Source organism: Rosa chinensis, chromosome 7, assembly GCF_002994745.2.
Source record: "Rosa chinensis cultivar Old Blush chromosome 7, RchiOBHm-V2, whole genome shotgun sequence".
Taxonomy (NCBI): Eukaryota; Viridiplantae; Streptophyta; class Magnoliopsida; order Rosales; family Rosaceae; genus Rosa; species Rosa chinensis.
In genome coordinates, this window is record NC_037094.1 from 9,014,028 (window position 1) to 9,085,409 (window position 71,382).

The following is a 71,382-nucleotide window of genomic DNA, read 5'->3' on the forward strand; positions in this document are numbered from 1 at the left end:
TCTAAATTATTCTATTTAAATAATTCAACCGATAACCTTCTAAAAAAAAAATCAATTCAATCGATAAGAAAGACACTGGTCTTGCAAATATGAACTCATTGTTTTTTTTTTTTTAAGGCTAAACTCATTGTTTTCTTTACTTTATGGCGCATTTTTTAAAGTTGGACTAAAGAATAACCCAAAAATAGGTCATGAATAGGTGATGAATGCGTAATGATCCTTAATAATTCGTTATGAAGCTATTATTTTTGTATATAGAAAAATTAGTGTTATTTTTTATGAATACTCTAAAATATTCAACTATTCAAGGACTTCTTGTTTTGATACAATGCTGTGGTGGGTAGTTTGAAAATTAGATATTAAGAACAGGTCGTACTAATTTTCATATTAAAAGAATTTTCCTTTTCACGATTTCCTTGTTAAAGCTACTTGTACTCAAACAGTTGGCTGTAAAACCAGAGTTTAAAAGTTGGATTATCCTTAACGGCTAGTATTTAAATTTTGGATGTATAAGCAACTATGCTAATTAAGCTAGCTATTATTTTGTTAGTTGAATCGGTCAGACTGAGATAAACTACAAAACTAAAACCTAATTTGAAAAGTAACTACAAAATTACAGCACTGTAATAATTCAACCTGCAGGTCGACACAGGTAGGCCACAACTGAAAAATGATTTGCACAACACAGGAGCCCAGAAGCAAGAACACGTGAGTTGCTGTATTGGCCATGAATGGAAAATGGTAGGGTGGTAAGTCAGAGCCTCTTAAATTTTGCACTGGTGTTTTCCATCTGTTGGCTTTCCTGAGTTGGGATCGATGAATATAAATGTGAAAACTTGCTGTAAAATATGTATGTAAAGCGTGATAGCAGTTTCTGTAAAACTGGATGCATTAAATTGGTCTGAGAGGTGATAGGTCTTGCTGAGATATGCCATATTTATTGTGGATTCAACAAATTTCAGACGTTTCGATTGTGGATCATAAATGTTACAGAACCCAGAATTTGCAGAAAACCTATGGAGCTAGACATTGCATATGGGGGTTTGTCACTTTGTCATATCAATCATACCAATTAAGGATCGGCTATAATAGGGTTAGCTAGCATGTGCTTTCACTAGGCTATCGCAATTGTAATCATAACACGAATGATCGATCCAACACATGATATTTCATGTCTAAATAATACAGGGAATTGCGTATTAAAAGGACTCGGTGTTATTTTTGGAATAAGTTTTCAAAAGCAATTGGAATTGAAGAAATAAATGGAAAACGAAAGAGGATGATATGGATGAGCAAAATTAATGGGAATTCAGAACAACCATCATGCATGTTGTCATGTTGGTGGTGGTTCCTAACTTCATTCCGAGAGGAAAAAAAATTAATTAACTTCATAGGATGAAATTAACTTCTTTGTTATGTCAATCTGTATATTTTAGGTTCTAAAATCAATATCATATTTACACAACCATCAAACAAAATGAAAAATTATTTGAACCAAATGACTTATAGACAAACGGCCAAACTTGGTGTTTTCAATAAAACACGGAATTCAGTGTGATGGTAGTTAAATGGTTGAACAAATTTAGATGCACTCGAAATCTTATTGTGATGATTTTTTGAAAATAGTGCATCAATTCTAATAGTACATTTTGTGATACGTTGAAGTAGTTCTGTATATTAGATCATGATCGAAACAATATCTGTTGGCGGTTGCATTTCCACTCACGAAGGTCATTGGTATGGTAATAACTTGCTATAATTTTCAATGTATGATATTACTATGTTCAAACAAGGGCAAGCAAATCAATTTTGTTAGAACATTTTGTGATACGGTTAAAGTAATAGTTTAGTTTGTTCTATATATTAAGATCATGGTCGATACAATATCTATTGGCGGTTGCATTTTCCACGCACAAAGGTCATTGGTATGGCAATAACTTGCTATAGTTTTCAATGTATGATATTATTACTGTTCTAATAAGGAAAGTAAAATCCACACTCATTCTTTCCATCTTTGGTTGTAGTTCTTATAAAAATACAAAAGTTATGTTACTAAAGACAAAATTGAAGTTACCAAAAGAGGAAACATAGAGTGTGGATTGTAAAATAAGAGGTGTAAATTTCAATTCCCTTAAACAAAGGCAAGAGAGTATAGAGTTGGAATCAATTTTATTTAAAACTAGCCCCTTAACATGTGCCCTGCACATGTCAATTAGTTTTTTTTTTTTTTTTAATTAAAAAATTTACTGCAATTTCTCTCCTAATTTTGGAGAAGCTTGTCATATTTTTATGGGATGTATTGCAATTTTTTCAAATATGATATAGTTTATTGACTATCTTATCCTCATATATAAATGATTTGTTTATTAATATTTATAATATGTGAGGGTATATATGGTACTTTAAAAATTTAACCATTTCCTCACTAATTGGTTTAATTATATAACTATATAAGATTTGGGTTGAGGATTTACACTTTGAGGTTCTCTCTTTTGAGAGTTGGTGGCGTCCTTTCTTTGCCCTTCATGGGCGCTTTTGCCCGGCTTCCGACTCCAATCTGAGCCTGTAGGCCTCTTTTTTCTTGCACTGTTTACCTTTCCTTTCTGTTTGCTTTCTTTTCCTTTGTTTTCCTTGTGTGGCCGACCCAATTGAATTGCCAAACCTCTCCTTTCTCCTAATCTTATTCTCGCCGTATTTCAGATCCGATCATGTGCACTGATTCGTTTTACATCTCCTACTGCTTGTTTGGCGTTAACAACGCATGCGTCACCTTTGATTTCGCTCCTTGGAGAGTTGCTTTAAGCGGCTACCCGCTAGTGCATACAGGGTTCGACCCATTGGTGCAACACAAGATTGATAACCGTTTGGTTGCTATCTTTGTGATCCCTTTGTGAATCTGTTTGGTTTTTTTTATCTTCAATTGTACTCAGTTCTTGCGGTGACTCTTCGATGCGGGTATGCATATGGAATTGGAGACTATTGTTGTGTGTTTGGAAGGAGTTTTTTGTGTGTTTCTTTGCTTGGATTTGTTTTCTTCATCTCCCAAGCAGCTTGGTTTGGTCGATTTGCTGTGGTTCATCCTGCTGCAATTTGCTTGTTGTTTTTTTTTTTTTTTTTTTTTTAATCCCCACCCCTCCCCACCCATGATGGGGCTCGAACTCCTGACCTCCCAAATGAGAGTTCAGAGCCTTACCACCCCACCAACACACACACACTGCAATTTGCTTGTTGTTGAGACTCTTCCACAGCGACTTCTCTGACGATGAGGGTATTGGGCCTCCCTGGTTTGGGCCCGTGTTGTTGTTTTGTGTGTCTTGTGGTTTTGGGCTTTTGGGCTGTTGTAATGTTTTCTCGGCCTTTCGGCTTTTTTGTTGTTGTAGTTTCTTTGTTTAATAGATTGCTCATTTGCAAACAAAAAAATTAAAAAAAGTTACGCTCTATGTAATTCCCCATTTACACAACATATAAAATTAAATAAGGTCAAACCTAAAATTGATTTTTTCAATAATATTTTTTAGGGAAAATGTCTATTTACTCAAATTTGAGCTACACTAACCCCAATTATCCAAACATCTTATAAGATTATCCACTTACCCAATAAATTACATATTTTTTACCCTAATACCCAATTAAGTATTTTTTAATTATTTTTTGTTTACTTTTGAGACAATTTTACCATCCCTCCTTTTGTCACTTAAGGAGAGAGAAGTCATTGGAGACTTTACCGGAGTCCGATCATTAGCCGTCGGACTCCAGTCACCGACTGTGGGACTCCGATCATCGGTCGTAAGAGATCGCCAGATGTCCCCTAAAAAGTCATTGGAAATCTCATACGTCACCGGAGAAGGAGAATATTATTGCATCCGAATAAAACCCAATAAAAAGTTTATTGCCCCCCAATAAGAAATTTATTGTCCCCCAATAAAATGTTTATTGAGAGTCAATAATTAGTAAAAAATGAAAATGTTTCTTGATTTTGAAAGTTTTGGGAAGTCTATTGGCTCCCTAATAAAAATTTATTTATTGACTCCCAATAAAAATTATTATTATCCTGCAATAATAATGTTATTGACCTGTAATAAAAACATTGTTGCCCCAATGAAATAAATTTAACCAAAACAAAAATCTCATGTTATACTCCATATGCCAAATTTAACAACATAGAAACTTAGCTCGCTAGTTTTGAATGGCAGCGTAACATAAGCAGTTTTTTTTCCAAGCGCCAGTAAAGTTGGCTTTCAACTCAAAAAAGCTTTGAATGGTCTCTGCATCTTTAGAAAGATGTTGTGCTTTTGCTCTGCATAATTGGGCGTGGATTCTTGTTCGAGTGAGTGAATGAGTAGTACTCACTTCAGGTCAGGTCATTATATGTGTTGATGAATAATAATTACACGGTGCTCTCTCTGCTATCTCGCTGCTCCCATCATCATCATCATCATCATATATATATATCATGAGATTTTAATTCGTTTGCATTTATGTATCACCAAATCACACCACCACTCTTTGCTCCACCACACAACGTTGTGGATTTCGGTGCTTCCTTAGGTCGACCCTGACATACATGAAGTCGTTGATGTTGTAGATCAAGATCGAGAGGGAAGGAGAGGAGCGGGTCTCTAAGTTTGAGATTGGAACATGAAACAGATATGAAGACCTGACTCTACCCGTCAAATTCGATCCAGCAATTCAGGAGGTCACCGCTCTTGACATCGATATCGGCAGCGCCGAGATCGTTGGAACCCGCCTCCACCGCCGTTGCTACCTTCAACCAACTCACCTGTAATTCCTGGTGAAGCAAAGATCATGACGCCACCGTCGGTCATCGAGACCTTTCAGAGAGAAGGGAGGAGGGGGCTTGCGAGAGAGAGAGAGAGAGAGAGAGAGAGAGATGAACAGAGTCATCGTGGTAGAGAGTCTGAGACCAAGAGAGACTTTTAGTGCAATTGGTAAATTTTGGAGTTTTTGGAGCTTATAACTTATAAGTGTCTTTTTAACATTAAATGGAGTATGTGGGCACCAAAACCCTAAAAATTTTAGAACGCGCCCCACGCGCGGAGAAAAGAGTCAAGAGAGGTTTTGTGCGATCTCTCCCGGCCGAACACCGCCGCCACGTTCTGGTCCGGGAGAGGATGATGTTTGGTTTCAATGCGAGCTTCTTTGGCAGAGGTTTGCTACAGGTTTGGAACAGGGTGGCTTGATTTGGTTTGGGTAGATCAATTTCGATCTGTTCTTTTGATCTTGGGCGAGAGTAAACGATGTGCAGCGCAGGGGTGGCTTGCCAACTAAATGGTTCTAGTGGTTTTGATTTGTGCTATGACTGGGATCTCCTGACGGTGTTAGGGCCGGAAAAGTCTGGCTCTTTGTGGGATTCGGTCTCAGACGGTCGCCTGGTTTTGGTGGTTTTCAAGGTGGCGCGGCGGTGGGAGTGGTTGCCTGCTGCATTTGCTCTTTGCTGGGGGATGTGATGTTTGGGCCGGGCCTCTGTTATTGGGTCTCTATGGTGTTCTTTTGTTTCTAGTTGTTTAGTTTCTAATTGTTTGTTTACAGTTATTGTCTTGTTGAAAATAAGTCCCTCCTTCTTTGAGCGAGGGTTTGGGTGTTTTAGTGTAATGTCGATGCCATTGTTATGGTGTCATGGTCGTAATGGTGTTTTGGTGTCGGTGCTTTCTGGTTGTCAACGTAATGGTGAATCACCTTTACACGTGGTCTGGCTGTTTTGGGACATGGTGTCTGAACAGGTGAAACAGTTCGTTTTTATGTTGACTGCTAGGGATTGGTTACTACTCAATGTAGCCCGCAGGTATGGGCGTAAAAGTTGGTTAGGGGATGGGCTTTTTTGACTCATGGATGTCAATCATATTGACGGACCCGTAACTATGGATCTGGTCGTTCTAATATTGTGTAATCTGTTTGGTTATTAATGAAATTTTATTCTTTTCAAAAAAAAAAAAAATGGAGTATGTGGGCACACAAATATGGGATTCAAATTTGCTCACCATTTTTATTTTGTAGTGATATCACAACTCAATTAAAACTTGCCACGTCATGTAGAATTAATTTAATACTTAAAATTTGTTTGTTTAATAAAACATTATGATTAACTATAATTATGTTTTATAACACATGACAGTTTTATATTGAGTAGTGGTATCACCACCAAAGTATTGGTGGTGAGCAAATTTGAATCCACAAATATGTTAATGGAGTAAGTGGGCATTTATTAAGCCAAATTTAAACATTTGGTCAAGTGCTCTATTTTCTATATTTCAAAACAGAAAACGAATCTTCTGTAAAATCTCAAACCAAGAAATCTATATGTTCCCTAGATTAGGTGATATCCTAATGGTTGATCAGAAGAATCAGAAGTGCCAAGTACTTTTTTAGGCTAATGAGTTTTTAAGTAAATATATTTGTATTGAATTATGGATTGTAAATAGAAATCAATATATTGGTATATCAGAGTCACTGGTTTTTGGATGGCATTTATATATATCATATACAGTAACTAGTTGCTGGCTCTATATATATGAACGAATATTCTTTGTCATTGATCCATGTGCCTGCTTGTAGTTTTTAAGATTATTTCTCTGCAGTGTCGACGAAGGTGAATCAGACCATCACTAAAAGATAACTAGATAAGGAAATTAATCCATATATATATATATATATATATATGATATTAGCGGGCCTCCGCCAATTTTTTTTTTTTTAATTTTACATATATATGTTGTATAATTATATATTTTACTTTCGCCAATTTCAAACAATGGGGCCGCGCTAGTGCATCGGTGACATAGTTTTGGTGCTGGTGTGCTGCTGCTGTTTGAAGCACACCAGCACCAAAGTTTGAGTCGTAGTGAGTTTTTTTTTTTTTCCTTAATTAATTTCTTTGTAATTAAACGTTTTTTGTTCCTTCTTTTTCCAGCTTCTATGGAAAGAATATTTTGGAATTGAATACTAATGTATTAGCCCTTTGTTTTTAATTGGTTTCTTTTGTAATTAAATATATTTTGTTCTTTTTTATTTTTCTACTTCTAAGAGAAAAATTATTTTGGAATTGAACACCTTATTTTTTTTTTTGCATTAATATTAATGTAGGGATTCAATTATATATATATATATATAAATTTGTTCAATTATATTAGGCCACATGTTAATTATTTACCTCAGATCTCCAAAATGTTAGGACCGGCTCTATATGTATTGAAGAAAGCTTATAAGCGAATCAACTATAGCATATGAATTAATGACATATTTTACACGGTTGCTGAATGCATGAAAACAGCTCTGTATATTATGAATTTGCACTTGTACATTCTGGGAAGCGAGAAAATTATAGGAAAGATGTTTGGAAGTTTGGGTTGATATTGAATAATAGTGGTGTTGATAAGTTCTTAAACCAGTGAAGTTTCAGTCACTGGGTGATTTACTAGGTTGCAGTGTTGCACCAGCACCAAATACCTACTTTGCATTTGGAGCTTAATTTGCTTCAAATCGTGCACTATTTTTTTATTTTTTTATTTTTTATAAGCATCATGCATTATTATGGTGCGAAAGATCGTTGAGATTGTTTTGTCATGTAACAGATTTGATTTATTATTTTTGATCTTTCTATCGAATTTCAACATATGAATTGCCCTATGTTACAATGCATATTAAAACATCTCTCATCTTTCCTGACATTAGCGGATCATCAGATATTCACATAACATGACTGCTGCACCTAAAAATTCTCTACCCCATGTGACGAGTGTGATCTGAGACACCGAGCCATGACCCAAATATGTGACCTACATCTGCGAGCCACTGACCCATATTCAGACATGTGGCAATATGATAGCTTGAAACAAATGAATGCGTGGTTGTTAAGCCACATGGCAATACTTTAGAGTAGGGCTGGGCACGGGCCGGAACGGGCCGGTTATAGGCCGATACCGAGCCCGGTACCGGAAATATTTTTCGGGACGGGACGGGACGGGCCTTGGTTTTTTTGAATATGGTACCGACGGTACCGAAACCGAACGGGATCGGATCGGGCCCGGGCCCATTTCGGGATCCCAGACTCCCTTGTTTTTTCCTATCACTTGATTCACTTAAGGATATCTGGTTTTCCAGATTTCACTCATCCCAGAATGCAAATACATATTTCTAGCAGTCCTAGCACTACAGCCTACAAATCTACAATGTTGACACATTCAATTGTCTTAAAACAAATCAAAATGAAGCACATTTGGCCATTTTCCATGAAAAGAAGAAAAGAAGAATGACAAGTTGACAACAATCACAACATGTCAATATCTGCACATGACAAAACATCAAGTCAAAAAACTGCAACTGATTTAATTAATTGTAGATCCCATTCATTTCATTGATCTCAGTATGCAGCCCTGCAAGTGCAAGAACCTAACAAACTAGCTCCACTAGTACCCAAATTTGAAAACAAATCAAACTGTACTAAGGCTATTGTCTTGGTGCTGCACAGGAGGAGAATGATTGCTACAAAAAATGCAGTTATGCACTAAAACAGTAAAACAATAGAACCTGCAAATTTGACACACTTGCACAGTTGCACTATTTCACAATCTAATATGAGTAATATCAAATTATCAACTAATCAACACTTCAACACAATGAAAGACCAAGCAAATCAGAAACGAATCAACTCAAAGTTTTGCAGAAGTGCAGATAACAATGCAGAAGTGCAAATCAAAACAAAATTCTGCAGAACTGCAGAAGTGCAGATAACAATGCAGAACTGCAGAACTCAAAGTCTAAAACACAACAACACAAGTACACAACAGTGACAACACAACCATTATCAAACTCACAAGGTGCAAACTGAACTAGTCAATAGAAATAGGGACTGCAGCCTTTCCCTTCGATTTTGCCCTCGGGATTGTTGGACCACTTGGACGTGTGTTCCTGCTTGATGCACTGCTCTCATAATCTAACCAAATACCAAAAAAATAAAAGTAAGCAGTCGAAGTTGTTCAGCACTTGCAAGAACACAGAAAAAAAAAATTAAAATGCAAACTGATCAAGTACCTAATTCAGCTTGTTCATAGAACTCGGTGTTTTCAATGGAAGGCTCCTCATCTACCACTTGAGCAATATCATCTCCCAACAACCAATTCTGCATGCATATTAAACCCTCCACTGATTTAGGAGTCAATGAACTCCTAAATGTATCAATCACTCTGCCTCTGGTGCTAAAAGAAGACTCTGATGCTACTGTGGATGTTTGAATGGCAAGTACATCTCTTGCTATTGCTGCCATAACAGGGAACTTAGGACCATTTATCTTCCACCAACACAATATGTCGAAATCCTCTTCCTCATCATCAACAAATTCAAGGGGAGCATTCAAATACTGATCCACTTCATGTACCATGACAGCCTGATCACTCTCTTGGACCACCTTTTTCCAATTGTTTAGCATCTGACCCCTTACACCTTTCTTAGGATTACTTCGGCTACTAGTGATTGTGCTGCTTGAACTTGTAGGGCTTGGATGCCTGCGCATATGTCTGCCACCATCTACTGTTGGTGCATACTAAGAAGCAATAAGACAAAAAATTATGCATTAATACTTAGAACAAACTAAGACACAAAAAGATGAAAAGTAAAAACATAAACAGCCTCGAAACAAAGTGTAAAATCATCAAAGTTCGAGTTGTAACTCATCGTATAGTGCCATCAATAGAGATTTAATCTCATCAGTTCTGTGTTGCACATCAAAGTCATCCAAACCCTCTTCCTTCAAGGAATGTGTGTAATTCCTAAGCTTGAACCTTGCATCGAGTACAAGTCCGATAATAACCAAGTGGTTGAGGTCTTGAAAGCTGCCATAGTATTTCAAAAACCTAGATTTCATATTTGCAGCCATATCGGTTAAAACCTTTTCTGTATCGGAACCAGTTGCTATCTCAGGTTCAAGGAATAGGCTGTTGATGTTTTTCTCCATTGTTACGACAACATGAAATGTCGTATGCACAGTTGGATGCAAGCTTGCACTAACTCGCAGCGTCACGTCGTAAAAAACTCTAAGTAGATCAACAAAAATCTCAGCCTTTTCCCAATCTGATTTTGCAGGTGGTCCAACTCTGTTTCTCTTGTTAGTATTAGGAATCAGATTGCCCTCCTCATCATACTCCTCTTCTGGTTCCTTAAAATAACCTAGATACAGCTGATCCTCATCTTCCTCCATCCTAACAAAAGCTTTCTTGAATTTTAAGGCTGCCTCCAACATTAGATAAGTTGAATTCCATCTTGTTGGGACATCAAGACAAACCAGCCCTTTAAGAGGAAGCTTTACCCTTTCCACAGCTTTTCGAAAACTATCTAGTCGATTAGGTGAAGACCTAACATACTTGACAACATTCCTAATGGCTAAAACACTCTTTTGCAGCCTCTTCAAGCCATGTCCCACAATCAGATTGGTTATGTGGGCTGTGCATCTCACATGCATGTATTTACCACCTAAAACTGGTTTGTAACCTTCAGATTTGTTCATCTTTGATATAAGCCACTCTAAAGCTGACTTATTGGCAGATGCATTATCGACAGTGATGGTTAAAACTCTCTCAATGTCCCACTGCAGTAAACATGACTCTATAAGCCTGCCTATGGTTGCCCCTTGATGATTTTGGATAACACAAAAGTTTATAACCCTCTTGTGCATTTTCCAATCAACATCAACGAAATGGGCAGTAAGCACCATATAGTTAATGTTTTGCACACTAGTCCAAGTGTCCGTTGTAAGACACACCCTGTAAGCCTTCAAAATCTTGATTAATTCTTTTTTCTGTGCATCATACATTCTTAGAAAGTTTGTAACTAGTTTCCTACGAGAGGGTACTTTAAACAGAGGGCACACTCTAGTACAAAACCGATTAAAACCTTTCTTCTCAACAAAGGTAAAGGGCAACTCATCTATGACAATCATTTCTACACAAGCTTCTAGATAGTCATCTTGATCATAAGCTACTGCAGTTAGCTTGTTTCCCTGAGACTTATCACCTACAAGAACCCTCTGAGTCTTGCTAATATTAGGTGGATAGTACCTACAAAATTGATTAATATGCCTAATCATCCCCGAAGTCCCATTCTTAGAACTATCCACTGCAAAGTCTCCAATTTTCCCTCTAGGACAGTAAATACAGTGAGCTCTTTTTTTAACAATGTCTATCTCATTCCCTTCAGCATCTTTACCCTTCTCAATCTTGTCATACTCCTTAAAATGTTCCCAAACAAAACTACGTTTAGCAGAACTAACCGGATTAGCAGAATCACTTGGAGTTGCAGAACCTGCTTGAGTTGCAGGAGCTTCATCATTTACAGGAGCTTGCTGGCTTGAAGTGGCTGGAGCTTCAATTTGAAGAGGAGCAGAAGGTGAGGTTGCAGTTGAAGAATCTTCAAGCCCTGAAGCAGTTGGATGAGGCCGAGCAACTGGTTTCTTCCCCCTAGCCATGGAAATTGGAATCGAAGAATTGGTTGAAATTGGTCAGTTTAGGAGAAAGTGGAAGAATGGGGTAAGAGATGAGATTGGGGATTTCAGAGAAGAGAAGAAGTGAAGAATGAAAAAAGAGAAAATGGATGAATTGGGGATGGATTCGGAGAAGAGAAGAAGTGAAGAATGGAAGAGAAAATGGATGAATTGGGGAATTAGGGATTGGGTCGAATGGATTTGGAGAAGAGAATAGGGAATTATGGATTAGGTCGAATAGATGAATGGTCGATATGATCGAATAATCGATAGTTCATAGTTAATATCGAGATCGTGTGCATTCAGTCCTACATGAAACCATTCGTAGGACTAATCAGATACAGCCACGTCATCAAACGGGACGGGACGAGATTAAACGGGACCGTTATGGTTAGAACCGGTACCGGGCCCGATTTCTCATAACGGGACGGGTTCGGGTCGGGACCTACATTTTCCAAATTCATCCCGTACCGTCCCGCCAATTTTCGGGCCGGGATCTGGATATCGGTTTCAGGTGCCCAGCCCTACTTTAGAGAATGCAAAGTTTGAGGCCGGAAACCAAAACCTAGCTATCAGGGCAGAAGTCTAGAATACGCAGGCTATCAGTATTAATTAAGCAAACAATGCTTATGGTTAAATTTTTAAAATACTAAAAATTGCCCTCCTCTTTATATTAACCTACAGCCAGTGAATTTTAATACATAACGGATAGAAAAGTAAAAACCAAACACAAAAACATAAAAAGATTTGACACGTATGATAGGAAGGGAGCGAAACTGCTGAGCAGTTATGCTTTCGCCCGCTAAATCAATTCTTCACTTCTGCAAGTGCAATCAGAGAACCAAAAATGAGAGTGATTTCTGTAATTGTTACTCTACGATTCAATCCATATGAAGTCCTTACTTCAACCAATAAGGTATGCCTTTGCTTTATGTATCGAAAGGGTTGGCAATTAGCCTCTAGGTGTGTCAATCTTTGCCTACCAATTTTGGGGTTCTTTGTTTATTGGAAGAAAATTGAACAGAGCATAATTTTGTATTGCAAGAGAGGATCAATTAGGAGGCTATCGTGGATAAAGAAGGTTATGTCCACAAGAATGATCCACTAGGAAGAGGATCAAGGATGCTATGTGGATAAACAAAAGCCTGTGATTTTGGAGAAATTAGGGTGGACTGGTAGTATACTTTGATCAAGAGATGTTTAAGACGATTATTTTGCTCAAAAGTACAGTAGGGGAGGGCAATTAATACCGATGATATTATGAATGATTTTTTTGTGTGTTTTTGAATTATTTTGGTTGTGTGAATGGTAGGTGTTGTATATATTCGTTGATGGGTTCTTCTTTGTTAGCCTATAGGTACTTCTTGGCATATCTTTTTATGTTCTTTTATCTTATTTATGTTGTTTGGCCTAATTATGCTTCTTATTATTTGCAGAATAGTTCTAGGAAATCCACAAGCAAAAAAGGTTGATTGTCAGGCAATGTGTCCCGCTTTTAGATCATCCAACAAGGGTTTCTTAGTTTTTAGGTGACTTTCTTCTAATTGACTAATTCATGTACTTTGTACACCAGTTTCATGTCCAGTTACCCATTGGCTTAGAGCTAATTGTGCAAACATTTTTGAAGCATCTTACCAAAACTGTGTAACTAATATCCAGTCTCATCTGTGTTCAAGTTGTCACGATGTCTTCGTTGTAGCTCCCTATTTTTGTTTTTGTTTGTTTTGATTTTTTTTTTCTATATATTTTATAGGTTGTGGTATCAGGTATTAACTTGAACCAGGTTTGCTTCTTTCTCTTGCCAATCTTTTGAATTGCATAATGGGAACTTTTTACCAATACCATGAAACCAGATGGCAGTAAGGATCACAATGCATATTCTCTTTAATAAATCAAATTGTGATGGATAAACATGAAGAAGAAAATGACTAATTGCAGGATCATAATGCATTGTCTCTTTACTAAATAAAACTGTGATGGATAAACATGAAGAAGAAAATGACTAATTGCACAAGATAGAATGAAAAATCCATTGTTATAGATGAGAACAATGTTGTGATCTGACTATAATTTATTATTTGAAAAGGAAATTGTTCAAAAAGTTTATTGAAATATGAGGCATTTGTGTTGATATGCAAGACATAGAGCATCTAAGTGAACAAGTTGAATCTATAGTTTAGCTTGAGCATTTTTTGTATATGGAGTATTGTTCGTTAACCTTGCAAAGTTAGTGATAGGTTAACGATACATTTGAGTAGAAAATAGCAAACTCGGTGAAGCTCAATGTATACCAAATAAAAAGAAGAAAGACGATATGAGGTTTCGCACACGCATATAAAGCAAAAATATATTTTAAAAATATACATCGCACGCGCTAGCGCGGCCCTTCCACACGCATACGTATGCGCGTGTAGGAAGGCTAGTAAGTTATGCAGCCAATGTCTGTTAAGACGGAGGGGCTTAATTGACAATTCTACTCACTGTATTAATCAGGGTAAAACATCTTTTACAGTCCTCCTCGTTAGCGCATCAGCCACCACAATCCAATTTTGTTCGTCTTCTTCTTCTTCATGCTTCTCCTCGTCAGCCAGAAAGCACATTCTGCAACCGTATGAAAACTGATTAGGGATTAGGACCCATGTCCGCAAAGATTTAGATTTACTTGGCATCGATTTGTTGAACCCAATTTGTTGTTTTCAATAGTATGTTATCACCGGATACCGTATTCCATCGAAGGAAAAATCCATCTAGGCTGTCGAGATTTACTGCACCGGATTTTGTTGTTGATGTTCTGCAGAACTTATTAATTATCAGACCCAGATTAGATTTTTGATAGCTCCTCATCAAACTTCTGAGTCATATTATTACTTAATCAAAGAGATAATAAGGACCATGAAGCCCAGCTCTATGTTGGGAAACTGGCTGGGAACTACTCCTATGATCCATCTTCAAATTCTTTCTGATAAATGCAGATGAGACATATATTACATGGGTTCTAGAAGGATCTGGGTAGTTAATCACTATATATCTTGACCAATATTTGTGAGATGGGATGACATATATCTTCAGATTTCGCAATTTCGCTATTCCGCCCTAGTTTTCTAAGATCTGAAAGTTTCCTCATCGACTTCATCGTTTGAAAGTTGAAAGTCTTCATCATCTTCGCCTACACCATCCTTCAGAATGATCTTCACGTACACCGCCTTATATATTTGACCGACCACTTCCCTTCACTATGGATGTGCTCTGTGAAGAGAAAATCCCCTGTTTTGTTCATTAACCAGAGCTTTCTTTCATCGTTGAGATGAAGAAGAGAAGGGTGACGTCTCGTGGCTTCAAGAAAACACTAGGCTATAATGTCCTCATGTGAGAATTGATTAATTAATCCCCACATTTTTTACTTTGACAGCCACCAATTTACTCATAACGATCGTCAATTGCGAAATTACCTGATGCCCCTACTTTCAGCCATTCTGTGGCGTAAAGAGAGCCACGTCTCCTTTTGTCAGCAGCTGCAAGTTACAACCTGTGTATTCTAGCTGCCTCCGGTATCAGGATGTGTTTAATTAGCCAATGGCTTCATCAGCATGAGTTGACAACGTATCAACCTAAACTTTTCATAAGGCTTAATAGCCAATTTACTACTCTAAGTTTTAACACTATCCTAGATTTTATTTTCGTCAATTTGCTATCTTGAATATTATTTTTGATAGTTTGCTATCTTACGTTTTCAAAATTAGCCAATTTACTACACTTTCGTTATATGACTCATCATATTAATTTGTCAATTCCTTTGTCAAAATATTGATGAATTTTAAAAATATAGGGCAGAAAATGACTAATTTTAAAAATTTAGGAAAACAAATTGGTTAATCTTGAAAGCCTAGAGAATTAAATTTGAGGGAATGGTAGCAAATTGGCTAAAATAAAATCAAGGATAGTAAATTAACTGAAATAAAACCTAAAGTAGCAAATTGATATTAAGATGAAACTTATGATAGCAAATTGACAATTATGCCTTTTCATAATAATTAATACTGGAAATAGAATAAACAAATTAATAATATCTAACAACAAAAAGAGAAGGAGAATTAGGTAATAAATAACAGAGATTAGACTTTGTGCTTATAACTATCGAATCATATAATATAAGTTCTTGATAATTTGGTAAATAATAACTGAGTATATAGTTTGATGTGATATAAAGACCGAAATTATCTTTAGATGCATTATCTTTAGATTTTTAATTTAATACTTATAGTGCGCCACAAAATTATTAATATCTGGAGATAGAAAATTTAAAGGTTTTTTTTTTGTCAAGTATAGAAAATTTAAAGGTTGAAAGATCGATGTAGAGCCCATTAATATTATCATGTTACTTTACCTACTTTTAGTTACATTTAATATATGAACACATGACTATTTTAGCACTTAACACATCGCTAAACACTAATACTGTTGCAAGTAATAGATAATCTTTGGAAAATGATTGGACTTACGAAAATGATATCCATAGATAAAGTGATCCGTGACTCGTGACTAATATATATTGATCAAATAATTTACATGACATTATGTATGAGATGTTGGGTTTCAATAATTTCGACTCGGATTCCACAAAATGGTGGTGCGATGGGATTGCAGATGGGGAAATTGAATTTGGAAGAGACATTTGCCTCAGATTTACCAGATAAGTTGGGATCGATGCGTCTGCATTTCCTTGCAATAATACCAAGTCGAAATGACTTGGATTTGATATTGCATACGTTAGTGCCTTCACATTCACATTAGACTATTAGAGATCCCATTAGAGATTGTTGCTAATTTTTGTTTTATTATGCTCGCAGATTAGAGGAAAATGGTTAACACTCCAAAACCAATACCCTTTTTTTATTTTTTATTTTGAAGAGAAGCGGAGTTGAACTCCATTCAATAAATCAATGACGTCATTGCGTCAAGCTAGAGGAATTCGAAAATCCCTTATAATACAAATTGAAGAACATATCAAGTCTGCACAAAGCAGATGTGCCTATACTAAAAAGTCCAAGCAGAGTACAAACAGCTCAAAGCAGCCAAATTATTACTAGCCTACAAAACTAAAACCTAAACGAACTGCAGATAAGAAAAGCAAAAAATAATAAAACTTCCCTAACCCTACCCTATCTGAAGATGGAACCACTGTCTTGAGTGTGTCTTGACACCTAAGACTCAAATGGTGTACGTCGCAACAAATCAACACAGTCACACAGTAACATCAAAAACATAGAAATAGGGCTAGAGAAGAAACTGACTAGCTCACCAAAAGCACATCCCAGCCCAAACTAAGTGAAAAGGAAAAAGGAGAGCTGGGCCAAAAAACAAGGCCCAGGTCATTAGGCTGCAACCACAACCCAGCAAGGCAAAGGTCCAAGCCCACTGCCAAGATCCATCTTCCTCACACTAGTTGTACTAGACTAGCCTTCCAGGAAGGCTGCCCCACCATTCACTGTTTCGGTGGCCTCCATCGCTGGGTCCTAGAGTCCGACATGGAAGCCTACTTCAAACAAACGATCGAAGGAGGCTCGAGATACCTCCGCCGCTGACTGAGAAAACCTCACATGCTCTTAAAGACCGTGGTTGTCGCCGACCGACTTAGAGGAACATAGCCCCCTCTGCAAACCTCGTCAGAGTCTTATGAAGCCGCCGCCGAATTGCGAGATCAAGGTTTGGCACCTAGACGACTCCGAACAGATCCACCACTGTGATCAACCACGCCTTCGTCATCGATTGCAGCTCTCGCTACCCTCACCCTTCGTCGCGCCTTCACCTAGCCACCCTTACGCTGGTGCCTTACTGATGCTTGGTTTGGGGAACCTGCGTTCACCGTCGCCAACGTGCAAAACATTAGGTTTTGCTCTACGAGGTCGCTCCAAAGACTTCAGAGGCCTCTGCTGCGTTTGCAAAGAACAACCAATACCCTCTTCTTTATTGTTGGTGATTTGACAAAATCATACCTTATTGTCTCCAATGTGTAGTGAAAATCTTATTAAATTCTATGAAAATAGTCATTTATAGAAAAGATAAATGAGATATGTATTATGTATTATGTATATATATTTTTCTCATTTATATACTTGGTGATGAGGAACTAGCTAGTTTCTCAAGATAAAGGGTATAGGATAATATGACATAAAACAAGGGTCATTCGGAGTGGTTTATTATGCTCTTAATTACAATACAAATTTTAGTTTCTTGAACTCTATATATCGTTCGTAATTTTCTTTTCATTACGTATTATCATTTTTGTGTATAGTTAATGTTTGAGTTAAATTCACCATTAGTTCCTCAACTTTTATGCACCGGCCAGTTTGATACCCAAACTCACATAGCTATCAATGTTATCAACGACATACTTTAGTCAATGTTTCATCAATCCTCTGTTAAGTAGGATGATGTGGCATATATATGGGGCAAAAACATCTTTTTAACTTGTTAATAAAATATATTGAATTACATTGAAAAAAAATTAATATTTGTTCACATACTTCTTTTCTTATTTTTTTTTAAATTTTTTCTCTTGCTTAATTTCTGGAACGAGTCCATATGTTTTTCTCTTTCTTTTGTTTTGAGCTTTAGCATGAGTTCTTTGTAAGAAAAAAAGAAGGAATTCCATATCTGAGATGGTGAAAGTGTATTGGTTTGTTGTTGGTGGTGATGGTTTTGGTATTTAGAAAATCAATTCAGGTGTTGTTCTTATTAGAGGAAAGTTAATAGAAATCTGGTTTTTTGACTCCGATTTCAGTCACGATCTCAAACTCTTTGTGTGAATTCATCTTGACTGAAATCTCTACAACCTTTTCTCGCCATTTTCTATCTTCATTTATTTCTTCATCATCTTCCAAATATTCGGTTCGACAAGTTTTTTACCACATCATGATTGTGTCACACTTAGTTTATGAACTCCATCCCTTAATTTTTTTTCTCCCATTCAAACAAACTGTAGCTTTCACGAAACACACAAGTCAGATTGTCAACAGTAGGATGAAGCGCCATTCTATATGGCAATTCAAAACTTAAGTATAGCTGTCAATGAGGACTCTATCCACAGACCATTTATCGAGCATGGCGTCGATCAAGAATGGATAGTCGTGGGGGAGATGTACTCCACGCTCTTCTTCTTCGGAGAAGGTTATGGGTTCCCACCCAGATCTTAGTAGCTTAGTGGACCTCTCATAGCAGATGTTGCAGACTTCTTTGGGGTGGTTGACGCGTGCATAACGCATTCTTGCCCTATGAGACATGTTGGTGATAGAGGCACTGCCGTCTATGGTGTTGATGCGATGCATGGGCTCGATATTGGCGACTACTGGCGGTGGCTGTCGCACCTTGAATTGCTCCAGTTTGCCATCACAGTACAAAGTCTTGATTGCCATTTTAAGAGCATTGCAGTTGTTGGTTTTGTGACTGTTGTTCTTGTGGTATTTGCACCACTTGCCGGTGTTCCTCGGTTTGCCCACCCTAGGATATTTTCTTGGTGGTGGTGGTGGGATTTGATCCTTGCATTGATCGTATATTTCTTCATATGAGGCCATGAGGACTGTGAACACTGCATACAGCTGAGAGGACTCCGCCTGCTTGCTGCGGTTGTCCCTGTGGGGTGAGCGGTTGCCCTTGTGATAATGTTGGTCATTTTTCCACTTTCTTTGGTAGTTGTTTTGCTGCCACTCTCTCTTTTTGTCAGCCGACAGTGTGGTAGGGGTTTTGCTAGCGGTTTTTTGCTGATTGGAGGAAGGCTGACTAGACTTTGCTGGCGTTGGCGGAGGTGTTGGGGTTTCTCCATATGTAATGAATTTTGCCTGTGCATGGAGGACGGCCTCGCTCATGACATGGTCATAAGCTGCGTTTGGATGATTATAATTTAGATGATAGAGGAATGGTCCAATTAGAAGTCCTTGCTTAAAGGCTTTTAGTGCTATCATTTTGTCAAGGTCGCGGCACCGAGATGCCGCTGCTATCCACCTATTGATAAATGCCTTTAATGTTTCCTCTGCATCCTGCTTAACACTGAACAATTGGCTTGTGTTGTGATGTCTGGAGGCCAACAGGATGAACCGCGACAAGAAAGAGTTCGACAGTACGTGGAATGAGTCGATGGATCCAGGAGGCCACTCGAATAACCAACTCATCGCCTCACTATCCAACGTCTCACTGAACAAGTGGCAGACGGTGGCGTCATCGAATCCCTTGTTGTTAGTGACCTTCTTGAAGGTGTCTATATGGACGAAGGGGTCAGTCATACGGCTGTACTGCGACATCTTTGGCATTTTTGCATGTGTTGGCTTGACAGCCTGCAGGATCCTGGCGGTGAATGGTCCTGATCTTGACACGAAGAGCTGATTTTGAATTGGAGCTGGGGCGCCTGCCTCAGCCCGGATTAGTCTTTGCTCTAATTGTTGCATCCTTTCCAAGATTAGGGCGATTGCGTCCGCAGTGGGCCCTGCTTGGAGATTCCGCTGGGCCAGCTCTATCCTAGGGGCAGGCGGGTTGCCCTCGGTTCTTGCTCTTGTCGCGGAGCGGTTGTGATTCCGCTTCTTGTTGGATCATCAATCGCGGTGGGTGTGGAGGACCTATTCCCAACAGTTCGGATGGGTTTAGCGGTACCTGCATCTGTATGATTGGTGCGGGTACTAATCTTCCGGCGTTGGGTCGACTACGTCTGGTACTCTGTGATTGTTCGCTCTACGCTGGGTTAGCGTTTGCCTCTAACGCCTTCTTTAGCTCGTCGAAGCTTGACATGAGAGTGGCCACTTGCTTATGAGCTTCGGCGTTGTCCCTGCGCTCCTGTTCGCGCTCCCTGATTGCCTTGTGGAGATCCGCTAATGCCTGCTCATACATAGTGGTGAGGTCCTGGCTCGGCGGGCTGCGACTGCTTTCTGGATGAGCCTCCGCTGTTGCTTTAGTTTGTGGGATCTGGGGGGTGCCTTGCGATTCCCCGCTAGGGTTGAAGGGAGTGTTGAATAGTGCACGATTAACGTTAGTTGCGGGGTTGGGGGTTGACGGACTGGTCCACTTGCTCTTCAGCATTTCCTCCGCTACCGTTAGTCATGGTGATTGTTATGATGGGATGACCTTTTGCACAAGGATTCCCACAGACGACGCTAAAGTTAATGTCTAAGATTCAGCGATAGCCAAACCTTGGTCAACACTGGTTCGAGGGGCGAACCGCTATTTGTGATATTCTTGTTGTTTCCGCTATATGTCAAATGAAATACACAGGGCTTCAGAGGGAGACCGCGGTCGGTGGTATTCTCTTCTCCGATGCCTAAGTTAGTTAATGTATTTGTGTTGACAGAATAACGTCAGGTAAGTAGTAAATGTGTAATTAATGAGGAGAGATGAGTGAACCTTTTATAGGTAAGGAAGAGACTGATCTCTTCCTTGTTTTCAATGTGGGACTGATGCTTCAGTGAGGTGATATTGGCGCGGCGTGTGGTGCCGCGTCAGAGATAATCTAGGGGTGAGCAGGAGCTCGGGTGATATCCTGTTTAACTGTGTTTCCGTAGGTCACACCCTCGATAGCTATTTGTGCCGCTGGCGGTATGAGCGTGGCTCATTGTAGCTAATTATGCTTGGCAAATGCCCATGTATGTACATAGCTTAGCTACTAGCTTGTAGGAGATAGAAGTGAAGGCGGGATCGACTTGGATGAAAATGACATTGTTTTTGAGGCACTATTGCCCTCGCCATCATCGTGGGGTAATACTAATAAAGTAATATGACGTTTAAATTCAAAACCATTTATTAATGGATGGAGTGGTGCAAACCCTTATAAATCCATAGGAAATGTCCCCATTTTCCCATGTGGGATCTAAACTCTCAACACGCCCCGCACGTATAGCGAATTTACAAGCCATATACGTGGACAACTTATATAGGGTAACATAGAGCCCGTGTGATCACTAGGCATGCACACGTGGGATTACCCGCTCTGATACCATGATAAAGTAATATGGGGCTCACATTCAAAATCAATTAGAAATAGGTAGAGTGACGCAGACCCTAATAAACCTATAGGCAAGATCTCCATTTTTCGATATGGGATATATACTCTCAAGGAATGCGATATGGTTGGAATAGGTAACTGAATAAGTCAACTCGGTCCGAGTTAGTGGTGGCAAAGGGGTCAGTCCAGCCTAACCAGACCCACTTAATCGAGCTTCGAGCCATGTTTGGACTGGCCCGTTTCTTAACCGATTTGGGCTTGGGCTGGCGCATATACTCAAACATTAGGCCCAACCTGGCCCACAGTCCAAAAATTAAAATTAGTCGGGGCCAATATTATAAATATATAAGTTATGATTCATATATTGTTGGTTCTACTCTCAAAGTCTCAAGTCTCAACTATACACAATCCAATCCCAAACCAAAACTAATTCCTACATTATATTGATCATTTTTTTGTAAACAAAGTAGATAAATAAGTGATAAATGCTCATTGTTTACAGATCGGTCGATTTTGTCACTGTTTACAAAGTAATAAACTTTCAACAAAAATGTCTGAAGGGGAATCCGAATTCATACTCAAATATATATTATCTTTATATGTAAGTTAATTTATTGTTTACACTCAAATATAAGTCTATTGTTTATAAATATATATTATCTTTATATTATAAGGGAAAAAGTTTATATTATAGAAACGAGTTGGATCACAGGCCGCAATATGTCGTGTTCGGGCCATGCCAGGCCTATAACGGGTTTGGGTCAGGCCAATGGGCTCATATTTCTTGGTCCAATCCGACCTACTAGAATAACGTGTTCGAGTCGTGCTGGGTCTCTAACGGACTTGGGCTGAGCCTCTTTTACCTGTTGGGCTCGTGCCGTGCTTGGGGGTAGCGGCCCGTTTGCCACATCTAGTCCAAGTCTCCATCTCGAATCTTTTGGTCATCGTTGTCCTCCTTCGCTTCTTGAGTCCTTCCGATATGAGAGGGATGTCGTACTTTATGTCATTATGTGATTCAGAGCTTCCATGGTTTCAGATCTTTTAGTTTGAATTTGCTTTCTGGGAAGAATGAGATTGCAGTTTTGAAGAAGAAAAGGAGAGAGAATTATAAATAATTATTTAATTAAATAAATAAGTTGTTGGTAGAAGTTGAGGGTTATTGGTCCTTTGTCATTTTTTTCCCCATGTGCTTGCCACGTCAGGTTTTTAACAGAGCTGTCATGAAAATTTAATGAAAGTATGTCGTTGATAGTGATATAAGACTTTAAGTATCACATTAGTAAATTTATGAGTTTAGGCATCAAGCTAACCGATGCAAAGAATTAAGGGATTGATGATAAATTTAACTCTTAATTTTTTTTGTTCTAAAATTACTCTATTTTCGAAAGTAGATAAAGTTAAGTTCTTAACTCAAAAAAAGCCTCCTCGTTTGATTCATGTAGTTGAGATATGAGAAATTGAGTTTTTCTCTTAGGTCATGAAATATAATTGACCCACCAAAATATTGTATATAGCCGATTGTCTAATCCAATGTATGGCTCACAAGAAAATCCTTGGTGACCCACAAGTAATATGAAAAGCGACATGACTGCAGGCTTACTGTAAAGGAAATTGGGCTCCAATGTTGGTCCATATGGCCCACTTCTCCATGGCCCATATGCCTCATCGAGGTTGGCATGTGATTAGAGAGAACAGAACGTCGAAATTGTTCATCTTAAGATTACCCTAATCATTGTTTTAGTTTTCTCCCACAATGCAAAGATTAAGTTGCATATAGGGCGAGAACTAATTATCGACCGTCTTACTAAAAAAATTTTCATGTGGGAGATTGAGTTCTGTTTTTTTTTTAATGTAAAATTTATTTATATGTTGGACAGAGGATAATACAGCTAGCATTGTAATTCCTAAAGATAGTGAATGCAACTGTGTCCGAGGAAAGCCTAACATTATGGTAGTAGGAGTTCGATATGCCATGATGCTAAGTGATGGAGCCAATTAATGCATTGAGGAGGGTCCCCTTCGATGAAATGAAAGACTTTGAAACATGGTACATGCATATGCTGCACCAATCCATTTTTGATGATCAATAGCTTTTTGAGTCCCGTAAAAACATGCAGGGTACCCTCTGGTACTCAAACACTTGATCGCTCAGAAGGCTAGCTAGGAATGGATCAGATGTGACCCATCACCTATGCAACCCATACCTAACGATGTCCATTGTCTATAAGTCCTTACAAATTCTTAGATGTAAAGGGAAAGCTAGCTATATCATAATGTCACAATAGGATAAAGAGAATCCAATACTACAAATCCCATGATGATTTTACACTTTACTATCTTCTTTTTGGCGTTGCTAGTAGATATGAAACAACCTTACCTAATGTGATCGAATTAAGGTATGCATAACATGCATTCAAATGCACGAGAAGATATATATACAATACATGATTCAATTCTCTACGGATTTAGATTTTTTGGCTTTGAGCGTGTTATTTGTGTCTTGTTTATGGTGTGCGAGCAAAGAACTAGATTTGTTTAAAATCATTGTACCTATAATATCAATAAAAGAAAAATGATTTGTGGCCTCAATGAAGCCTAAAATTTGTGGTCTCAATTTTAGGTGACATGTCATGTCATCTACATATATCACCTATTTGTCAACTCGTGTAATGTAATTCTTAAGAAAAATAACATCTTATATATCCTTCCAAAATCTAATTAGTCTAAGTTATTTTGGCTTTCTTCTAAAAAAAAAAATTGCTATTTTTTTTCTTCATTTTTTCTTTTCATTACACTCATGCTTGAATTTAAACAACAATTTTTTTTTTTTGTGATTCTATTCGCACACCCATTTTCTCTATTCACACACCTCCTCTATTTATCTATTACTTTAATTTAATTTTTTACAAATTATCCCAACTACCCTCCTTTGCAATTTTGTTTCTGTTTATTTTTTTTTTTTTTTTATTTTTTCTATTTTCTATTTGGTAAGTCAATCATAAATTAAACATCATTATATAATAAATCATTTTTTCTCGTGAATGTCATTGCTGATTAGAAAAAAAATAAATAAAACAACAAGTCAACAACATGATGGGCAGGGCAAAGTGCAATTAATATGTCAAAAGCTCTGCAATTAGTGTGGCAGAGTTTAGGGTCAGATGAAAAATCACGATGTAACTAAGTTTGGGGTTTTAGTATGTCATGCCTGCTATACAAGACTGAAGAAAGGCACAAGCATTTCACCTAAACTAAAGAGGATCCAAAACCTCTTACATCTAATTAAGTAACGTTGATTCAAGATATCATTCCCAGTTACATAAAGCATTCTATAGAGTGATGATATGACTAATCTTTCAACTCTTTAATCTATGTCTAATGTAGTTTGTCATTCAAGTTGCTTGTTATAGCATAATTAAACTTCAAACCATCACATTAGAGGATAGAATGACTATGCTAGAGAAGTTTTTGATGGAAAAGAAAAGAGAAAATTACAAAGAGTTTTGAAGTTCTCTGTGTCTACGGGAAAATAAAGGTTTAGGATTTGGTGATGATTGACTTGCCAAATAGAAAAAAGAAAAGGAAAAAAATTGCAACAGAGGTTAGATGGGGTAATTTGTAAAAAAAAAAAAAAAATTAAAGTAATAAGTAAATGAACGGGGTGTGTGAATAGAGAAAATGAGTGTGCGAATAGCACCACCATTTTTTTTTTCTTCAATCAAGAATATAAAAAATTTCATGTATTTCAATCAATAAAGTTGCACACACATTCGACCAATAGATTTGCATAACACATGTATATGAATTCAACCTTTGTTGGGTTCCTACAAATTTGAAAATATAATGTTGAAAATATAATGTGAAAAATACATATTCATATGATTATATATATTCTTTTTTTCATTTTGTCTCTCTTCATGTAGCTAGGGCTTAAACGTTATATTTGAGTATATCATTTTTTGTTTGGTTTTTCCCTTATATTTAGATTATATGGATTTTTCTTACCTCTTAATTTAGACATACGTATTTTTCAAATTCAATTTACTAATGCTATTTTTTCGGATGAATTTAATCAATATTTAGAAAGAAAAGTTAATGCCTATTTCTTGACACCTAATTCAATATATTAATGCTATTTGGAAAGAAAAATTATAGGAAAGAATTTAATTAAATGAAGAAAAATATTGGTCAAAGAATTTGTAGACAAATCACTTAAATTAGTACATAACTAGCATTTCTCCACACGTTCTCTGCATGTACAAGTAGTTTTGTTTTTAGAAAATAAAAAAGAAAACGGTTATTACAGATAAAAGATAATGGAAGAGAAAAGTGGGTTATGAGTTGTTTTTTTTTTAATAAAAAATATTTTTTATAAATGTCATAATTATCTTTAAGATTTAATTAATTCTCAAAGTTATTTATGTTTAAGGAAAACTGAAATTATGAGAGAATTGAGTCGTGCTTTTATTGATAATAGGGGGCCAAGACATAGAATCAGAGTTGTATAAGGAAAGATAATCGTACAATTAATCGGATATCTATGAATATCTCCGAGAATATCTCTAATTCTAAACCCTATTACAACTTGTTCAAGTAACCTAGAGTTTGGGCCAGACACATATTTTGGTTTTACTTAAACACTCCCCCTTGTGTCGCCCAAACATGGTGCTCCTCTTGTTGCCTCATTAAAAACCTTGTTGAGTAACAAAAACTCTGTGAGACAAAAATAACCTCGGTCGAAGGGGAAAAATATTACAACACACCCTTCACATTTCGAGACCATACATGTAGACATCTCCCCCTGATGTCTGCATCTCCCCCTAATGACTATGGTCATGGGAGTTTGGATAACTTCTGCAAACGATGTTATCAACATATTTCTCGAAAGTGGAATTTAGGCAATGACTTAGTGAGCAAGTCTGCCATACTGTCCTCAGCTCGAACCTAGTTCACTTTGATCTTGAGGAGAGTTTGTTGTTGCTGATTATGCTTGGTGTTGTCACTTTTGATGTAGCCTTGCTTTATTTGTTCAAAACAAGCAGCATTATCCTAAATGCTCGTAGGCTCATCTGTGGTAGACTTCAAACCACAATTGTTTGAACATACGTAATTATGGATCCAATCCATATACATTCACGAACCACTTCGTGAAGAGCAATGATCTATACATGATTCGAAGATATAGCGACTAGAGTCTGTTCTGTAGACCTCCAAGATATCACGGTTTTTACCTATGGTGAACACTTAACCAGTTTGGGAATAACATTTGTGTGGGTCAGAGAGATACCAAACATCAGCAAAACCTTCCAAAACACTTAAGTCGTTTGGGATGGGGATAGAGGACGCAGACCAGTGTTAGCGGCGTTCTTAGTGTGTGATGGGTCCAAATCCATCGTCTCTTTGTAGGGATAGAACAAACCCATATCAATCGTACATCTCAAGTACTGAAAAATATCTTTTTTTCACCAATCCAAGGGCTTTGCGTTGGCGCACAGGTATAGCTAGCTAACAAGTTCACAACATATGAGATGTCTGGTCTTGTACATTGGAGTAAGTACAATAATGCACCTATTGTACTTAAGTAAGGCACTTCTGCTTCTAGCACATCTTCGTCATCATCCTTCGGACGAAGAGGGTCATTTTCAGGATCAACACTACGGACGATCATGAGGGTGCTTGAAAGCTTGACCTTGTTAAAATGCCTAAGAATCTATCAACATGGTGCTCAAGTTCCAAACCGAGGCATAATCGTGTTCTCCTAAAATCCTTCATATCAAACTCGGATTTCAAGTGTTTAGCGGTTTCTCTTAATTCTTTAAGGGCTTCCAATGAAGATCATGTCCAACATGAACTGCGATAGAATCCGAAACTTGTTATGGAAACTAGTGGGCATATCCCTTCCTAATCAAGTAGTCACTTTAGTGAGCGTTTAAACCTTATTCTAACCCGCTCCTTGATCTAGAGCCACTTGACTTGGGTAAATGAAGTTCACCATGAACCTTCATGTATATTTCTTATCTAGATCCCCATAGAGATACGTAGTGACCACATTTATAAGCTGCATGTTCAATTATTCGGAAACTACCAAACTGACAGGGTAGTGGAGTGCAATGACATCAATTACGAGAGAATATGTCTCATCGTAGTCGATTCCAGGGCATTTTGTGAGAAGCCTTGCGCCATAAGGCGAGATTTCCATCTCTTTTCCTCATCACGCTTTCTAACGAAGACCCATTAGTCAATAGGTTTTATGTTAGGAGGTGTTGACATCACTGGATCAAAAACCTTCCTCTTCGTTAGAGAATCCAACGTAACCTCAATCGTATCTTTCCATTTAGGCTAAATTTCTTTATGTTGACATTTATTCATCAACGGAGCATGGTTCGATATCATCGGACTCAACAAACTCATGAGTAACGAAATACGCAACTACATCATCAATTATGATGAAGTTTCTATCCCACGTCTCATGTACACTTGTGTAATTTTCATAGAGCTCTATATTCTCAGGAATAGGTTCTGACATTGAGGCGTCCTTAACGATAACCATAATCCTGAAGATTCTCATGAAATAGATTTTGAGCGTCGATGATCCAAAGATTGGGTTGTGCCAAAGTATCAGTCGAATCCACCGGCCTCGCACGCATTCTAGCTGGAGCAATGGCCTATAACGCCAGAGTGCCACTCTCTTTGGCGTTGACGCCATGCCTACCTCCTTGTAGGGTGGTGCTACATCTTCTCGTAGGGACGTTCATCCTTGCTAGCATGTTTGCAGCATACTTGTATGATCTCGTCATTTTAACGGGGATCAAGATGAGACATAGTGGGGACAGGCCATGGCAATTTCTGTCATTCCTGCCGAACATTCATGTTCTTATCTCCCCCTAACGATGGGAAGACTGTCTCATCAAAGTGACATCCACAAATCTAGTGGTAAGGAGATTGCCTAGCAAGGGCATTAAGTTGCAGACGATTATTGGAATATCAAATCCAATGTAGTTGCCCATTCGTCTGTAAGGACCCATCATAGAGTGCTGTGAAGCCCAATTGGCACATAAATGGCACACTCAAATATGCGTAAGTACGATACTTGTGCCCAATCACTAGCTGTAACGCAGAGGTAGATTGAGTGGCTGTGGGTCGTAGATGAATTAGTATAGCTGCATGCGATATTGCATTACCCCAAGCGGATATAAGGAGATTGGTGTGCATTACCAATATCCTGACTACCATCGTAGTCGTTTCCGCTAGACCATTTGGGTGTGTACATGGGAATATGATGTCCAACATCAATCTCATTGCAATAACCATCGAAAGTCTTCGATGTAAACTCTCTAGCATAGTCAAATCCAATTGACTGAATAGGATGATTCGAGGAGTACGTGAGTCTGTTGTTATATGTGCTAGGATTGTAGTATAAGCATCATTTACATGTGGACAATGGCACAACACGTGACCATCGTGTTTGCGTGTCAACCAACATCATGAGATATTTAAACGTCCGTAGGTTGGTTGAATATGTTCTTACATAGAATCCATAAGGGATTCTATGTAAGAACATAATGAGTATTTTCATATCCTTTTCAATTCACTCGAGAGAAAAGATGTCCCTGTGAAGTCTTTAGTAGACAGATCATCATATCATGACTAGAATGATCTATCCTGTCGTGACAAAGCCAATGTGTCTAAATCCAAAAGATCTTCTCTCATAACTTTATTGGATTTAATAGCTCGAATAGTGACATAGAGTCTACTAGAGAGACACATAAACTTCTCTAAGATGCGCATTTTTTCGCAATTGTTAGAGGCATTGCAAAGGAACTAATTTCCGTTCTCTACATACGTTATCGCATGGAATCCTTTAGTTATTTATAGGTGCGATTTTCCCTAGGAGCGTAGAGAGTTTCTGTGACAGTAATCAAGGTGCCATTTGGCAAGGGGAACTTGGGCTATTCCATGTCCTTGAATTAATACTGATGGCCCAGCCATAGTAGTCACAAAGTAATATGCTCAAAATCAAAATGGAGTCATAATGAAAAGAACTTGAAATTTTATTCATAAGCCAACAAAGTACATCATTGTCTCTTAACCATTAGGAGAATCTAATCCAAATGCTAGCTAATGCAAAACAAAGGTAGTCATTTGACTTCTTTCGGTAAATCCAAAATAAATATGGCTAGGTGAGTAGAGAGATATCGGTGAAGCAAAGCTCGCTTAAGTACCACTTATTTTAAAACCTTCCTAGATATCATACTCATTTTGGATGAGTCTATGTGAAGAAAAACTAAACCAGTGGCATTTACTACAAAATATATGGCAATTGCTTATTACATCTCTTGGAAAAATAAAGACTAAAACATAATTGGCAATCTATTGATCCCAGCCAAATTTGTAGTCTTCAACCCTTCACTCTAGATCATCTTCTTGATTTTCTTGTTCCACATCGTGAGCTTCTCTTGCTTCACAATATGCTTTGTAGGCGGTGACAATTTCTTCACAAGCTCTACAAATATGTGCCCAATGACCAGATACTTCACATCGAGAACATACATCTCTTTGCTCTTACTCCATTGATTGAGGCACTTTGAAAGCTTCATTTTGATGGCTTTTAATGTTGGTGGTGCCACCAACATGGCCAGAGGCGTTGCCTCCCTCTCTCTTTCCACATTTACCTTTTCGTTTCCGTGTTCGAATATTTTGGCGGTTACCTTCCCAAGTAGAGCGATTATATGGACCAGAACGTCCAGAAGTATCTCTAAGATTAGGGTTTCATTTTTGGGCGCCCTCTCTTAAGGGCGCGGCTATAATTGGATTCTGGAATATGCACTGTTTCCACGGATCTCGAATTATAGTTTTTCACAAGGATGTTGTCATGCTTTTCAGCGACATTCATAACTCCAACAAGCTCATGAAATCTTGTGATACGTCTTGCAGTAACATCGATTCGATATTTCTTAGCAACCATCAACACAGAGACAAGGAAGGTAGAGAGAGTATTCTCAATCAACATCGCATCTGTGATCTCTTTACCACATAATTCCATTAAGGATTTAATGTGAATTGCTTCTAAGTTGTAGTCAAGAACTGACTTGAAATCACAGAAGCGGATGCTATGTCATCTCACTTCTAGGTCAGGAAGTAGGGAGTCACGGACGTTGCCAAATCTTTCTTCGAGTGAGACTCACTACGTTCTGGGGTCTTCTTCATTCATACACTCGTACTGGAGCGAATCATCCATATGACGAGTCATTAGGATGATGGTTTTCCCTTTATTTGCCTCTAAGGTTGCTCTATTTGCTTCCAAAGCTTGAGCTTGCTCAACAGTTAACACGTCCTGGGTAGGCTCAAGAATCGTATCCATGATTCCATAAGCCTTGAGATGCTGGTGGACAGCACAAATTCATCTGTGATATCCAAAGCCAGTTGTTCCCAATAGAGAAAAATCCAATTTGTTCGGGTTACTCATCCTGAAAGAGAACAAGAAAAAGGGTTAATTTCGGAACGGAAAAAGCTACCACAAAAACATATAAAATTTCTGAGCATAATCGCTTCCAAGAAATTAGGAATTTCTAAGTGTAATCGCTTCCAAGAAATTCAATTCAAAGGGGTATTGGATTAGATAGAAACAATGATGTAAATGGTCGATCATAAATTCTCTACAAACTCTAAGTTTGGAGATCTCAACAAGCTCTAAGCTTGGAGTGAGCACGAACCCCCACAGTTCGGCTTAATTAGGTCTCCTCTATGATGAAGAAAGGGGGGTAGAATAAGGGAGTTTGCAAATCCCCGAGAAAAATTAGAGAAATTGAATAAAAACAAAAAAAAAAAGGGAACTTTTTGTAAAAAAAAAAACCTTGAAATAGGTCGCCGGAAAAAGTCACCGGAAGTTGTTGACCTAGTTGCTAACGTGGCAAATCTGCTGACGTGGCAGATCTAATGTCAGTGGGCTTTGACTACTTCTGGGCCGTTGACCTTTGGGCTTTGACTTCTTCTGGGCTTCTCCTTCCTTTTTTTTTTTTTTTTTTTCTTTTCTTCTTCTGCCGGTTCAAGGGTGCAGATACTTAGGTGGTCGGTTCACCTCTTTTTAGGCTGGTTCTGGGAAAAAAAAATTCCGGTTCCTAAATTCTGGGATTGAGATGCTACTGCTGATAAAATTTGGTAGAAATTGGAGGTCCGGAAGTTGGTGAACCGGTGAAATATTATTTGCGGATGGTTTGGAGATTCCGGTGGCCGGTTCGGTAAGTTTTCGGTTGGTTCTGGTGGTTCTGCCGCCGGTTTTGGATTCTTGGGGTAGAGGGCTTCAAGTTATGTGGCAAAGGCAGAAAATTTTTCAAGGATTTGTATTCGGATTTAGGGTTTTTGCTTATTGAACCAGGGTTTTGCTATTTATTTCAGGGTTCAGACGTCGTGCTGATAACGTGTTTAAGGAAAACTAAAATTGGAAGAGAATTGAGTCGTGCTTTCATTGATAATAGGGGCTTCTTTATATAGAGGATTACAAGACATAGAATCAGAATTGTACAAGGAAAGATAATCGTACAATTAATCGGATATCTGTGAATATCTCTAATTCTAAACCCTATTACAACTTGTTTAAGTAACCTAGAGTTCGGGCCAGACACATATTTTGGTTTTACTTGAACAATTTAATCTTTTAGAGTCTGTCAAATTTTTTGATCTTGGCTAACAAACTCTCTTTTCTTAATAATAGTATAGATTAATAGCTTATCTTTTTTTTCACAACCTAATTAAATTCATTAATGTAATTCAACATCTAAAAAAAATATAAAAGGGTAAACTTGGTGTTGCAATGGTATGATATGGCAAGATATATTATGTGAAATTGAAAATAAAATTTATATTTGCTTACATGACATGACACCTAAGATTTGAGGTTACAAATTTTAGACCTCATTAAGGCCCTATATCAATGCCCATCAATAAAATGACCTAATATTGGAATATTGGATACCTTTATGTAAGAAGAAAATTGTCTATATATTTTGATGATCTTCTACATAATTTAGAAACCAAACCCTAAGACGTGTAAGGCTGTAAGCTCACCACTCTCAGTTTCAAAATGTGAGATATATAAGAGGTGCACTTTACTTCTCTAGGATGACAGTTCGCCTCATAGATCCATGGAAGTAGGAACCTGCCCAAATATATGCACCCTAGCTTGGAACTGAAGCTAACTCCATACTTTACCCATAAATGATTTAACAAGCAGGAATTTATAGATTTTATCTGATTATGTCCATTAATCTTTTGCATTGTTTTAATCCATAATGTAAACGAAACCAAGCTTGGCTTTGGTCTCATACATGCACAAACATAGAACAATTAGAAACACAAAACACAGAACTTTCAACTGTTTAATCCCAGTCTATCCGTTCTGCTATTGTCACGTGAAAATTCATGCATGTCTCAAAATTGAAGTCCCAAAACGGCATTAATCTGATTAAAACGGTCCCATGTAGGTTAGATGGCTTCAAGTACGTTTTCATTGAATGATCACAGGTTAGGCTCACCCATGAAAACCCAAAAAACGTTTATAGCTAGCCATGGTGTTCATGTAGATCACCAACTCTCACGCAAAGTCATGTGGGCAATGCCATAAATTCTGCGCAACCTCGTCCTTTATGTATTCATCACTCTTTCTCTCTCTTTTGCATTCACCTTTTCCTCGCTACTAACATAAATTAACCAAACCCTACGCTCCTCTATCTCCTAGTACTATATATAGATCATCATCTCTATTGATTCCAACCTACCACCTCCATCAACCTCTCTGCATATCTCTCAAGATGGCCCTGGTAGCTGATCTGCAAGACGAGCTCGACATTGTGATCCCGACTATCAGGAACCTTGATTTCTTGGAGCAATGGAGGCCTTTCTTTCAACCCTACCACCTCATCATCGTGCAAGACGGCGATCCCTCCAATGCTATTCGGGTTCCTAACGGCTTCGACTACGAGCTCTATAACCGTGACCATGTCAACAAAGTGTTGGGTCCTACGGCTAGCTGCATTTCTTTCAAAGACTCAGCTTGTCGCTGCTTTGGTTTCTTGGTGTCCAAGAAAAAGTACATCTTCACCATTGATGATGACTGCTTTGTAAGTTTTGTTTCTCTCTTAGTCATGCATGCACTCATCAAATTTGTTTTCCAAATGTCTAATATAAATAGACTCATGATATGTAGTGACACACTTTATTTAGTGGACAAATTTCACCGATCATTGCTTTTTTTTCTTAAAGGTGGCAAAGGATCCTAGTGGCAAAGAGATAAATGCATTGGCACAGCACATCCGAAACCTGCTCAAACCATCAACTCCATTGTTATTCAACACACTCTATGACCCGTTTGCAGAAGGAGCGGACTTTGTTCGTGGGTACCCATTTAGCTTGCGAGAAGGCCTGCCCACCGCTATTTCTCATGGTCTTTGGCTCAACATTCCTGACTACGATGCCCCGACTCAGCTTGTCAAGCCACGTGAGCGCAACACCAGGTTAACCCATTTCCCATTTACATATTGGAATAAGTACAGTTACTAACTTGTTCCACCATGATATATTGATATGGTATAATTTCATCGATTCAAAGCCGGCATATTCTTAAATAAGATGCCGGTATTACAAACCAGTTATTTGATCAAACATATGGTGAACTTGGCATTAGTTGTTGTGAAAATAATTGAGGATTGAGTTTCTTTAGTTCAAGTAGGTATGTTGATGCTGTGATGACAATCCCCAAAGGCACCCTTTTCCCAATGTGTGGGATGAATCTGGCTTTTAACAGGGAGCTGATAGGCCCAGCCATGTACTTTGGGCTCATGGGTGATGGCCAGCCCATTGGCAGATATGATGATATGTGGGCTGGCTGGTGTGCCAAGGTAATCAGCTTCAACAACAATGAGATATCCTATTTCCTTGTTTTTATCTCTCTTTAATTTTCTCTTGTTTGATATCATACCTATAATTATTTGGATTTTCATACCTGACACTTTTCAATTGGACTCCTAAATTATAAAACTTTGCAATTACATAGATTAATTTAATACCATTCTCGAAAATGTATGTGAGTTTCATCATATAACCATAAACTTCGTGTGCATGATGTGAGAGAGATGTTATATATAATCGACAGATACAATAGCGATCCTTTTTTTTTTTTTTTTTTGCATATCCAGGTCCGCCTACATGACAACTTCCCCTATGCGTTCTTTTAGGTGATATGTGACCATTTGGGGCTAGGTGTTAAGACAGGACTGCCATACATATGGCATAGCAAGGCAAGCAACCCATTTGTGAATCTGAAGAAAGAGTACAAAGGCATTTACTGGCAGGAAGATATGATCCCATTTTTCCAGTCCATCATTCTCCCAAAAGAGTGCAAAACTGTTCAACAATGCTACATTATGCTTGCCAAGAGTGTCAAGGAAAAACTCGGCCCAGTTGATCCTTACTTTCAGAAACTAGGGGATGCCATGGTTACTTGGATTGACGCATGGAATGAGCTGAACCCACCACCACAAACAGCAGCTCCGGCTCATCCAAATGGTGTTAAGAAAAACTAATTAGTACTAGTTTATTATGAACTTTCACCGTACTGCTTCCAACAAAGATGTTCACCCCTAAAAAGCTTTATGAGTTGTTATGAATTTCCATATTTCCTTATTAATAAACACTTTAATGGACTTCATTGAAGAACAAATTGAGAAGTGTGCACTCGGTTTTCTACTCGAATCTTAGAAACTGCTGCTTGACACTATCAGAACAAGAAAAACGTCATCCGGTAACTTAAAATATGACTATATCTTGCATATGATCGAAAGGTGGGTTCATGTCAAATTTTCTTACTTGTTATCAAAGAAAAAAGCTTTACCTTACTTTTTAACGAGGAGAAATGCCATTCACTTTTGATTTGCCCAAAATTGTCATATACCATGCAATTTTAGCTTTCCATATCATCATTTTCAGGCAAATTTGAACTTCAACTCAGTCTCACAAGATGACTATGTGAAGTGAGGGATTTGGTGAAAAGAATACGTTCAATTTCCTAATAATAGTTAGAACAAGAAAGTCATTACCTTTTATTTCACAATGATCCTGTACTGAACTAGATTTTCTACTCAAATGAAAAGGCTATGATCCGTGCCGACATAGCTAGCCTTCCTTTACTAGTGTGACTTATTCATGTACAGAAAGCTTATGTCAGTTTCTCTCTGTAGTTAGTGAACTATGGAAGTTGGCCACTAAACGCCGCCCACAATTTTCTACAAAGTCCACTTTTACAAGATGCATTAACCTCGTTTATCATTCCTTAATTCACAATAAATACTCGTCAGCTCTAATCACAATCCCTCTCTCTCTTTCTCTCTCTCTCATCAAATGGAGCACAACCAAATACGTTTCTTTGGTTTATCACCATCATTAGCTTCTCCTAATTTCTCATCGAGCACTGCTTCAAGTATTCCTCAATTGTTTCCTCATGTTCATAGTAGCAATGCAGTTCCGATGGACAAATGCGGAACCTCCTATAGTTCAGTGAACAAATTGAAATCGATAACAAAAGACTCTGGTGACAAGGAGACCAAGAAGCACAAAATTGCATTCCAAACAAGGAGCCAAGTTGATGTACTTGATGATGGATATCGGTGGCGAAAATATGGGCAAAAAACTGTTAAGAACAGTAACTTTCCCAGGTTAGTCTCTTCTTGTTATCATCAAGTTATAGATGAATGTACTCTTTGATACAAGATTACATGGTCAGGTTTTTGTATATAGGTTTGACATGTGTGTGAAATAATCACACCATCGCTGTGAAAAATTCTTCTCAGTAAATGTGTGATTGCATACATATATTATCTACCTTCCATTTTCAATGATAAGAATGAAGAATGCCATTAAACAACAATGAAACACCTATGACTTGTTTTATTTAAAGGGATGAGGAAGCTGGATTATAGGAATCAATTCGTAATGGTGAAGAAATTACGGAGTAAGTTTTGGTTTTATATAAGATATTGAAAGAATTCTAGGGGAGTATTGTATAGTTGGTCATACTTGTTGTATGTATGCTGTTTGTTGTGTCATATTTCAAGGAAATCTAATAGTAAGGAAATTTAGTAGTTTGAACATTACTTTTCTGGTTTTTCCAATAAGCCCAACAATACAAAGCCATAATATGCATCTCTTATTTTAACCAATGGTACCAATATATGCCTATATGGTATCAGACTATCAGCTTATCATCACTCGATAGAAAGCAAATAAGGCAACCCCTTCCGTACACTTGAAAATACAAAATTTGCATTGATTAAAATGGATAAATAGAAAAATTATTTTTCATGTAAGAGTGGAAATCTTCTTAGTTTGACATAAGTGAATGAAAATGGGAACTAAGGTGCTTAATTCCTTGTCGTAGTTCTTCCCCAATTTATGAACTGTATCAAACTTATTACTTTGTGCTTCATCATGCATGATACCTATTACACATTTATGCTTTTAAAATAATATTATGTTCAACACACTTGAATCAAGAAAAAGAATAGGCCCAATAATGGAAATGGAAGGTTGGATTTTTTCTAATGCACCATTGATTTTGGAATGCTTCATTGGTGTTTTAAGTTCAAAACTTCGAAATATGTGATGGGAATTAAATTGAAAATTTATGAAATGTCGGAAAACTCTCATCAATACATTATTAGATTTCTATATCAGTTCAGTACACCTGAAAACATCCCTTGTTTGCCTATTTATGCAGAAGTTACTACAAGTGTACACATCAAGGGTGCAATGTGAAAAAGCAAGTCCAACGCCTTTCCAAAGATGAGGAAATTGTGGTGACTACATATGAAGGAATACACATCCATCCCACTGAGAATTCTGATGAAACCTTTGAGCATATCTTAAGCCATATGAGGAAGACAGTCAAAGATGGCATAAAATGACTAAAACACTTGATGATATGTATCCAATCCATTTCGAACATGGAAGTTACTGATCATATGCTAGCTTATAATGCATATTTGCCTCTCTTTATTATGGATAATGCATATTTGCCTCTCTTTATTATGGATATACCTAGCTTATAATGCATATTTGCCTCTGTAAAAAAAATGAAAACAAAAATCTTATATATGTCTCTAACACCATGAATGTAACGTTTATCTGACCTGCATAAGAAAATCGTGGAGTAATAAAAAGGAGAGGGTGATTGAACTCGAATAATAAGAAATAACTCTTTAACTAATAAGAGTGAGAGAATATCACGTTGGGACTAGAATTAGCTCATAATGTTCATTCCCATATCCATAAAGACCCGTGATACTGCAAATTGCAAATATAAGTGCAGCAATGGCAATCACAGGCATGATCACAACAATGCACCTTACCCAATTACCCCCTTTATTCTCAACAACCTCCTTCTCTTCCACAGTCACCAGTTTCTCTTCTTCCTTCATTTTCTCACCACATGGGGAAGAGGTCAAAGATGAAATGGAATCCTGAAAACAAACTTTAATCTCTTTGCTCTTACCTGATTCAACTTCTTCACCACCAGAACCACATAATGGAAGTGATCTCACCTCACTCTCCTGATCCCAATCATCCCAGCTACCCCATTCACTCTCTTCTCCTCCATAACCAATCTCAGTTTCTTCATGCTCATCCTCAAACAGCCTCCTCCCCTTCAACTTGCCACTCTCAATCGCCGCCCTTCGGTCTCTTCTGATCTCTTCCACTGCAAGATCATTAGTCCTGACATTCCAATTATCGCCTTCCGAGGGAAACATTCTGTGCTGAGGTGAAGACATGAGGTGCCTTGATCGGGTTTTGGCCATGGTGCTTGATGATGAAGAATATGATCTCCTCTTGGTTTTGGGGTAGGACTGTTTGTATGACTTCCACTCTTGTTGCAAATTCATGAACTGCTCTTGTAGCTTCTCCACTTGAGGACTTTTAACACTAGGGTCATTTGCCTTTAGGCTTTCCATGGTAGGGTCCTGTGAGGAATGTAATTTGTAGATGTTTTGAATTGAAAAAGGGTTATCTGGATAATGATTTTGGTGATTTAGTTTTGATTTTCAAACACAGTCAAGAAGGATGAGAACTGACCACGTTCTGACTGTCATTTTCTCTTTTGAAATTTTGATTTTTGAATCCCACTCTTTTGTGATTCTTTGCATTGAGGAAGAATTAATCAGGATCACTGAATCACTAATCATGATTTATAGTGGCAAAGTCGATCATTACAGCCTCTGTTCAGCTACCCTACTGCTTTGTGCTTTCCATATTCATTTGCTTTTCCCTCTAGTTGTTACCATTTTCTTTATTTTCTCCAATTTGGAAATTCTGTATACAGTAAAAGGAAACCTTTCTGTAAAGTATAAAAAGGGCAGATAATATACGTAAAGTAAATAATCTTTCCTGGTCGTAAGACATTCTCTTGAGTAGTCTTTTACCTAAAAATGGTTTGTGAAGTTTATAACATTTTAGTCGATGATTTTGATCTATCTGATAGTATAAGTATTCCTTCCATAAATCCTCCTGTAACGGCCAACAGATTTTAACATTATGAAAGATAGCTATGGAAATAAAATTTGTGAGAATGTCAATAATGACTAGTGTCTATAACAAAATATTTTTGTTTTGTTCAGAAAAACTCATCCACACAAATTTTAAGAATCTATGATTCCATAATCTCATTGGCAAACACCTGGATAGAAGATAAAATTATGAACATCAATGGACTTGACCTCAAAAATAAAAGTATCTGCAGCTATAATGACACGTAACCTTTTCACCCCTTTGCCTCTGAACTTTTTCCCCAGACAAAATGGATTGCTCATCAGCCACTACGCATAACGACCAGGGTCGCTTGGTGGACCTTGAGATTTTGGTACATGGATCCACTCTTGGAATCAAAATGCGGTCCATTTAGATATAGTGGCAACCAAAAACTCCGTTCATATAAATGAAAGAAACATCAAGTCTAGCCACCAATATGTTTTCAAGATAAGAACTTGTTTAACATTTGGATAACCCGATGAACAATGCACTCAGACGCATAACTACAACTGTGACCATACATCGCCAATCATTAAATTTCATTGCATAAGGTTCACTAGCAAATACGGTCAAGCAACAGATGAATAATCAGAATCCAAACCAGAAAGGTAGGATTTTTATAAGCTACCTGAAAAGGGGTCAAGCCTCCTGAAAAATCTATTACCAACACTAGATGGCAGTTAGGACTGTCCTACTTTCAACCCTTGAACAATCACAGCTTCACTCTCGACAAGGCTGCTCAGCTTCCAGTGTTGTTTGATAGGTCCTCTATTATGCCCTTTCCATCCATAGCATCAAAGAAGAAGAAATTCTTGAGAGGCTCTCCTTTGCCTGATATTGCTTTGATAACCTCCTGAGAAGTTCAGTACAAAACTATCAATGTCGGGGATTTAACATTAGATTATATTTTTAGCTGGGAAGTAAACACTTTTACTTTGTATATAATAAGATGGAAGTTGGCACACCTGCCCAAGAATTCCCCCAATGATGGGACAAACTGGAGGAAATTCTCTTGGATCTGTCACCAATCTTTCTAGGAGGGCATCAGGAATATGAGATTCCTTCAACGACTGCAAGGTTGTTACTAGCAAGCATAAGTCAATGCAGTAGGCAAAAAGATAACAACTTTTAAGTACCACATTAGCAAGCATAAGAAAGGCAAAAAGATAACAACTTTTAAGTACCACATTAGCAAGCGTGAGAAAGGCAAAAAGAATAACAACTTTTAAGTACCACACCTGTGCTTCACAGAACTCATTCTTCAATTTCAGAACACCGGGAAGATCTGCAATTGATACTTCTCCAGGTTTACGTTGCTCAGCATCTTCAAACCTTTCTATCACTGCAGTCAAGTGACAATAATCTTAATACATCTATCTTGGTCATCGATAAATGGAAACTATTCAAATAACACTTACGATAAATTTAAGGGCAAAAATTCCTCTTTATGGGATCATTTTCATCCTATAAGTTGGTGGATTGATGGCACAAAAAGTGTAGCATGACCGCAACATAGCAGCAAGACTAAGTTAAAGCAGTAAACGAGTGCAACCCTGTGGTCGACACATGACACGAGACTTACAGTAAATTTGAGGAAAAAAATCATTCTTCTTTAAGAGATTATCTTCATTCTATAAGCTTGAATATTGTTGGCACAAAAAGTGTAGGACTGCACCATGGCAGCAAGACTAAAAAGAAAGCAGTAAACAGGTGCAATAAATTGATATATGCATCCCTCATCCCTTAGTTAAAGGTCAACGTTATTCGTCTTCATCTTTTATTTCTTTGGCTAATTTATTTATTTTATGACAAAACTTCCCACTTCCCGAGAATTGCTCTCCAATGTATACCCAACGTCCATAAGTAAAAGGGGTAGTTTTTAAATTTTCACATCTAGCTGAGCATAATTTCTCTTCCTCTCTAATCCTATGGGTAATCCTTTCATTTTTATTTTCAAAAAAAAAAAGGCAATGAGATAATTTACCGAACCTCGCATAGCAAAGTACAACTTTGACATTTTCCTGGGAAGTGCTTTCCAAGGTACTGAAATTGATTCCTGGAATGTACAGATGCATTGGTAAGTTCACACTATATGTGATGCGCATTATTGCCCAAAAGGTGACCATTATCACTGTATGGGACTGACAACAATCTAAATGCATATTTTATGAATAACAGTTTATTTTTTCTACCCCTTGTGGTCTTAATTAGATGAATGAAGGTCCTAAATTAATAAAACATGCAGAATGTGGCTTAAATTAAGCATCAATAATAGAAAAAATGTCTAGGGAGTGGGAGGAAAGTATGCATGATACGCATGCAAATTATGCAATAAAATTCAGCATCTAGAGCAATGAAAGACCAAGTCATACCTCAAAACTTGGATAATTGTGTTGACATTCAATTGTTTCCTCCAGTTTTTGCTGTTAAGGAAAAGAAGAAGAAGAAAGTAAGTACTTTCTCTGTCATTAGAGCCTCTATGCTGAAGATGCTTGAGGGTATTTTGTCATTATAAGCTTGATCATCATAACAGTCCAATATGTGCTCAAACAAATAGTGATTCATTGGAAACAGATTAGATCTACAGTTCTAGCAATAATGGCTATTAGTGCATTAGCCATAAATCAACAAAAGAAACTGGCAACCATTTCAAATAAATGAGCATATGAGAAACCAAATCAGATGGTAACCTTCGAATATTTATGGAGTTGCAGATCAACAAAAATTTCACCACAAGAGTCTCTACAATCAACTGTGTAAAATGCTACCCGCTTGGATAACTTTCGGCATTTTTCATTGATCAGCTTCTACAGAAGAAGAATGGACAAAAGACAATAGATAATGTGGATTTAAACTCATGATCAATGCAAATTTCAGAAAGTTATAATCAAATCTGAAGAGACAGGGCATCATACTTTTGTAGAGAGAGAGCAACAACTGATAACCACAACATCAAACTTGCTATAGAACTCACCGCCAAAGTTTGACAAGTCACCTGTGAGAACAAATAGTGGGATATTCTTAATTGTTCTTCTACCAGAAATTACAAAGAACCAATTAACTAATCTAAGTACCATAATTTTCCTAACCATCACCACTTGTTTGTTTGATATGAACAACCATTTTACTTAAAATTCTTTTCAGTAACAAGATAATTAATAATTATACTGAATCAAGACAATGGAAACTCTGTAGCACTAGAAACCAGACCTTTCTCCACAGAAACACGAACCATCGGATTGAAATCTTTCAGAGAATCGCGACAAAGCTCGGTTAGAGTTTTCCCTCCATACACACTTTCATCAGAAGGTATCAAAAAGTTAGCAGAAAGGGCTTCTTCGGTCGCTACCCGATCATCCACCAGTGTCAAACTACCAACTCCTGCTAGTACAATGTTCTTGCAAAACTACCCAAACAAAAAAACGGAGACAAAGTTTAACAAGATTGCTCAATAACATTTTCATTCAAACACAAACCAAAGGAGTAGATAGGACAGTTCCATTTAGTTGAATTACCTCGGCAGTAGTCCCATTAATTCCACAGACTAGTATATGAGCTTTGCTCAGTCTAGAACAAAATCAAAATCAAAGCTTTAAGCAAACGAAGCAACCCAAAATTCCAAAAAAAAAAAAAAAAAGGTAGATTCTTTACCTTCTCTGAGCATCAGCGCCCCAAACCCTAATTTGGCGATCGTAAAGAGCGGTCTCCTGCTCAGTCAACTCCTCACCGTCCATTTTCAACCGCAACCTCTGCAATTTTAGAAAGCAAGAATAAATTAAAAAAAATCACATTTTGGAAGATGCGAAGTTTCACTGTAGTGACGAAACCCTAAAAGTGAATTTCTATCCGAAGGGAGGAGCGAGACAAACCCTGAAAGCTGAGAAATTGAACGACGGAGACGAGGGTTTTAGCACTACTTCTCCACAATTGGAATTGAGGAATTTTGATTTTCGAGGCTAAAATTCTGAAACTTTGGTTCAGTATTTGACCAAAACCTGCTTTTGGGCTTTGTTTAACATTTTTGGGCTTGAATATTAAAAGATCCTTTGGGCTTAGGAGGTAAGGGCTAAAGGGTTAGTAAGAAAAATGACTTGATCATCCTCGGTCATATTGATTTTCTGCACACTTGTACACGTCGGGTATGTTACTAATTATGAAGTTAGAAGTGATGAGTGATTAGAAGAATGCAAAAATGACGCTATGAATATTATGCTCAAGGACTCAAGGTGGAATAAGGATTTCAAAACACTAGGGGTCAATTATGCTATGAATATTATGCTCTGCACGGACACATAATGATACGTCATTTAACAATGAAAGACAAAAGAGAAAAGAAAAAAGAATAATGAATTGTAAAAGTACCGTTAATTATGTTTCCATACAGAATTCTATGCTACGTGAGTTCATTTCCAAACTTTAGACATGATTATAGGCATAGTTTACAAAAGCTTGAAAGGGTTTGGAGACCCTCTGACCCGCGCATAGGTCTGCCACTGATTATGTTCTAAATAAGTAAATAAAGTCAAACAGAACAAAGACAAAGAGAAAGTTTGGGAATTTCTGATGTATTGATCTTCTCCAAAGATGGAGTACATATACAAAATATAAATATTCATAATAGGAAACTAATTACACCGTGATATTCTCCCCTTAACTACATGATATCCTCCTTAACTATACAATCCTAATTATAGTACAATTCCTACAATTATGGAGAGTGGCTCACGCCAACACTCCCCCTCAAGTTGGAGCATATAGATCACGAATGCCCAACTTGTCAAGTGAGTCACAAAACGCATTGCTAGAAACTACCTTTGTAAGAATGTCCGCCAATTGCTCCTCAGTAGGTACGAAAGGAAAAGAGATGATTTGTTGATCCAGCTTCTCTTTGATGAAGTGTCTATCAACCTCCACATGTTTTGTGCAATCATGTTGGACAGGATTACGAGCAAAATATCCAAATATCTATGCTTAGAAAACACTAACCCCCTTCCAGGAGCAGACTTCAAGTACCTCAAGATCCGAATTACAGCTTCCATATGAGCCTTACTAGGATTATGCATGAATTGACTCACAACACTAATTGCATAAGCTAAGTCTAGTCTAGTGTATGACAAATAAATTAATCTTCCAACTAACCTCTGATATCTTGCCTTATTAGTGGGTACTTGATCTGGATACTCATCTAACCAATGGTTTTGCTCAATGGATGTGTCAGCTGGTTGGCAATCAAGCATACCCATCTCTGCTAATAAGTCAAGGACATACTTTCTCTGGCTCAACATAATACAATCTTTTCCTCTAGCAACTTCAATTCCCAAGAAATATTTCAAACTTCCCAAGTCTTTCATTTCAAATTCTGCTGACAATGCACTCTGCAACTTCTCAATCTCCTCAAGATCATTACCTGTCACCGCCATGTCATCCACATAAATAATTAAAGCTGTAACTTTACCCTTCTGATGCTTAAGGAATAGGGTATGATCTGAATTGCTCTGCCTGTACCCAATCCTCCTTATGAATGTCGTGAATCGACCAAACCAAGCTCTTGGAGATTGTTTAAGGCCATATAGGGACTTCCTTAAACGACACACCACCTTGATTTCAGTGGAAGTACCATATCCCGGAGGCATGTCCATGTATACTTCTTCATTCAAATCACCATGCAAAAAGGCATTTTTAACATCAAATTGTTGCAGAGGGCAATCAAGATTATCAGCTAGAGACAGAAGTACCCGGATTGTATTGATCTTTGCTACTGGTACAAAAGTTTCATCATAGTCCACACCATACTTCTGGGTATAACCCTTCGCTACTAGCCTTGCCTTATATCTGTCCACTGAACCATCTGAATTGTGCTTCACTGTATACACCCATCGGCACCCAACTGTTTTATTTTCTGGAGGTAGTGATACTAACTCCCACATTTGATTTTTTTCAAGTGCATCCATCTCCACAGCCATTGCTTTTGCCCACTTCTCGTCCTTCATTGCATCCTGCACTTTACTAGGAAGTGACACTGAAGATAATTGATTCACAAAGGCTACATATGGTTTAGACAACCTATGAGTAGACACATAATTAGCTACATGATATTTGGTCTTAGCACACAAACTTTGTTCATATTTCTTGGCAGGCTGGCCACGGTTGGACCGTTCTGGTAAGACTTGGGTTGGAACATGTGTAGAATCAGTTAAAGGAGTAACACTATCAGACAAAGGTGGGTTATGGGACAAAGGCAAACTACTACGTACCTCAGATGAAGATTGAATAGGGGAGACCACTGATGGAGAAGGAGAGACTGACTGATTAGGAGCTTCTTCTTAAAGGGTAGACGATTCGACAATTGTCTCTTCTGTTTCAGAATTCACAATACTCTGTTAGGCAATTGCATGGGGAAGAGTAGACGATTCAGTAATTGCCTTTTCTGTTTCGGAACTTGTAATGCTCTGTTCGGCAGTTGTGTGGCAAAGGCTAGGTGATTCAGCAATTTCCTTTTCCGTTTCGAAACTCGCAATGCTCTGTTCGGCAATTACCTTTTCTATTTCTGCAGGTGTGCTGTTGGTTTCTGGGGCATTGGACACTTCCTCTTCACTAATCGATCGATCGTAGGCCCTGTTTGACACTGTCCTTCATAAAAAACACCCTGCTCCCCTGACTATGAGTCGTAGAAGGTGGAAAATAACATGTATCCTCACTGAATGTCACATCCATGGTGACATAAAATCGTTGAAAGGGAGGATGATAACACTTGTATCCTTTCTGCTGAGTCTCATACCCGACAAAAACACACTTGAGAGCCCTTACATCTAACTTAGAACGTTGGTTCTTATAGAGATGGACATAGGCTATACAACCAAAGACATAAGCAGGAAGGGTATTAAGAGATGGGATAGAGACATAACTAGACAATACCTCAAATGGAATACGACCTTGAAGAGAGGAAGATGGGAGACAATTAATAAGATGAGAGGCACACAACACTGCCTCTCCCCAAAGGTATTTAGGCATATTGGCACTAAGGAGAATGACCCATGTCTAACAAATGACGATTCTTCCGCTCAGAGACCCCATTCTGTTATGGTGTTTGTGGGTAAGTGGTTTGGTGAACAATTCCATGAGATTGGAAGTAATCACGAAATGAATGATTAACAAACTCCCTTCCATTATCAGACCGAAAGACCTTAATACAAGCATCATATTGGGTACAAACAAGATTATGGAAGGCTGTAAAGGCAGAGAAAACTGCATCTTTTGACTTAAGCAAAACAACCCAAGTTAATCTGGTGAAGTCATCAATGAATAAAACAAAATAATGCATTCCTGAAAGAGTTGAATTTTTGGAAGGTCCCCATAAATTGGAATGAATTCATTCAAAAGGCATTGTACTAGACTAAAAGCTAGAAGGATAACTAGACCTATGACTCTTTGCTAAAGAACAAGTTTCACAATGTAGACGAGAATAACTTATTCCCAAAAAAAGGGAAGGCATGGACTTTTTCATGACACCAAAGGATAGGTGGCCCAAACGGCGGTGCCACAACCACAATTCATTCATCCGATCAGAACTCAATGTCAGGGCAACATGACCTTCTGGACTTGATGGTGCTTGTGTTGGTCCTCCGTACATGCAATCCAAGTGAAACAGTTTCTCCCTCATATCTCTCTTGCCAATTATCACTCGAGTACACAGATCCTGAAAGATAACATACATAAGATAAAAGGTGACAGAGCATTTTTTGTGTGTGTTTAATTGAGACACAAACAAAAGATGATGAGATAAAGAGGGTACATAAAGGACATTATAAAGAGTAATGGACGGTGTAACCTGGACTGACCCAATTCCTAAGACTAGAAATGACTCACCATTGGCATTAGAGACATGTGTTATGGATGGGGAGGACAACGTGACGAAGAAAAACTTATCATAGGTCATATGATCAGACACACCAGAATCAATTATCCATATATTACTACCAGTAAAGCCAGAAACATTTAAAGTGACACCAATTTTACCTCGATTCTCCTGAGTTAGGGAAACACTACCCTTAGTTTGATCTTGACCCTCCACATCATAGAAATCAGGTTCTTGCTCCTGCACTAGTTGGATTGCCGCCTTGCTTTTCTGACCATTGTTACTTCTTTTCCAACCAGAGTTATTGGAGTTGAATCTTAGCAACTTGGAGCATTGACTCTTGTAGTGGCCAACAGTCTTACAATAGTTGCAAGTCACCTGAATGTTGAACAATGAACTAAGGGACAAATCTTCCATTCTTCTTCTTCAAGCAGCAACACAAACCACAAAATTTGACACGGCTAAGGAAGGAGAGGCTGACGGCAAGGTATTGCAAACTTTAGGGTTTTAGGGCAAAAGAAACAGAGGATTAAGACAAAGGATAAACTCTTAAAGAGAACAAAGACAAATTTGTAGCGGAAACAAACGAACAGAGTCCAGACGGATCTCTGCTCTGATACCAAGTCAAATAGAACAAAGACAAAGAGAAAGTTTGGGAATTTATGATATATTGATCTTCTCCAAAGATGGAGTACATATACAAAGTATACACATTCCTAATAGGAAACTAATTACACCGTGATATTCTTCCCTTATCTACATGATATCCTCCTTAACTGTACAATCCTAATTATAGTACAATTCCTACAATTATGGAGAGTGACTCACACCAACAAATAACACCAACCATTGGCCACTGACACTCTCATATTGTCCGACACGCTTCTAACACGTATTGTTAGGACCATGTCGGTACTTTCTTAATTAAGATGATGTATTTGACGAATAATCTCTTAGATGTTGAAAACTAGTTGTTTCTGGTGGCTTTCTCTGAGTATCTCATACAGAATGCTATACCGCTCAGGGTACCGATCCAACTCCTGAATCATGTACCAGTAACACAACGTTAGAGGAATAAACCGTACTGGACAGTTTACATCTCTCCGATACTAGAGTAAGGTACCAATATACAAATGGATAGAGTAATAGTAATAGTATCAGGAGTGCTTACCCAAAAAAAGGTGGTTGTGTTGATCTTTAATACTCGAGCAGGGGAAAGGGGTTTCCCATCTCTTCGACGTGGGACACAGGTTGTCCCTTTATAGTTATATTAGCTTTCTGGTGTGTAATTAGATGGACTGTGCTGGCCAAGTCCGAGGTCCTTGGTGTCCGAGGTGTTGCCCTGATGAGCACCATCATGGTGGGTTGTGAACCTGGCCCATGGGATGGTGCCTGAATTCTCGTACGGGCCCGAGCTGATAGTGCCAAAACCTAGTAGTACGTGAAATATCCATCAGTATGTACACTAGTACCACAAAATATTAATATCATTGGTCTTTATGATTCGTCTTTGTTACCAGTATGAGTTAACAAATCTACTTCTCCTTTTCATTTCGTTCTCTCTCTTCTAATCTCTCATCGGTAATGATGCTTTGACAAGATATTTTTCCTCGGTTCTAATGGCTTGTTATGAGCATTACTGTGTTCAAGACCTTCATTTCCTATATATAATTGGGGCCGTGACTACTTACTCAATTTCAACAACAAAATTGCACACCTACTCCACTAAGAGTTTTTTAACCCCACTTACCCAATCTAACATCTATTGACAATTTTGCCCTATCAATTCACCTAAAACTCATCGGTCTCTCTCCCCTCTCAAACTCTCTCACCTCCCAGAGTCTCTCTCTCTCAGAACTGCCTCCTCTCCCAAACCACCGTCGTCGATCTGGCAACAAGTTCCTGGGCGACTTCTCGGCCATCACCGCCGGCTACTCCATCGTAGGAGACGACGAGCTGCTCAGATTCAAGTTCTCCCTCAAACCCTCTCACTTCAGACACCTCTCGATCAAATAAACGCCGACTCGAACATATGGATCACACTCGTAACCAACGTCTGTCTCTCCTCCAGGTCCCAATTCAAACCCTAATTCTCTGCAACCCCTGTTTAATTTTAGATCAAAACCAAAAAAACTTTTCCAGCGGCAGAAATCTGATCAATTCCAGATTTGTTTTCAGGCGGAGAAAGAATCACAGGCGAACAAGTCTCAGGAGCTGGTGTTGAAGCTCGCGAGCATGGGGGCGATGGAGCAGCGGTGCTTGGTGCTGGAGCAGAAGATCGCGGTCCAAAGCTTCATGATCTGGGCGCTCCGGTCTGATATCGAATTTCTTCGTCCCCAGTTGATTTGATCTGGTGCCTAAAGCAATTTCTGGGTGCCGAGAAGACCTTTTTTTTTTTCTTTTTTTTTATTCTGTGAGCTCCGAGAATGGGGAAGGAAAAAAAAAGTGAACGTATACAATTGAACATATAAATTGATCAATTGTGTCTTTAGTGTATTCATTTTTGTTCACTTGAGGGCAATAATCATATTATTCGAGGGTAATAATATGATTATTGGGAGGCAATAACATGATTATTGGGAGACAATAATATGATTATTGAGGGGCAATAATATGATTATAAATTGATCAATTGTGCCTGTAGTGTATTCATTTTGGTTTTGGGAGTTTATACAATTTACTGGACGACAATAATATGATTATTGAGAGCCAATAATATCAGTTTTGGGGGGCAATAATATGATTACTTAGGGGCAATAATATGGTTACTGGGTATTATTAGGGGACAATAAATTCATATGCCGGATTCAGGTGAACGGTCACCGGTAGCCGGAGTCCGCGGTAGGCCACTGGTCACCGAAGCACAGCAAGGTGGAGGACAACTTTTCTCTCTAAGTGAGAAAGAAGGAGAGGGCAAAAAAGTCCCAAAAATAAATAAAAAGAATAAAAAAAGAATTAATTGGGTAGTAGGAAAATAATCCCTTTGGCCTTCTCCAACCCCTCTTCCTGAAGTGCTAAAGGGCCAAAATAAAGCCCTTTTGGACTCCAACCCAAAAACTTAAAGGCCAAAAGGCCAAATTGGAGGGCCAAAGGTGGGATTATAGAGCCAAATATAGCACTTTGCCCCTTTTAAAAAATGGTTCAGATTGGTGGTGGCCCACGGGCTGCAGTGGATGCTGACGGGAGCATGACGTCAGCAACGGCTAGTTGTTGACATCAGCTAGCCGTTGGGTTTTTTTTTTATTATTATTATTTTTTTATAACTTTTACACTATAAATACATATAACTTCAACATTCCTTTTCACATATTCCTTCTACTTCCTCATATATATCTTTCTATTCTAAATCTTTTATTTTCTCCATATTCTTAATCTCTCATTTATTTTACTTTTATCGAAAATGGCTAGTTCGTCGAAAAGAAATGTGAATTGGTCACCGTTGGAAGATGAAGCACTCACCGTTGCTTTCGTGAAAGTATGCCAAAATTCAGTCAAGGTTGTCATTAACAAGTGTTTGCATTTTCTTACTTTGTTGTGTTCATTTTTAAATGCTTTTGTCATTAATAAAATAAATATTACAAATATGATTCTAGTTTTATTCCATTTCAAAATTAGCTAAAGATATTTTTAAATTTCTTTAAGAAAAAAATACAACCAAAAAATTATTTTATCATAAAAATTATTGAAATTACTATAAGTCAATTGACTTTAAAAAATAAGAACATATATATAACATATCTAAAATGTTAAAATATATTTTAGGGCTATAATTTAGCCCTTTGGGTTAGAGATGGAAGCTGTTAGATCAATGAATAGTACAGAATTCAGGGCTAAAATTTAGCCCCAGAGCTATTTTTAGCCCTTTGGGTTGGAGATGGCCTTAGAGTGTTTTCGGTAAATGGGGTTAAAAAACTGTTAGTAGAGCAACTGGGCAATTTTGTTGTTGAAATTGGGTAAATGATCATTTCCTCTATATAATTTGACAAAAAAAAAATGGTTGCCCTTAGCTCAGAGATGACCTAATATTATCAGCAAGCATGGAAGACAATCACCAACATGTAGTCACGTCCATTCATGTCTATTAACGGCGACTCGGATTCAGAAGACCATGTGCTGATAATGAGCTTTTGCTCCTCCCAGATCTAAGTAATTTATATGTCAAGAAAAGTAGGATGAACTGATGGAAGTGGTGGGTAGTGACAATGGACATGCCCACAGAGCATGGGAATCACAGCTCGCAACCTAGAAATAACATGCTTCCATTTTTTTCATTCTCTCCACAATTTCTTTATCTCTCTAGTCAAGTTATATGTCAAAAGAGTAGGGCGGATGAAGCGGCGGTAGAGTCGGATCGGAAATGATGGTCATGATTCTAACTTCTTCCAGCACTGCCTCATCAATTGGAATAATCGAAACACCCGCATCATATGTGATTGTTCGGTGGGTAAAAGCTGAAGAGTACTTTCGACAATATTAAGTGTGTGTGATGTCGAAACTTGAGGTCAACTATATATATATATTATAACATAGGTTTGGATACTTTAAGAAAGAGAGGTTTAACCTTTGGTGTAATCATATATATAATGTTTTGGAAATGCATGTACGTGCAATAACTGTTTGAAGTCGTGGACTCTTGAGATTCAGGGGCTCACAGACGATTGCCTCTTGAACTCCTGGAGTCCTGCTATATATGGAATGTGGTGGCAAGCGATTTGGATTGTCACACACCACAAATACACAGAAAGTTGTGATACAGTGTTTGACATCACTCACACGCACAGAACAATGGTCATTACCCCCGATACAAGCCAAAAGAAAATCAATGTGATGTCACTGATGTGTGCATGTGAAGAACTATCTGTATCTTCCCAAGATTGGAACTTTGGAATGGCCCTCGATCTTAAGCAAAGTCGTTGTCAATGTAAGCTAGGTTAGCCATGGATGATGGATATAATCGTATAAACGTGGCTCTTATTGTTCTTTCAATAAGCTATATAAATTATATATATATATGGGGACTCAGGATTTTATTTATATGGAGGTGAACTGCTTATATGAAGTAATTATGGCACGTTTACTTACTTGGAATGGAAAACAATCATGAATCGGAGACAAATGGAATGAGAGAAGAAAATAATCGGTATTGATTCTGGAGGATTGATTCCTAAACCCATCTCCTCCCTTCGTAATCAAATTCCTGAATATTCAGGAATCGATTCCTGATAAATAGATAGGGCCTATACCCATTCCGATTCCTTCATGTGTTAGTAAACACATAAATTCTTTTACCCGGAATCATTCCAATTCCTTTATGTGTTAGTAAACACAGGTATTTTTACTCCGTAATTATTCAATTTCATTCCAATCCAAGTAAGTAAACGTGCGCTAAATAGAAATAAAAAGTGGCATGGGGTGAAAACATTAGATCTTAAAAAAAATTTGCACTATTATAAAGTATGTTTTACTAAAGAAAAGAAAGAGAATTTTTATATCGAGAACAACAGCCTTCACTTGTCATAGTGTAGGTCCGCCAGCAAGCATATATTGTTGAGGAAATTATTCTATGCACCGACGGTGTAAGTGACCTAACCCTTATAAAATAATCTCAACCCTTGATATTTATTATCAACTTTATTTTTAATAAACAAAAAATGTATTTAATGCAATCTAACCATTCATTTATGTTGGTGCAAGTGCACGGCGGTGCTCTGAATAATCTCTCATATTGTTGCTCATTTATATAACTTGCTTCGAGGTCGTTTGGGCTAAAGAATTCAAAGAATAATACAGATATGATAGCATTAGTGACATTTGATCATTAAATGTCATATTTATTCATCATGATTCGAAAGATGTACATGTAATCATCGAGAAGAAATTTTGTTTCATGGGGTATATCTAGGGCTGTCACTCGGTCGGTTCGAATCGGTTATAGGTATTACCAACTTCAAAACCAAAGCTTTCGGTTTCAAAACTGAGTTACCAATTACCAACCAAAATTTTCGGTTGTTAATTATATCTACCAAATTCGGTATTTCAGTTTTCGGTATTACCAACTTTAAAACAACTAATTCTTTATAATATAAATTAGAATGAACAAAACTAGGTTTTTGAATTTTATAGTCATAAACTTTGTATTCATCAACTAATTATAGCTTTCTTTTGTATATATGACATCAAGTTTTAGCAATTTTCAATAAAACTAGGTTATTTAACCATCGTTGACTAGGTTACTTAAAATACATATACTATTAATGTAGTATATGTAGTAATGTTCATACTATTATAAATTTTTTATGTTTATTTCTTAATATACATGTATGTGTATTGAAAACTGTAGTATATAAATCTAATATTTAGATAATCGGTAGATTCGGTATTTACCAAAACCAATCCAACTTTTTCGGTAATTTTCGATTTCGGTTTTATCGGTCTCGGTTACCAAAAAGTCGGTTTACCAAACCTAAAATATCGGTTGGTATTCGGTCGGTTTGGTAATTACCAAACCAAGTGGCAGCCCTAGGTATATCCATTCCACTTTCATATGATTTTTTTTGTATAATTAGTGAATCGAACATGTCACAGTTACTGTTAAGATCAATTATTAAACAACGATTTGACGTAGGCGGTGTGTGCTATGGCCGGACAAAAGAATCAACACGACGTTGGATTGATGGTGCCGACGAGTGAAAACCACACTTGGATCAGATTGGAGGGTGATCGTGGTGTTCAATCAGAGTCTGGATTTCACGGAGGGAGATCGAGAGGGGAGGAGACGGAGGAGGAGGAGAGGTTGACAGAAGGACACGTGGGTTGCCTATAAAGTACGAACCTTTTTCCTACTGACAGAGGTGTGGGTCCCACTGACAGTCAGCAATTAACAGCTGCATACTGACTTTTTGGTTGTTGCAGATTTGAAGGATTTGTCCACTGTTTCTGGTTACTGTAGCATGACCATTTTACCCTCCAATAATTCCTCTTGAATTATTTCTCTCTCGTCATTTTTCACGACCATTATTTTTCTTTCACAATATTAGACACGAATTAACATATGTCGTTTTAGTTTGTTGATGTATGGTAGTTATAGATGTAATTGCATATAAATAAATTTTGATTATAAGCTTAATTTCAATCAATAGAAGCCGTGCTATCAAAGACTAAAATTTCGACGATTGAGGAAATATCTACCATTCAGAAAATGGAAATTTCGAAGAAATATCGATATCGATAAAAAATTGACAGGAATTATAAAAACTTGGAGAAAAACATAAAAATTTTAAATGAAATTTTAGGATGTGTTTATTTGATCAATTATACACTTTATTTCCAATATATATATATATATATATATATATATAGCAAATATTATTACGTAACAAATTAGGATAGTATATATTGAGTCATAAACATTTATTGAAATTTAATTTAATGATATTTATAATCTTGATACTTTATTAATTTTCATACATAACATTGGTAGTTTTTTTAGATTCAAAGTATTTAAAATAATAAATCTGATTAATTCAAATAAAACAAACAATTGGAAAATAGAATCATCAAAAAAAGCTTTTTTTGGATGAGATTATAGAGCTCTATATATAAAAGATATTGAGTTAACAACCAAATCCTCTTCCAGCAGGATTGGTTGAGACGTGGATTTGTTTGTCTTGTCCTTGAGACCAAGGTTCGAATCTCCTCCATGTTGGTGTTTTTCCTTTTCCAGAATTTGAATCCAATTTGGCAAATTTGGTCAACTTGGGTTGTCGGCCCACAAAACAAAGATGACGAGATTTCGTGATTTTTGCCCAATTTCGCGATATTTGAGGAAATATCGCTATATATCGATAATTTCGATCGTGGTATATCTAGATAATTTCTCTAATAAAAAAAAACGAAATTTTCGCTGATATTTATGTGAAAATCTCTAATTTTAAGTCCTTGCGTGCTACGATGTCAAGCTTATGTGCAATCTATTTGCAACCTTATCTGTTTGAAGCAATGGCTCCGGCCCACTAATTTTTTTATTTTTTTTAGTTCGGAAGTATGTAGCTAAGGTACATATACATGCTGGTTTGAATAATTACCATGCGATAGGGCTAGCGCAGTGGATTATATTTTAGTCAGTAACAATCCTAGGTTTGAAACTAAATATTTGTATTTTATATGTAATACATATATATATTTTTTGATATTAAGTTATTAACATTATTAGTTCTACTTTTGAATTAATTTTAAAAAAAAAAATATAGTTATAAAAATTTAATATAGTTATGAGCTTATTGCTTTAGACAATTTACAACAAATGACTTTGATTTTTTTTTTTTTAAGTTTTTTTTTATGAAGTATTGACATTTTATAAGTGCCCCACTTAAAGTCAAATCTTGGCTCCGCCACTGGTTTGAAGCAAAACAAAACCACCATGACTACCTCTACAACTTTGCTGGTTCTTTCTTCTCTCACCCTTAAAACCCTAGCCTTCTACACTCCCAAACCCACCTCAGTCTCGCCATTCTCTCGTCCTTTTCGCTCTTCTCCAGTGACAATTTTACACCTCTTGGAAGTTGTGGAAGCCATATCAAGGCGGTAAAGATGAAAAACAGACGTTATGGAGGCATAAAACTTGCCAAAGAAGTCGTTGTAGGAGAGGAAGAAGAGCTTGAGGGACATGAGGTTAGAGAGGTCGGGAATGGACATGTCATTGTACTATCTAAAAAATTCAAATAATTAATAAATTAAAAGACAAGTTTTCACTTCCCCTCTTTACCCTTATTTAATTTCAATGTAAGTAATTAATTTTAGCTTTTCAACTTTTTTTTCTTTTTCTTTTGTGAATCATTTTTATTTGCAATTTATATACTCTTGTGGGCTTACATGCGTAAATACGTACATATTGCAAATATGTACATATATATTTAAGAATTTACTTCAATTTTTTTCCCAAAAAGAAAAAAGACATAATTGAAACAAAAAAAATAGCCAAACGTTTGCTTTACTGATATACATATATCAAAGAGAATGTTAAAAAATAAAAAATAAATAATACAAAAAACATTTGCAGTTGCCATGTCAGTGAGCTTTATAAAATTAGTTTTTCTTTTTCTTTTTCTTTTTGGCTTTTGTGGGTTTTATATAAAAAAAAAAGATGTTTGTTCAAGTAAATCCCTATTTGTGTGTCTGGTCCAAACTCTAGGTTACTTAACCTAGTAGTAATAGGGTTTTAATTAGAGAGAATCTCGGATAATATCTTAGAGATATCCATTCATTGTATGATTACCTTTCCTTGTACAATTCAGATTCTATGCATTGTAATCCTCTATATATAGAGGCCCCTATTATCAATGAGAATACACAACAATTCTCTCTCAAATATCGTTTCCCTAAAACACGTTATCAGCACGAAGCCCTAATCCTGAAACAAATAGCCAAACCTTGATTCAAGAAGCTAAAAACCTTGAATCTGAATACAAAACCTTAAAGCCTTTTCTGCCTCCACCTCACACCTTGAAGCACTCGATCCCAGGAGTCCAGAACCAGCGGCGCCACCCAGAGAACCGGCTGGAAACCTACCAAACCAGCCACCAGAAGCTCCATACAACCCACAACAAAAATTCAACCGGTTCACCATCTTCCGGACATCCAATTTCCCCCAAATTTTGTCAGCATATACCTCTCAATCTGAAGATTCAGGAACCGGAAGAAAACATACAAAAACCTGTCTATAAGTTACTGAACCGGCAGCCAAACTTTGCAGCAGAAAACTGACAGAAAAGATAAAAAAAAAGAAAAAGGGAGAGGCAGCCCAAGCCTAACTCGAGAAGCCCAGAAACCCACAGTCAACTCGGCCCACTGACCAACAGCCTCTGCCATGTCAGCTCCCGGGACGCATTGCCACGTCAGCACCCAGGACCCATTACCACATCAACTCTTGGTCAACGCCGGTCAGCAGTCATCGACAACTTTTCCTGGCACTTTTCTGACCATTTCCGGCGACCTATTTAGAGGTTTTTTTTTTTTTTTTTTTTTTTCTAAAAGTTCCCATTTTTTAGAGTTTTTAAATTCAATTTCTCTTCTTTTTCGGGGACTGGCAAACTCCCTTTTTCTACCCCCCTTTCTTCATCATAGGGGAGACCTAATTAAGCTGAACTGTGGGGGTTCGTGCTCACTCCAAGCTTCGAGCTTGTTGAGATCTCCAAACTCAGAGTTTGTAGAGAATTTATGATCGACCACTTACATCATTGTTTCGATCTAATCCAATACCTTTTGAATTGAATTTCTTGGAAGCGATTACGCTCAGAAATTCCTAATTTCTTGGGAGCAACTACGCTAAGAAATATTATATGTTTTCGTAGTAGCCTTTTACGCTCCTAAACTAACCATAAATGCTTGTTCTCTTTAAGGATGAGTAACCTGAACAAATTGGACTTTGCTCCATTGGGAACAACTGGCTCTGAATATCGCAGGTGGATTCGTGATGTCCTCCAGCATCTCAAGGCCGATGGAATCCTGGATACGATTCTCGAGCCTAGCCAGGACGTGTTAACTGTTGAGTAAGATCAAGCTTTGGAAGCAAATAGAGCAGCCTTAGAGGCAAATAAGGCAAAAGCCATCATCCTAATGACTCGTCATATGGATGAATCGCTCCAGTACGAGTGTATGAATGAAGAATACCCCAGAAGGCTGTGGGTCTCATTCGAAGAAAGATTTGGCAACATTCGTGACTCCTTGCTTCCTGACCTAGAAGTGAGATGGCATAGCCTCCGCTTCTGTGATTTCAAGTCAGTTCTTAACTACAACTCAGAAGCATTTTGCATTAAATCTTTAATGGAATTCTGTGGTAAAAAGATCACAAATGCGATGTTGATTGAGAAGACTCTCTCTACCTTCCCCGTCTCTGCATTAATGGTTGCTAAGAACTATCGAATCGATGTTACTGCAGGACAGATCACAAGGTTTCATGAGCTTATTGGAGCTATGAATGTCGCTGAAAAGCAAGACAACATTATTGTGAAGAACTATAATTCGAGATCCGTGGAAACAGAGCATATTCCATAATCCAATTATAGTCGCGCCCCTAAGAGAGGGTGCCAAGAGCAAAACCCTAATCGTAGGGATATTTCTGGACGTTCTTGTCCATATAATCGCTCTACTTGGGAAGGTAACCGCCAAAATTGGTGAACACTAAACCGAAGAGGTAAACGTGGAAAGAGAGAGGGAGGCAACGCCTCTGGCCATGTTGGTGGCGCCACCAACACTAAGAGCCATCTAAATGACTCTTTCAAAGCGCCTCAATCAATGAAGTCTGAGCAAAGAGATATATGTTCTCGATGTGGAGTATCTGGTCATTTGGCACACATTTGTAGAGCACGTGGAGAAATTGTCACCGCCTACAAAGCATATTGTGCAGCAAGAGAAGCTCACTATGTGGAACAAGAAGATCAAGAAGATGATCTAGAGCAAAGGGTTGAAGACTACAAATCTGGCTGGAATCAATATATCGCCAATTCTGTTTATGTCTTTATTTTTCCAGGAGATGTAATAGGCAATTGCCATATATTTTTGTAGTAAATGCCAATGCTTTAGTTTTTCTTCAAAGTAGGCTCAGCCAAAGTGAGTGTGATGTCTAGGAAGGTTCTGAGATTAGTGGTACTTAAGCGAGCGTTGCTCCACCGACATCTCTCTACTCACCTAGTCACATTTATTTTGAAATTATTGAAAGAAGTTAGACGAATACCATTGTTTTGCATTAGCTAGTATTTTGGATTAGATTTTCTCTAGTCAAAGAGACAATGATGTAGCTCCGTTGGCATATGAATAAAATTTCGAGTTCTTTAAATTATGACTCAATTTTGATTCTGAGCATATTATTTTGTGACTACGATGACTGAGCCATCAATATTAATTCAAGGACATGGAATACCCTATAGCCTATAGCCAACGGATTCCATGCGAAACCGCATGTAGAGAGCGATAATGAGTTCCTTTGCAATACCTCTAATGATTGCGAACAAAGGCGCATCTTAGAGAAGTTTATGTGTCTCTCTAGTGGACTCTATGTCACTATTCGGGCTATTAATCCAATGAAGTTATGAGAGAAGATTTCTTGGATTTAGACACATATTGGCTTTGTCACGACAAGATAGGTCATCATGGTCATGATATGAAGATTCGTCTACTAAAGACTTCACATAGACATCTTTTCTCTCGAGCGAAATGAAGCATGAATCAAAAGTTGATTCCTGGATTAAGTGTGACCGACGCTGCTGCTTAGGGCACGCCTCCGTCCACCACCAGCCTAGGGCTGGCACAATCTCTATCCATGACGCCATGGATGGCGTCCATCATGGTGATGGCACCCCAGTTGATGCTGCTATCACCAACTTGCTTCAAATAACAGACACTCAGGCCTAACCAAAATTCTCATGGTTGCTTTTAAAGCCTCTCGCTTGTTTTACAAAGCCCATTCAATAGGGAAATTAGGACTGAGACCATCCTAAGCAAAGGATATGAAAATACTCATTATGTTCTTACATAGAATCTGTGGGGATTCTGTGGACTAGTTCAACCAACTTGCGGACGTGTAAATATCTCATGATATTGGTTGACACACAAACACGCTGGTCACGTGTTGTGCCATTGTCCACCTGTAAATGTTGCTTATGCTACACTTCTAGCACATATCATTTGACAACGAGCTCACTCCCCGGATCATCCTCTTCCGTCAATTGGACTTAACAATGCTAGAGAGTTTACATCGAAGACTTTCGATGGTTATTGCATTGGGACTAATGTTGGGCATTATATTCCCATGAACACACCCAAATGGTCTCGCCGAAACGACTACGATGGTAGTCCGGACATTGGTAATGAGCACTGATTTCCTTACATCCGCTTGGGGTGATGCAATATCGCATGCAGCTATGCTAATTCATCTACGACCGACCACCACTCAATCTACCTCTGCGTTACAGGTAGTGACTGGATACAAGTATCGTACTTAAGCACATTTGAGTGAGCCATTTATGTGCCAATTGCGCTGCCACAACGCTCTATGATGGGTCCTTACAGACGAATAGACAACTCAGTTGGATTTGAGACTCCAACAATCGTCCGCCACTTAATGCCCTTGCAAGGCGATCTCCTTACCGCTAGATTTGCGGATGTCACTTTGATGAGACAGTGTTCCCGTCGTTAGGGGGAGATAAGAACACGGTTATTTAGCAGGAACGACAGGAATTGTCGTGGCCTGTCCCCACTATGTCTCATCTCGATCCCCGTTAAAGTGACAAGATCACACATCTGCTGTAAATATGCCTGCAAGGAAGTACGTCCCTACGAGAAGACGTAGCGCCACCCTACACGGAGGTAGTCATGGCGCCAATGCCAAAGAGAGTGGCACTCTGGCGTTACAGGCCATGGCCCCAGCTAGGATGCGTGGGTGGCTCGTGAGTTCAAAGGATACTTTGACACATTCCAATCTTTTGATCATCAAGACTCAAAATCCGTCTCATGAGAATCTTTCGGATTATGGTTATCGTTGGGGGACCCCTCAACGTCAGTACCTATTCCTGAGAATATAGAGCTATATGAAAATTACACTAATGTACATGAGACGTGGGATAGAAACTCCATCATAATTGATGATGTAGTTGCGCATTTCATTGCTCATGAGTTCGATGATATCGAACCACACTCCGTTGATGAATGAATGCCAACGTAGAGAGATTTGGCCTAAATGGAAAGATGCGATCCAGGCTAAGTTGGATTCTCTAATGAAGAGGAAGGTTTTTGTGTGAGTGATGCCAACACCTCCTAACATAAAAACCTATTGACTAATGGGTCTTCGTTAGAAAGCGTGATGAGAAAAAGAGGTGGCAATCTCGCCTTATGGCGCAAGGCTTCTCACAAAACGCCTGGGAATCGACTACGATAAGACATATTCTCTCGTAATGGATGTCATTGCACTCCACTACCCTGTCATTTTGGTAGTTTCCGAATAACTAATTATGGAGCTTAAAAATGTGGTCACTACGTATCTCTATGGGGATCTAGATACGGAATATACATGAAGGTTCATGGTGAACTTTATTTACCCAAGTCAAGTGGCTCTAGATCACGGAGCACATTTACAATAAGATTGAAATGCTTACTAAAGTGACTACTTGATTGGGAAGGGATATGCCTACTCGTTTCCATAACAATTTTTGGATTTTATCGCGGTTCATGTTGGACATGATCTTCATTGGAAGCCCTTAAAAAGTTAAGGGAAACCACTGAACACTTGAAATCGGAGTTTGAGATGAAGGATTTTGGGAGAACACGATTATGTCTCAGTTTGGAACTTGAACATCGTGTTGATAGATGCTTAGGCATTTTGACAAGGTCAAGTTTTCAAGCATCCCCATGATCGTCCGTAGTCTTGATCCTGAAAAGGATCCTCTTCGTTCAAAGGATGATGACGAAGATGCGCTAGGGGCAGAAATGTCCTAGTTAAGTACAGTTGGCGCATTATTGTACTTAGCTCAATGCACAAGACTGGACATCTCATTTTCCATGAACTTGTTAGCTAGATATAGCTCTGCACCAACGAGACGCCATTGGATTAGTGTAAAAGATATCTTTCGATACTTGAGATGTATGATTGATATGGGCTTGTTCTATCCCTACAGGGAGACGATGGATTCAGACCCATCACACACTAGAAACGCCGCCAACACTGGCCTGCGTCCACTGTCCCCACCCCAAACGATAAGCATTTTGGAAGGTTTTGCTGATATTAGGTATCTCTCTAACCCACACAAAGGTCATTCATAAATTGGTTAAGTGTTCACCATTGATAAAGACAATGATATCTTGGAGGTCTATAGAACAGACCCTAGTCGCTATATCTTCGAACAATGCATAGATCATTGCTCTTCACGAAGTAGTTTGTGAATGTATATGGATTGGATCCATAATTACGCATGTTCGAAAAATTGTGGTTTGAAGTTTACCACAGATAAGCCTATAAGCACTTAGAATAATGCTACTTGTTTTGAACAAATGAAGTAAGGCTACATCAAAATCGACAACACCAAGGATAATCAGCAACGACAAACTCTCTTCAAGATCAAAGTGAACTAGGTTCAATATGAGGATAGTGTGGTAGACTTGCTCACTAAGTCATTGCCTAAATTCCACTTTCGAGAAACATGTTGGTAACATCGTTTGAGGAAGTTATCTGAACTCCCATGACCGTTGTCATCAGGGGGAGATGCAGACATCAGGGGGAGATGTCTACATGTATGGTCTCGAAACGTAAAGGGTGTGTTGTGCTCTTTTTCCCATTCGACTGAGGTTATTTTTTGTCCCACATGGTTTTTGTTACTCGGTAAGGTTTTTAGTGAGACAACGAGAGAAGCACCGCGTTTGGGCGACACAAGGGGCAGTGTTCAAGTAAATCCCTATTTGTGTGTCTGGCCCAAACTCTAGGTTACTTGACCTAGTGGTAATAGGGTTTTAATTAGAGAGAACCTCGGATAATATCTTAGAGATATCCATTCATTGTATGATTACCTTTCCTTGTACAATTCAGATTCTATGCATTGTAATCCTCTATATATAGAGGCCCATATTATCAATGAGAACACACAACAATTCTCTCTCAAATATCGTTTCCCTAAAACAATGTTAAAACAGTCTCAGTATTATGGAACATGACCAAATAAATAAATAAAATTCGTTGAAGAACTTAGGAAATATAAGAAATGAAAAAAATGTTAGAAAAACAAAAGAGTCAAGAGCTTTTTATTTTTATTTTTTTTATTATTCATATTAATAGAGAGCATTGAATAAGGTCAAACATAAATAAGGGTAAAACATGGAATGAAATTAGTAAAACATTCATATACATTTAATAAGAATTAAAAATATGATGTAACATAAAAATGTATGATATATATGTTGAACGCATATTGGTGAGGGAAAACAAAATAATTACTCTTATGATTTATGACCTAAATCTAAGTCAATCCATTATATTTGCAAAAAAAAAAAAAAGTCACTAAAAATATTAAAAAATTAATCATGTGGTAACAAAAAATACAGAAATTTTTTTTTTAAAAAGAATGATTTTTTCATTTTTTTTAGCACAGATAAAATAGAAAATAAAAATTAAAAAAAAAACATAATAGTTCATGGCATTTTCTTATTGATTAGACATTAATTTTTGAAACTCAAGTTTGATTTAGAAATGTATATTTAGTTAAGATTTATAGAGTGATTAAATCATTGAAATGACTAAAAATTTAATTTTAAAGATAATAATTTGTTTGCAAATTATATGAGTGAGGTTATTTGAGGAAATTTAGTGAGGTTTAGTGAGTAAATTTAGTATTTGAAGATTTGATAAGAGGTGTAAAAAGCATAGAGGTCAAGTGAGTAAATTTGGAGGTTCCAATAGAAAAACTCAACAGAAATATACAGCCTTAAGAGAAGAAGGTTCCATGTTACAAGTTATAACATAAAAAGAGTATGTTAAAAACTTATGAAATGCTTAATCACAGCTACTGATGGTTTATGTGGGGAGCGCAAGCTTATTGTCTTCCTTTAAGTGCAACAAATTAACAAGGGCTTCTATTAATGAAATAGCGTATATATTATTTTACTGCAGGCAGCAGCCCACACTAGGCTTATATTAGGTCCGCCAGTGAATAAAGGTAATTAATTGGAGACAGAGATGGTAATTAATTTATAGGAAATTGTACGTTACCTATTTGTGAGTAGAGATTTGCTTACACACACTCACATATTTCTTAACCTCAAGATTTATGGTTCTTTGGTTGGTTACTTTGGGTTCATGTACCAATAGGAGAAAGAATGATCTTATTGGTAGACAATAAATTTTTTATTGGTATGCAATAAAAGCTTTTATTGGGAGGTTAATAAACCTCCCAAAACTTTCAAAATCAAGAACATCTTCATTTTTCACTGATTATTGACCTTCAATAAAACTATTTTAAGGGTAATAAAAAAGTCAATAGAAGTTCTATTGGGTGATAATAAACTTTATTGAGTTCAATAAACCATATAGATGACTTTCAAAATCAAGAACATCTTCATTTTTCACTGATTACTGATCCTCAATAAAACTTTTATTATGAGGCAATAAAACTTTGGACTAAATACTAGTTACTCTCAATACTTTGCTCCTTAAAACAGCTTAGTCTCTCACCTTCTAAATTAAACAAAATACTCTTTGTTATCTCAATTTCTCACCCATTAAGTCCAAAATGTCTATTATACCCCTCACTTTTTTTTTCCCGTAATTTATTTCGTTCTTGTTTAAGGAAAACTGAAATTGTGAGAGAATTGAGTCATACTTTCATTGATAATAGGGGTCTCTTTATATAGAGGATTACAAGGCATAGAATCAGAGTTCTACAAGGAAACGTAATATTATAATTGATTGGATATGTTAATGTTTAAGATTGAGCGGTAGCTTAATCTTTGTTAACGCTAGTCCGATGGGCGGACCGCTACTTGCAATGTTCTCAGAGCTTCCGCTAGCTGTCAAGTGAAATGCAAAGCGGCGTCAAAGGGAGACCGCGCTGGGCGGTCTTCTCTTCTCCGATGCCTATGTTAGTCAATGTATTTATTATGTTGACAGAATAACAGTAGGTAAGTAGTAAATGCGTAATTAATGAGGAGAGATGAGAGAACCTTTTATAGGTGGGGAAGAGGCTGAGCTCTTCCATGTTTTCGATGTGGGACTGATGTACTTTAGGTCCCAGCTTCTGGAGCTTCTGATGCTAACTTGGCACGGCGCGTCAACGGGTGATCTGGGGGTGAGTCGGGGCTCAGGCGGTAGCCTGTTTAGCTGTGTTTCCATAGGTCACATAGTTGGCGGTAGTTGGTACCACTGGCTGTATCATGAGTGCGGCTCATTATAGCTAATTATGCTTGCAAATGCTTATGTAAGTACAAGTCCCCCAAGTGCCCAGTCAAGGAGGGCAATCTTAGTTACGGAGTTGCCTAGAGGTTCGAAGCGTTATTTCTGCTAGAATTGCAAGAGCATAATTAGCGTCAGTGCGTTATCAACCATGGACTTACTAAGCAAAAGCTTTGTACCTGTTAGGTCCCCCACGGAGTCCCCCACTCCCAGGCTAAGATAGACCTCAATTTGGTCGGTATATTATTTGTTGAGGGGAGCTGCACTGAGCAGAGGGTATTGGGTAGTGAGCCCAAACTTTGGTACCCGAGTGGCGGAGGTCAACATGCCTGATCAGGGCTATCGTAGACTATTGACATGTCCCGTAGGGACATAGCCTGACTGTAACCCCGCGTAGCGGTCTTCGTCAAGAAGAGGCGTTGCCTAGGGAATCGCCTTTGGCGGAAGACCCTCCGGTGATAGTAAGCGGCAAGCAGTGTCGCTGGGACCAACTTGGCGGTGGTCCAGTGAGCGGTGTTGCGCTCCATTGCAAGATGAAAAGGGAGAAGTTCTGCTAGAGGAGTTGAGCTTAGAGGAGACTGCCTCGCTTGCTAGATGAAAAGGGAGAAGTTCCGCTAGCGGAGTTGCACTTAGCGGAGACTGCCTCACTTGCAAGATGAAAAGGGAGAAATTCCGCTAGCAGAGTTGCGCTTAGCAGAGACTGCCTCACTTGCAAGATGAAAAGGGAGAAGTTCCGCTAGCGGAGTTGCGCTTAGCGGAGACTGCCTCACTTGCGAGATGAAAAGGGAGAAGTTACGCTTAGCGGAGACTGCCTGATGAGTTGTGACCTGCATCTTCGATGGTTGCTTCAGCTGGACGCTTCGTCTGACAACTTTCGACACGTGGCCGACTTGTACTGGGTTAGCGTGTGGCATAACGTCTCTGCAGCACGCCCGTCTCCTCACCATTAATGAGAGTAATCATGGATTTTGTAACCGAGGCGACACCTCGGTTAATCCGGAGAGTAAGTGAGATCGTGGGGCACATGTACGGTGGTCGTGTGATGTTGTTTATAAGCGGATGGCTTAGATTGTTTTGATGTTGACATAAAAGAGAGGGAAACATAGTGTTTTAACACTTTGCACTTCGAACTGAAACCATCGTCTTCAAGCTTTGCTCTGATATCTGAGAAGAAAATTCTGCAATTCTGTGAGGGTATCGATATTTGGAAAACGAAGATCTCCTGCATCAAAGACAAGCATCTTCAAGCGCATCAGAGTTTCCGTCTTTGAGGTTGGTAATCTGAATCTCGTCCTTGTTTTATTGGGTTTTTTGTTTGCTTCTGCCAGTTTCGCGTTTTGGTTTTTGGAGTGATTTCTGCCATTCCCCGGTATATATAAGGGTCTAGAATTGTGTTTGGGGTGGGTTTTAGGTGTTTGACAGAAGTTTAAGGTTTCTTACCCTGCTAGGTGGTCAGATCTGGGTTTGAGTGTGGATCTGTTTTGCTCTTGTTTTGGCCTTTTCTAGGTTTTTTGGGAATGGACTTGATGTTATTGGCTATAGTCTGACATAGGGATAGCTTAGATCTTGTGTGAACTGACTGGTTTTGGGTTTTAGGGTTTGCTAGCGTCGTAGAGATCTAGAGCAGTGAGGATTCCGGGTCTGACTTATCACTCAGGGTGGCGGATAGGATATTTTTTGACTCGTTACGTCCATCTGCCCATGCAGGAACCTCACTGTCCGAATCGCTAGAGATCAAGCCACTACAAACCATACCTTGGGAAGTAGCAATGGGTCGTGCCGGACGTCTGGAGAGTTCTAGGGCAGGGCAGGATGCCGCCGTCCGGAATAGGCGTGAGGAGAGGTTAGAGAGTAATAGCGCCGCTGATGGGGGAGAGACCGGGGAGGCCGATTGAGTCGGCATGGGTTCTCAGCGATGGTACTCCCGTTGAATAGGCGGGAGGACTGATGACTGTTGCCGCTGTGAACCAATTGAAGCCGGTGTTCCGGTTGCCAGGCGTAGTAAAGCTGTGTCCGTCGCTGAAGGATGAGAGAGCATTGATGCTGCCAGCGGGGCATGCCTCCCATGCATGAGGCAATCTTCCGCCAGGGAGTGACATTTTTGCTACTGCCAAATCTCCAAATTTTGGTTTGCGAGTTTGGCCTCGCCTTTGGGTAGATTTGCCCTAATATGTGGCAGTTGCTGATGGCGCTCAACTAGCTATGGTGCCTTTCTGGTTGCGAGGGTCCAACCGTAGCGGAGGTGCTGCACTTCTACGAATTGGTATACGTGAAGCGCCAAGGTTGTAGTGGGCAGGTGAACTTGAGCCGCCGCCAGGAGGTGCCCAATTTAATCGAGAATTTGAAGGATTCCATGTCTCCTTGGCAGGGGACCTTTTGTGTTGCCACTGCGGGATGGGAATATCAAGCGGGGTCGAACGAGGGGGAGCCGACCTTCAGGATTAAGTAGGAGTTCCAGCCTATCTGAGGTTGTCGCTAGCGTCTGCTGCTGATCCGAGTTGCTAACTTTTCTTGTGACAACTCCTACTTTGTTCTAACCATTTATTCATTTTTTTTTGTAGCGGGCTTGTGTTATAACCTGACATGCATGGAAGAGTGCCACGTGGCAAGGATTAAAGGCTGTTGGCGGAACCGCAACATGCTTGACCTTAATCTTCTCAGTGGTTAGGAGCTGTTGGTCGATCAACAATTGACGCGCGCTCTTGGTAACTAACTTCCACTGATCTGTGCCTTACCCTAGTTTGCATCAAGTTGACCCGTTGTTCTTGTGCAAATTCTCTGCCGGGTAACAAAGAGAGTCGTGACGCTTTTGCCAAAGCCATGGACCGTGCAGAGATCAACAACTTTTTGGAGAGTATGTACGCCGCTGGGCTGGTGGCTCAGCAGACGACGGTCGATCGGCAAACATTGGCGGTAAGCCAGTCCGAAGCCCTAATTTTGCTGTCGATGCCTCACCACTCACATCTCGGCGCCTACGGTTCGCCCGTTGTTCAAGCAAGAGCTGGTGCAGTCCAAGGGACAGTCGGCGGGAGCAAGGCCCTTACTGCGCCTGTGTAGCAGAGGGAGAGAGCGCCCGCCACCCGGCGTGGGCCCCAGAAGGAGAGGGTGGTGCCCTCCAAGGAACCAGCGACTATTGCGGGGCTGGAGCCACAGATGCAATTGAGGCATGTCGCCCCTGGTACCACTCGGGTGGTTCTTCAGAAGAAGTGGTGACAAAATGACGGCGATGAAGAAGAGGAGGAAGACGAGGTAGAGACCATCGGGGCCAGCCAGCATAAGGGGGCCAGCTAGCATAAGGGGCCGACTAGTAGAAGAGGGCAAAGCAGGCCCCGCCGACAGTGATTGTGGCTGCTGTTGGGAAGGAACAAGAGAGCGGTCTGGACTCCTTTGGAGCATATGCTGAATTTCTAACAAACCCTGACTGGGAGTTTCTCTTCCATATCTGTGAGCGGCTAAGATTTGGCGGGTTGGATGGGACCGTCCGCCGACCGCCGACCGCCATGCAATAGTCATCGTTCAGCTCGGCGTTTGGCCATCTGTCTGTCTGGCTGCATGAGCTGTTCCTTGCCTCATCAAACCAGCCTCGGGTTGAGCTGCAGCTGAAGGAGGAAATCAAAGGCCTCGAGAGGGAGTTGCAAGAGGCCAAAGATAAGCTGGCGGACATTGAGCGGCTCCTGACCAAGGCGGAGTGTGATGTGATGGATGCCCGCGGCAAGAGCGAAACGAGCATGTCTCCCAGCTAGAGTAAGACATAGTCCTGCTGAAGGATCAAGTGGTGGTTAAGGCTAAGAAAGTTGAGATCCTTCAGCAGGATTCTGCTGCTAAGTTTGCTGAGGTGAAGAGGCTGGAGGGCGAGGTTGCCCGTCTGGAAGCTGAGAGGAGTGCATAGAGGTCGCTACTGTGGAGGCATTCAAGCAATCTGTGGAGTACAAGCGAGCCAAAATGGAGGCGGCGAAGGCTGATGCTGCCTCCAACTTGGACATGCTGAAGTAGAAGGGCGCCATCGACTGGGTGAAAGCATCCCAACCCGCCAGGTCATCTGGTCAGCGGGAGCCCGGGAGCAGTGCGGTTCCTACCCGAGCTGAGGGTGCCTGCTCAGGTAGCGGAGAGAGTAGTGAGCATCCGGCGGAAGATTCTCAGCGGACTCCACCTCCCACTCAATCCGACATCTCCCGTGCTAATTTCATGGCCGCCAATACCCTAGAGGATGACACCATGGTGATGCCGAGCCCTACCGCTCCTGGATCTGATCAAACGAGCCACCTGGCTGGGCCACCCCTACCGCTGGAGGGTGAAGAGGTTGCCGTTACTCCTGAGAATTAGTGACAAATACTCCGTAGCTTTTGTAATGACGCTGAGGCCTGTTTATTTTTGTAATGTGACTACTTTTGGGCCGGGAGTCCCGACCCTGAATATACGAAGTATTTTGCTTTTGAAATATTCGAAGTGTGGGATTCCTTTCGATGCCTGTTGTTTGAATGTTGTTTTATCGCTAGAGTTTTGACTTGCGCTTTTACTAATCAACGAAACATTAAAGGAATTAAAATTGTTCCAAGTGCACGATGTAGCGGACGTGGTCTGCCGAATATTGTTGGCGTTGCCAATTAACTCTTATGCTTGGACTTAGAGACAATGGTTTGAATAATTCCTCGTTTCATTGATAGCTGATAGGTCAGCGTTTACAAAAGCGGGGTTGTACCCATTGGGTAGCTTCCCTTAGCTAAATGTTGAACAAAAATTTAGCTAAGTCAAGATGCTCTTAGGTAGTGGCATGACTATTTGTAGTAATACCGAAGGTGCACGGTATTCCAAGGGTGGGTCGTTGTGACACCATCCTTGTCCATTAAGTAGAAGGTGCCGGGGCTAACGACTTCTACTATTTTGTACGGTCCTTCCCAAGTTGGGCAGAGTGCCGTTGGCGGTGGAATGACTTCCTTCATTACCCAGTCCCCCAGTTGGAGGTTGAGGGCTTTGACTCTGGTGTTGTAGAAACGTGATACCAGCTGCTTGTTTTACAAGTTGTGCAAATGGGTGTTGTGGAGTCCTTCTTCAAGGAGGTCTTTGTCGAGGTTGACGCCTTCGCTGTTGGTCTCAGAGCAGTAGCCCTCGACCCTAGCAGTAGGTTGGGTGACCTCAACTGGTAGGATGGCTTCAGTGCCGAACATCATGCAGAATGGTGTTTCACCAGTGGCGGAAGTGGAGGTAGTCCTGATGGCCTAAAGTATTTCCGGGAGTTTCTCTGCCCATAATCCCTTGGCGTCGTCGAGCTTCTTTTTTAGCAGCTTCTTGATTATCTTGTTTGCTGCTTTGACTTGCCATTGGTTTGGGGGTGAGAGACAGATGCAAAACTCAACTTAGTGCCCAGGTTGGCGGTAAAAGATTTGAGTTCCTTGTTATTGAACTGTGAACCGTTGTCTGTGTTTATTGTGTGGGGGACACTGTAGTCGCAGTAGATGTTCTTCTAGTGGAAGTGGGTTACCTTGGCGGTAGTTATGGCCGTTAGAGGCTCCGCCTCTATCCACTTACTGTTGTAGTCGATGGCGACGATAATATACTTGAATTGGCTCTTGGCAGTTGGGAGTTTTCCAAGCAAGTCCAGGTCCCACATGGAGTGGATCAATGGGCTAATTATGATCGACAGGAGCTCCGCCGGGGCATGGGGAAGGTCAGCGTATTGTTGACACTTGTGGCAGGACCTGGAGACCTTCCTAGCTTTGTCGCCGAGCGTGGGCCAAAAGTAACCTTGTCGCATTGTGCGATTGGCCAAAGACCTGGTGCCTGAGTGGTTTCCACATTTCCCAGCATGTATCATTGCCAGAACTGCCTTTCCCTTTTCTGGGGTCAGACACCGGAGGTTGGGATGGGTGAACCCCTAGCAGTAAAGCTTGCCATTCTGGATGTTATAGCGGGTTGCCCTCCGCTTAAGCTGCCTTGCTTCGACCTTGTCGGTGGGTAGTGTTCCATTACGCTTGTACTCTATGATTTCATCCATCCAGCCAGGATTGACCTCAATGTTGAAGATTTTAGCCAGGGTTTTGGTGATGCTTGGCTTGTCAAGGCACTCCACCCTTGTGTCCGCTAGACTTTGGTGTGGTTGAGCGGTTGCTAGTCTTGCCAGTGAATCAGCCTTGGCATTCTTTTCCCTGGGAATCTGAGTGATGGTGTGAAATTTGAATTTTTTGAGTAGTGTCTTAATGTACCCCAACTATGCCGCTAACTGCTGGTCTTTGCCTGGAAGTTGTCGTTGACATGGTTAACGACTAGTTCAGAGTTGCTGAATATGTTCACACTATTAGCTCCTGAATCGATGGTGAAGAGTAAGCCTGCAATGAGTGCTTCATACTCTGCCATGTTGTTTGAGGTTTTGAAATTGAATTTTAACGCGTATTCCACGTTTAGTCCCCCTGGTCCCATCAAGATGACTCCGCCGCCGTAGGCCTTGGCACAGGCGGAGTCGTCTACGTAGAGGTTTCAGTCTGACTGCTGCTGGGAGGCTAGTTACCCAGCGGTTACCATTTCTGTGTTGGCCTCTTATGCCCCTAGGTTGGATTCATCCTGAA

At 38.9% G+C, this 71,382-nt stretch overlaps 5 protein-coding genes across 7 annotated transcripts; 2 read left to right on the forward strand and 3 right to left on the reverse strand.

Moving 5' to 3' along the window:
• Positions 1–8,846: 8,846 nt before the first annotated feature.
• LOC112177346 (zinc finger BED domain-containing protein RICESLEEPER 2-like) lies at positions 8,847–11,473 on the reverse strand. Its single transcript, XM_024315643.1, has 3 exons — positions 9,698–11,473; positions 9,049–9,556; positions 8,847–8,950 (listed from the first exon to the last, which is right to left on the reverse strand). The coding sequence occupies exons 1-3, from the start codon at positions 11,471–11,473 to the stop codon at positions 8,847–8,849; spliced, it is 2,388 nt and encodes a 795-aa protein (XP_024171411.1).
• A 21,786-nt stretch (positions 11,474–33,259) lies between these two features.
• LOC112178932 (UDP-arabinopyranose mutase 1) lies at positions 33,260–35,148 on the forward strand. The gene is made up of 4 exons (XM_024317211.2): positions 33,260–33,586; positions 33,729–33,979; positions 34,195–34,363; positions 34,700–35,148. The coding sequence occupies exons 1-4, from the start codon at positions 33,278–33,280 to the stop codon at positions 35,045–35,047; spliced, it is 1,077 nt and encodes a 358-aa protein (XP_024172979.1). The 5' UTR covers positions 33,260–33,277; the 3' UTR covers positions 35,048–35,148.
• Positions 35,149–35,815: 667 nt separating this feature from the next.
• Positions 35,816–37,571, forward strand: LOC112178936 (probable WRKY transcription factor 43). Its single transcript, XM_024317216.2, has 2 exons — positions 35,816–36,175; positions 37,237–37,571. Exons 1-2 carry the CDS (start codon positions 35,862–35,864, stop codon positions 37,421–37,423), a joined length of 501 nt encoding a protein of 166 aa, XP_024172984.1. The 5' UTR covers positions 35,816–35,861; the 3' UTR covers positions 37,424–37,571.
• Positions 37,572–37,603: 32 nt separating this feature from the next.
• LOC112178934 lies at positions 37,604–39,296 on the reverse strand. Of its 2 annotated transcripts, XM_040511951.1 has the most exons (4): positions 39,270–39,296; positions 38,936–39,020; positions 38,589–38,825; positions 37,604–38,476 (listed from the first exon to the last, which is right to left on the reverse strand). In XM_040511951.1, the coding sequence occupies exon 4, from the start codon at positions 38,465–38,467 to the stop codon at positions 37,742–37,744; it is 726 nt and encodes a 241-aa protein (XP_040367885.1). In that variant the 5' UTR covers positions 38,468–38,476; positions 38,589–38,825; positions 38,936–39,020; positions 39,270–39,296; the 3' UTR covers positions 37,604–37,741. The 2 variants fall into 2 exon arrangements, with proteins under 2 accessions (XP_040367885.1, XP_040367884.1); XM_040511950.1 differs by having other exon boundaries at positions 37,604–38,825.
• Positions 39,297–39,506: 210 nt separating this feature from the next.
• On the reverse strand, positions 39,507–43,059 carry LOC112178933 (SUMO-activating enzyme subunit 1A). Of its 2 annotated transcripts, XM_024317212.2 has the most exons (11): positions 42,911–43,059; positions 42,693–42,790; positions 42,557–42,608; positions 42,252–42,447; positions 41,957–42,036; positions 41,732–41,848; positions 41,414–41,464; positions 41,031–41,097; positions 40,280–40,383; positions 40,007–40,111; positions 39,507–39,894 (listed from the first exon to the last, which is right to left on the reverse strand). In XM_024317212.2, the coding sequence occupies exons 2-11, from the start codon at positions 42,773–42,775 to the stop codon at positions 39,781–39,783; spliced, it is 969 nt and encodes a 322-aa protein (XP_024172980.1). In that variant the 5' UTR covers positions 42,776–42,790; positions 42,911–43,059; the 3' UTR covers positions 39,507–39,780. The 2 variants fall into 2 exon arrangements, with proteins under 2 accessions (XP_024172980.1, XP_024172982.1); XM_024317214.2 differs by lacking the exon at positions 41,732–41,848.
• Positions 43,060–71,382: the final 28,323 nt, after the last annotated feature.

What these genes read in the sequence shown, in the direction of transcription:
- LOC112178933 (XM_024317212.2), bottom strand. Translation starts at nt 42,775, where the DNA reads ATGGACGGTGAGGAGTTGACTGAGCAGGAGACCGCTCTTTACGATCGC. An exon ending in GGCGCTGATGCTCAGAGAAG is followed by an intron (nt 42,609 to 42,692) that starts GTAAAGAATCTA and finishes ATTTTGTTCTAG; the next exon opens with ACTGAGCAAAGCTCATATAC. An exon ending in ATGAGTTCTGTGAAGCACAG is followed by an intron (nt 40,112 to 40,279) that starts GTGTGGTACTTA and finishes ACAACCTTGCAG; the next exon opens with TCGTTGAAGGAATCTCATAT.
- LOC112177346 (XM_024315643.1), bottom strand. Translation starts at nt 11,473, where the DNA reads ATGGCTAGGGGGAAGAAACCAGTTGCTCGGCCTCATCCAACTGCTTCA. An exon ending in AGATTAAATCTCTATTGATG is followed by an intron (nt 9,557 to 9,697) that starts GCACTATACGAT and finishes ATTGCTTCTTAG; the next exon opens with TATGCACCAACAGTAGATGG. An exon ending in CTATGAACAAGCTGAATTAG is followed by an intron (nt 8,951 to 9,048) that starts GTACTTGATCAG and finishes GTATTTGGTTAG; the next exon opens with ATTATGAGAGCAGTGCATCA.
- LOC112178932 (XM_024317211.2), top strand. Translation starts at nt 33,278, where the DNA reads ATGGCCCTGGTAGCTGATCTGCAAGACGAGCTCGACATTGTGATCCCG. An exon ending in CCATTGATGATGACTGCTTT is followed by an intron (nt 33,587 to 33,728) that starts GTAAGTTTTGTT and finishes TTTTTCTTAAAG; the next exon opens with GTGGCAAAGGATCCTAGTGG. An exon ending in CCACGTGAGCGCAACACCAG is followed by an intron (nt 33,980 to 34,194) that starts GTTAACCCATTT and finishes TAGTTCAAGTAG; the next exon opens with GTATGTTGATGCTGTGATGA.
- LOC112178936 (XM_024317216.2), top strand. Translation starts at nt 35,862, where the DNA reads ATGGAGCACAACCAAATACGTTTCTTTGGTTTATCACCATCATTAGCT. An exon ending in AAGAACAGTAACTTTCCCAG is followed by an intron (nt 36,176 to 37,236) that starts GTTAGTCTCTTC and finishes CTATTTATGCAG; the next exon opens with AAGTTACTACAAGTGTACAC.
- LOC112178934 (XM_040511951.1), bottom strand. Translation starts at nt 38,467, where the DNA reads ATGGAAAGCCTAAAGGCAAATGACCCTAGTGTTAAAAGTCCTCAAGTG.